A 72,089-nucleotide genomic window follows, 5' to 3' on the forward strand; every position below is an offset into this window, starting at 1 on the left:
TTTTCTTACAAACCCAGCCCCAGCTAACGGAGCATCGCTACCAGAAGCAAGGGGGCCATGAGCAGAGCCATCACCAAAACAGGCACTTATCATTAAGAGTAGCAGCTGTTCCACTCCCAGTTGGACAGCTTTTCCGTAGCATCAATAGTTCTTGCGGTCCAATCACTTTTGCTCACTTTCCAACATATGAAGGGAGTAGACTCTGACGCCTGATTTCTTTTCCCTTGGTACTAAAGCCAGCACAAGGGGAAAAAAATAAGTTACCATCTAAGTGGGCAATGTCGCATTAGCTCTTCTTTTCACCTCTCCCTCACGGCGGCGCTCCGCCCTCAACACTCTTCCCATGACACCTTTAGCATTTCAGCCAAAAAGCAGCCTTTGCCACAGCACCCGACAGTCACTCTGAACAGCAGACTCTGGTCACTCTCCAGCCTTAATACCACAGAGTCCTGTACCCAACGAGGAAGCACACGGCCTGTGAACAATACTAGAGCAAGTAAAGATGAGGAATTAAAAGTATCAGTTTTAAACAAACAATTTAATGATGATTGTGAAGCTTGGTTGAGGTGATGCAGTCAGAGGGTGGGATATTTCCCAGGGAATGCCTTACTGCTAAATGATGAACTAGCACTCAGCTGAGCCCTCAAGGGTTAACTCATTGTTGTTAATGTAACCTCACACTCTACAAGGCAGCACGAATGGAGGGAGGGAGGGGAGACAGCATGGCAGAGAGAGACAGAGACACCCTGTGTGGGGGCGGGCGGGGGGAGAGAGTGAGAGATGCACATTGCCACTTTAAGGACATTGCCTTTTTAAGTAGGTCAGGAAGTTGAGACAGCAGCTGCAGGCAGCAGACTCTCTCCACCCTGAGCCCTGTCCTGTCCCCACCCTGCTCTAGATGGAGAAGGGGTAAGTGGGGGGTAGGAGTAGGGGGAGCCGGACACCCTGACATTAGCCCCCCTTTCCCCTCTCCCCTGCACAGCAAGCAGGAGGCTCCGGGGGAGCAGCTCCAAGGCAGAGGGCAGGAGCAGCACATGGCAGTAGGGGGGGGGGGGGAGGGACAGCTGAACTGCCAGCAATTGATAGCCTGCTGGGTGGCTGCCGCACAGGGAACTTAGGGGGGCGGGGAGCTGATGGGGGGCTGCTGGTCCACCCTGGTTCCAAGCCCCCACCAGCTAGCTGAAACAGGCTGCTCTTCCTGCAAGGACTGGATAAACCAGGCAGCTGCCAAGCAACATTATAAGGGAGTATTGCACAATGTTAAACGAGCATGTTCCCTAATTGATCAGCAACGTAACAACATTAACCGGGGCGACTTTAAGTGAGGAGTTCAGTGCTTTGAATACAGTATCGCTTACTCACAGCCAGTTATGTGCAAGGCAGAAAGCTGAGGACTGTTAATCTCTTCTTAGAACAATGTCCAAGCTGCTCAGGTCCATGTCTGCCACCTTCTCCTTCGGCTGCTGCTCCTCCATGATTCCTCTAGAAGCGCAGCTGCAAAAGCCAAGCATGAGACATCACTACATACAGCTGTATTGGTGCATGAAATCCACTCAATGAATACAGACCGAGTAAACACTGAGTCACCGCTCCACTCTCGCACCCACTGTCCAGCATGATTTTCCTCCCCTCCTACTTGTTCATAGCTCCCGAGACCTAGCCTGTGGGGATGCACACCTGAGTGTTGGCCAACATACTAGAGAAGAGACAGACAGAGAGAGAAACATGGGAGGAAGGGAAGCAACTCGTCACCTGGAGTCATCCCCCTGGATCTCACTTTCTGATGCAGAGGACACACTGCTACTGGCCAGAGAACTGAGCAGCCCCTGAAAATGGGGACCTTGTCTCCCTCATAAACACAGCTAGTCAAAAACACTTTCTTACAAACACAGCCCTAGCAAATGGAGCGTCCCTACCAGGAGCAAGGTGGGCCGTGAGCAGAGCAATCACCAAAACAGACAGTTATCTCATTGAGAGTGGCGACTGTTCCACTCCCAGTAGGACGGCTTTTCCTTGGCATCATTAGTTCTTGAGGTCCCATCGCTCTCGCTCGCTTTCCATGACATGAAGGCAGTAGACACTGACACATGACTTCTTTTCCCTTGGTACTAAACCCAGCACGAGGGGAAAAAACAAGTAAGTTACCATCTCAGTGGGCAATGTTGGGGAGGCTCTACTTTTCGCCTCTCCCACACAGTGAGGGTCTGCCCTGAACCCTCATCCCATCACACCTTTAGGACTACAAGTAGAAAATAACCCTTGGAATGACACCTTAAAACAGTCACTCTGCACAGCACACTCTGATCACACACACCACACTTGTGGGGAAAAGCATGTTTTGGGCTTGTAACTTATTGCTTCTTGTAGCTTGTTGCTTCCAGCAAGCAGAGGCAAAGGGGGGCGAGAGTCAGGGATGCACAGTGGGCCCACCGCAGTCCCAGACTGCAGACGCCAGGAGAGATGTAGAGACTCTGGTCCCTTCAAGCCTTAATCACACAGAGCCCCATAGACAATGAGGAAGCAAACAGAGTGTGAAGAAAATTGCAGTGAGTACAGATGAGGAATTCCAAGCCCTGACCTCTTACTCACAGGCAGTTATGTGGGAGGCAGAAAGCTGAGGACTGTTGATCTCCACTTAAGAGGATTTCCAGGCGGCTCAGGTCCACTTCTGCCAATTTCTCCTCCGGCTGCTGCTCCTGGATGATTCCTCTGCAAACGCAGTAAGTAACCCAAGAAAAAGCCATCACTACACAAAATTCAACTGGTGCATGAAATCTTGCCCTCATCCCTACCTCCCTGTCCCACGCCATCCACATCAGCCCCACTAGAGCAGAGACTCAGTCAACACCCACAGTCACCGCTGCACTCTAGCGCCCACCACCCTGTGTGATTTTGGTCCCCTCCTACTTGTTCATCGCTCCCAAGACCTAGCCTGTGGGGACGCACAGCTACCACACCTGCCCATGTCTTACGAAAGGAGACAGGACAAGGAGAGGCAAGGACAGAGAGAGACAGACAGACAGAGTGTGTTGGCCAACACATTAGAGGAGAGAGAGAGATAAAAACGTGGAAGGAAGTCAAGAAACTCACCAGCTGGAGTCATCCCCCTGGATCCAACCTTCTGCTGCAGAGAACACACTGCTTCTGGACAGAGAAATGACCAGCCCCTGAAAATGGGGACCTTGTCTCCCTCGTAACTACAGCTATTCAGGAACCTTTTCCTACAAACTCAGCCCCAGCTAACCACAAGTCCTGGCCTGGAGGCAGGTGGGCTGTTACCAGAGTCCTCACGAAACCAGACACTTATCTCACTGATGGTGATGTCTGCTCCACTCCCAGCTTCATGGCATCTGCATAGCCTGGAATCAACGCTCACTGTCTCACGGCTCTTGGGCGCCTTCCATCTCACAATTGGGGTGGGCTCTTACCCTTCACTTCTTTCTCCGTGGTACTAAGCACAACACAAGAGGGAAAAACAGACGTTATCATCAGAATCTGCAGTGTTGTGTAGGTTCTTCTTCTCCCATCTCCCATTACACCTTTATAGATACAATTAAAAAGCACGCAAGACAGTCACTGAGCAGAGGAGACTGTTGTCCCTTCCCTTGGTCGTAATCCCACAGAGCCCCATGGCCAACAAGGAGGCTCACGGCCTCTGAAGAAAACTTGAGTGGTACAGATGAGGGATAGAGGCCATAATTGTTCACTCACAGCCAGTCATGGAGAAGGCAGAAAGCTGAGGACTCTTCATCTCTGCTTACAAGGATATCCAGGCTGCTCAGGTTCACTTCTTCCAGTTTCTCCTCCGGCTCCAGCTCCTGGACAATTCCTCTGCAAACTAATAAAGACAAGCAAGAACTATCACTACACAGAGCTCTATTAACACCCTCATCCCTGCCTCCCTCTCCCATCCCATCTACAGCCGCCTCAGTCGAGGAACAGAGATTGAGCCCACACTATCAGTCACCGCTCCACTCTACAATCCACTGCTCCCCACGGGTTTCGTCCCCTAGCTCGCCTGCCCGTGTGCTATGAAGGGTGAGTGTTGGGCAGGAAGGAGAGAGAAGGGCTGAGGGGCCCCATGGGTGGAGGGAGGAATGGGGGTGCAGGTTGGGGAATGTTGGACAAAGGAGAAAAGGGCACTGGGGGGCCCACAGATCTAGGGACAGAGTGGGGTGCAGGTTGCGGTGGGAGGGAGGAAAAAAGGGGACTGAGGGGCCCAATGGATGGGGGAATGAACTGGGGGGGCTGTTGGGGAGGAAGGGGCGCTGAGCAGTCCCTACAGGTGGGGGCATGGATGGAGGCGCAGGTTGTGGTAAGCTGGGAGGATGTTGGAGAAAGATGGGGTCTGAGGAGTCCCTTGAATGGAGGAATGAACTGGGGGATACAGGCATGTAGGTTGGGGAAAGTTGTTGCAGGCAGGGGGGTGTTGGGGAGGGAGAGAGGGAGGGGGCGGAAGGGGGCTATGGGAGAAGGCATGTATGGGGGAAAGTAGGGATGGGGTGCAGGTTGGGGTGGCCTAGGAGGTGTTGGAGGGAGAAAAAAGGACTAAGGGGCCCAACAGATGGGGGTATAGAAGGGGGCAGGTTGGTTTCAGCTAGAGGAACGGGTGTTCAGATTGGAGAAGGCTGCAGGCATAGGGGGCGGGGTGAGTGGGTTGGGGACCGGGGAAGCAGGTTGGGGTGGGCTGCGGGTTAAAGAGGGGGGACCAGGAAAGTCAGGGCGGGCTGGGGGTTGCGGGAGGGAAGAGGAAGGTTGTGGGGGGGCTGAGGGAGGTTAGAGAATGTCACGGGGAGCTGGGAGGTTGGAGAGGTGGGGAAGGTCACAGCGCACTAGGGATGCAGGGGAGCTGGGGCACCAAGGGGGCTTGGGAAATTCAGTGTGCTGGGGGCACCGTGGGGGCCGGGAAGCTTGCGGCACACTGCAGGTGTGTGGGGAAGGGGGTGGCCCATGAGGAGCTGGGGAAGCTCACAACAGTGCGGGGGCACCGGGGGGGGGGGGCATGGGGGGTTGGGGAAGGTCACAGGGGCTGTGGCTGGGCAGGGGGCTGTGGGAGCCTGGGGGGGAAGGAAAGGCACGCTGGGAGGGTGGGGGGCTGTGGCTGGGTGAGGGAAGCAGTGGGGATGGGGGGGGGCTGTGGCTGGGGGGGGGAGGAAAGGCACGCTGGGGGTGCCGGGGGGGGAGGTGGGGAGGGGGCTGTGGGAGCCCGTGGGGGGGAGGAAATACGTGCCGGGGGGGGGCTGTGGCTGGGTGAGGGATGCGGGGGTGCCGGTGGGAGGCAGGGGGGCTGTGGCTGGGTGAGGGAAGCGGTGGAGATGGGGGGGCTGTGGCTGGACAGGGGGGAGGAAAGGCACGCTGGAGGTGCCGGGGGGGGGCTGTGGCTGGGTGAGGGAAGCGGTGGAGATGTGGCTGAGCGGGGGGCGGGGGAGGAAAGGCGCGGGGGGCAGGCGGGAGGGCTGTGGCTGGGCGGGGGGGAGGAAAGGCACTGGGGGGGTGCCGGGGAGAGGTGGGGGGGCTGTGGCTGGGCGGGGGGGCTGGGGGAGCCCGTGGGGGGGAGGAAAGGCACGCGGGGAGGGTGGGGGACTGTGGCTGGACGGGGGTGGAGGAAAGGGGCGCTGGAGGTGATGGGGGGGCTGTGGCTGGGTGAGGGAAGCGGTAGAGATGTGGCTGGGCGGGGGGGAGGAAAGGCGCGGGGGGGAGGGTGGGGGGCTGTGGCTGGACAGTGGGGGAGGAAAGGGGCGCTGGAGGTGATGGGGGTGCCGGGGAGAGGCGGGGGGGGCTGTGGGAGCACTTAGGGGGAGGGGGCGAGTCCCAAACACCCCGCGAGGAGGGGGCGGGGTCGCGGGGGGGGCACATCCCGGGGCCGCAGCGCCTCGAGCCCAACGCACCCGAGTCCCCCCGTTATCACGGGCGGCCTCCAGACCGCTGACGTCACTTCCGCTCCAGGCCTCGCCCTGCGGGCGGAGCTTGTCGCGCCCAAAGCGCCGCCCTCTGAGTCCGCGGGGGCTGATGGGAGTTGTAGGCCGGGGCGCACTGCCACTCCCACAAGCCCCTGCGTCATCCCGCCCTGCGCCCCTCCCCCGAGCGGGGGCTGGGACCCCCACTATTAACCCCCCGGTGAAGGATTGAACAGCTGGAGACTGGGGCCATCTGCAGAACAGATGCAGAACTGTGTAAAAACCACCGATGGCGGAGAGAGAGATTGACATGGATCGATAATATCGGCTTTAAAAACAGAACTAGAGACTGGAGCCAATGAGGGAAACTAGAAAGGGAATGTGAGGGGAGGGTTTTGCTAGGGGAACAGCTGCTATTACTTAGAACATACAGCCAGGCAACTCGCTGCCCCCCACCCCACGGGATCCCATCCCTCTCCCCCCTCCCAGCCTCGTCACCCCCCAATTCCTCCCCCCATGAGCCACGTCATCCCCCGATTCCTTCCCCAGCCTGTCTTACCTTGGGCTCCGCAGGCTGCCAGCTGCAGTGTGATTCCCCTGCAGCAGGGGCGGTGGCAGCTGCTGCTGGGAGACAGCTGCAAAGCCCAGCGTCCTTTGCCCCAGCGCTACCTTCCCCCGGTTTGCCCTGCAGCCCCCCATACCTCATCACCCCCAATTCCTCTCCCCCCCCCGAGCCTCGTCACCAGGGCTGGCTCTAGACCCCAGCGTGGCAAGCACGCGCGTGGGGCGGCCCTTTCCCGGGGGGGGCAGCAGGCTGGGCCGGCGGACCTGCCACAGTCATGCCTGCGGGAGGTCTACCGGAGCCCCGGGACGACCGGACCTGCCGCAGGCATGACTGCGGAGGGGGCGCTCGTCCCACGGCTCCAGTGGACCTCCCGCAGGCATGACTGTGGACGGTTCGCTGGTCCCGCGGCTCGGCTGGACCTCCCGCAGGCATGCCTGCGGCAGCTCAACCAGAGTCGCCGGACCAGCGAACTGCCCGCAGTCATGCCCGCGGGAGGTCTGCTGCTCCCGCGGCTCCGGGGCGCCTCCCGGGCATGACTGCTTGGGGTGGCCAAAAACGTAGAGCCGCCCCTGCTCGTCACCCCCAGAGTCTCTCCTCCCAGTCTCGTCTTACCTTGGGCTTCCCCAGGCTGATGGAATCAGCTCTGGTAGGCTGAGAGCTGCAGCCTGATTCAATCAGCCAGCCAGAGCCCAAGGTAAGAGGAGACTCGGAGGGCAGGAATCCGGGGGTGACGAGGCTCGGGGGGGGGGCTGCCGGGCAAACCGGGGGAAGGTAGCACTCGGGAAAAGGAGGCTCTAGCTGCACAGAGCTAGGGGTCCTGTCTCCCAGCAGCACCCCCAGCTGCTCGCTGTATGGTAACCTTAACAACAGGTTCTAAACCGGCTTCAAATTTAGCAACCAGTTCCAGCGAACAGGCTCCAGCTCACCACTGTACGTACGTATCTGTGCCCCCCACGAACCCCCTAAGCCCCCCAGGGACCCCTCCAGCCTGGACATAAGTATCTGTGCCCCCCATGAACCCCCTAAGCCCCCACGGGACCCCTCCAGCCTGGACATAGGTATTCGTGCCCCCCACAAAACCCCTAAGCCCCCATGGGACCCCTCCAGCCTGGATAGGTATCTGTGCCCCCCCAGGACCCCCTAATCCCCCTCAGGACCCCTATACCCTGGATGTAGGTATCTGTCCCCCCATGAACCCCCTAATCCCCCCAGCGAACACTCCAGCCTGGACCTAGGTATCTGTGCCCCCCACGACCTCCTAAGCTCCCCAGCGAACCCTCCACCCTGGACCTAGGTATCTGTGCCCCCACAATGCTCCTAAGCCCCCCAGGTACACCTACGGCCAGGACATAAGTATCTGTGCCCCCCACGAACCCCCTAAGCCCCTGGGGACCCCTACAGCCTGGACGAAGGTATCTGTGCCCTCCACAACCCCCTAACAGCCCCGGGACTCCTCCAGCCTAGATGTAGGTTTCTGTGCCCCCCCGAACTCCCTATGCCCCCCCTGGGACTTTTACAGCCTGGAAGTAGGTATATGTGCCCCCAACAACCCTCCCTAACCCCCCCCGGGACCCTTCCACCCTGGCCATAGGTATCTGTGCCCCCCACTAACCCCCTACCCCCCCCGGGATGCCTACAGCCTGGACATAGGAATCTGTGCCCCCCACGAACCCCCTAATACTCCTGGGGACCCATAAAGCCTGGATGTAGGTATCTGTGCACCCTACGAACACCCTAATCCCCCCAGGGACCCCTACAGCCTGGACGTAGGTATCTGTATCCCCCATGAACGCCCTAAGCCCCCCCGGGACCCCAGAGACCAGATGTAGGTAACTATGCCCCCCGAACCCACTAAGCCCCCCGGGGACCACTACAGCCTGGACATTGGACGGTTTTGTGGGTCACAGATATCTAAGTGCCCAGGACCCTACAGCCCGGACATTGGTATCTGTGCACCCCATTAACCCTCTAAGCCTTCCAGGGACCTCTACAGCCTGGACGTAGTTATCTCTGCACCCCACGAACCACCTAAGCCCCCCAGGTACCCCTACAGCCTGGAAGTCGGTATCTCTGCACCCCAAAAACCCCATAAGCCACCCAGGGACCTCTACAGCCTGGACATTGGTATCTGTGCCCCCCATAAACTCCCTAAGCCCCCTGGGACCCCCACAGACTGCAGAGAGGCCTGGGGGGTCTCCCCGAACCCCCTAAGTCCCCTTGGGACCCTTACAGCCTGAAGAGAGGCCTACGGGGTCCCCCCGAACCCCGTAAGCCCCCCAGGGACTCCTACAGATTGCAGAGAGGCCTGGGGGGTCCCACCGAACCCCGTAAGCCCCCCTGGGACCCCAACAGCCTGCAGAGACGCCTGGGGGAATCCCATGGAGCAACAGTGACACCATGTGGCCACACAGGGTAATGCACAGAGCATTTCTCTCAGAGAAACAGTGACACCGTGTGGGCACGCAGGGTAATGCTCAGAGCAATTCCTGCATGAAGCTACAGTGACACCGTGTGGCCACACGGGGTAATGCACAGAGCATTTCTCACGGAGCAACAGTGACACCATGTGGCCACGCAGAATAATTCACAGAGCATTTCTCACAGTGCAACAGTGACACTGTGTGGCCACAAAAGGTAATGCAAAAAGCAGTTCCTGCATGGAGCTACAGTGACACCGTGTGGCCACGCAGGGTAATGCACAGAGCATTTCTCACAGAGTAACAGTGACACCGTGTGGCCACACAGGGCAATGCACAGAGCTTTTCTCTCAGAGGAACAGTGACACTGTGTGGCCACAGAGAGTAATGCACAGAGGATTTATCACGGAGCAACAGTGACACCGTGTGGCCACGCAGGGTAATTCACAGAGCATTTCTCACAGAGCAACAGATACACCGTGTGGCCACGAAGGGTAATGCACAGAGCATTTCTCACGGAGCAACAGTGACACCGTGTGGTCACACAGGGTAATGCACAGGGAACCCTACAGCAGAGAGGCCTGGGGGGTCCCCCCAAATCCCGTAAGCGCCCCTGGGACCCCTACAGACTGCAGAGAGGCCTGGGGGGTCTCCCCGAACCCCCTAACCCCACCTGGGACCCCAAACCGTTAATCCCCCATGGGACCCCTACAGCCTGCAGAGAGGCCTCGGGGGTCCCCCCAAAATTGTTAAGCCCCCATGATACCCCTACAGACTGCAGAGAGGCCTGGGGGGTCTCCCCGAACCCCCTAAGTCCCCTTGGGACTCTTACAGCCTGAAGAGAGGCCTACGGGGTCCCCCCGAACCCTGTAAGCCCCCCAGGGACCCCTACAGATTGCAGAGAGGCCTGGGGGGTCCCACCGAACCCCGTAAGCCCCCCTGGGACCCCAACAGCCTGCAGAGACACCTGGGGGGGATCCCATGGAGCAACAGTGACACCATGTGGCCACGCAGGGTAATGCACAGAGCATTTCTCTCAGAGAAACAGTGACACCGTGTGGCCACGCAGGGTAATGCTCAGAGCAATTCCTGCATGAAGCTACAGTGACACCGTGTGGCCACACTGGGTAATGCACAGAGCATTTCTCATGGAGCAACAGTGACACCGTGTGGCCACGCAGAATAATTCACAGAGCATTTCTCACAGTGCAACAGTGACACTGTGTGGCCACAAAAGGTAATGCAAAAAGCAGTTCCTGCATGGAGCTACAGTGACACCGTGTGGCCACGCAGGGTAATGCACAGAGCATTTCTCACAGAGTAACAGTGACACCGTGTGGCCACACAGGGCAATGCACAGAGCTTTTCTCTCAGAGGAACAGTGACACTGTGTGGCCACAGAGAGTAATGCACAGAGGATTTATCACGGAGCAACAGTGACACCGTGTGGTCACTCAGGGTAATGCACAGGGAACCCTACAGCCTGCAGAGAGGCCTGGGGGGTCCCCCCAAATCCCGTAAGCGCCCCTGGGACCCCTACAGACTGCAGAGAGGCCTGGGGGGTCTCCCCGAACCTCCTAAGTCCCCTTGGGACCCCTACAGCCTGAAGAGAGGCCTACGGGGTCCCCCCAAACCCCGTAAGCCCCCAGGGACCCCGACAGACTGCAGAGAGGCCTGGGGGGGTCCCCCCAAACCCCGTATGCTCCCCTCTGACCCCAACAGCCTGCAGAGAGGCCTAAGGGGTCCCCCCAAACCCCGAAAGCCCCCCAGGGAACCCTACAGATTGCAGAGAGACCTGGGGGGTTCCCCCCAAACCGTTAAGCCCCCATGGGACCCCTACAGCCTGCAGAGAGGCCTGGGGGGTCCCCCCAAAGCGTTAAGCCCCCATGGAAACGCTACAGACTGCAGAGAGGCCTGGGGGGGGTCTCCCAGAACCCCCTAACCCCACCTGGGACCCTACAGCCTGCAGAGAGGCCTGGGAGGTGCCCCCAAACCGTTAAGCCCCCAAGGTACCCCTACAGCTTGCAGAGAGGCCTGGGGGGTTCCCCCGAACCCCCTAAGCCCCCCAGGGACCCCTACAGATTGCAGAGAGGCCTGGGGGGTCTCCCTGAACCCCCTAAGTCCCCTTGGGACCCTTACAGCCTGCAGAGAGGATTCGGGGGTCCCCCCAAAATCGTTAAGCCCCCATGAGACCCCAACAGCCTGCAGAGAGGCCTGGGGGGTCCCCCCAAACCCCGTATGCCCCCCTCTGACCCCAACAGCCTGCAGAGAGGCCTGAGGGGTCCCCCCAAACCCCGAAAGCCCCCCAGGGAACCCTACAGATTGCAGAGAGGCCTGGGGGGTTCCCCCCAAACCGTTAAGCCCCCATGGGATCCCTACAGCCTGCAGAGAGGCCTGGGGGGTCCCCCCCAAAGCGTTAAGCCCCCATGGAAACCCTACAGCCTGCAGAGAGGCCTGGGGGGTCTCCCAGAACCCCCTAACCCCACCTGGGACCCTACAGCCTGCAGAGAGGCCTGGGAGGTGCCCCCAAACCGTTAAGCCCCCATGGTACCCCTACAGCTTGCAGAGAGGCCTGGGGGGTTCCCCCGAACCCCCTAAGCCCCCCAGGGACCCCTACAGATTGCAGAGAGGCCTGGGGGGTCTCCCTGAACCCCCTAAGTCCCCTTGGGACCCTTACAGCCTGCAGAGAGGATTCGGGGGTCCCCCCAAAATCGTTAAGCCCCCATGAGACCCCAACAGCCTGCAGAGAGGCCTGGGGGGTCCCCCCAAACCCCGTATGCCCCCCTCTGACCCCAACAGCCTGCAGAGAGGCCTAAGGGGTCCCCCCAAACCCCGAAAGCCCCCCAGGGAACCCTACAGATTGCAGAGAGGCCTGGGGGGTTCCCCCCAAACCGTTAAGCCCCCATGGGACCCCTACAGATTGCAGAGAGGCCTGGGGGGTCCCCCGGAACCGCTTAAGCCTCCCTGGGACCCCTATAGCCTGCAGAGAGGCCTGGGGGGTCCTCCTGAACCCCGTAAGCCCCCCTGGGACTCCAACAGCCTGCAGAGAGGCCTGGGGGTTCCCCCCGAAGCCACTAATCCTCCCTGGGACCCCTACAGCCTGCAGAGAGGCCTGGTGTGGTTTCCCTGACCATCCTAAGCACCCCTGGGACCCCAACAGCCTGAAGAGAGGCCTGGGGGGTCCCCCCGAACCCCGTAAGCCCCCCTGGGACCCCAACAGCCTGTAGAGAGGCCTGGGGAGGGGTCCCCCCAGACCCCGTAAGCCCCCCAGGGACCCTACAGCCTGCAGAGAGGCCTGGGGGGTCCCCCTGAACCCCGTAAGCCCCCCCAGGGACCCCTACAGCCTGTAGAGAGGCCTGGGGGGTCCCCCCCAAACCGTTAATCCCCCATGGGACCCCTACAGCCTGCAGAGAAGCCTCGGGGGTCCCCCCAAAATCGTTAAGCCCCCATGAGACCCCTACAGACTGCAGAGAGGCCTGGGTGGTCTCCCCGAACCCCCTAAGTCCCCTTGGGACCCTTACAGCCTGAAGAGAGGCCTATGGGGTCCCCCCAAACCCTGTAAGCCCCCCAGGGACCCCTACAGATTGCAGAGAGGCCTGGGGGGTCCCCCCCAAACCCCGTAAGCCCCCCTGGAACCCCAACAGCCTGCAGAGACGCCTGGGGGGGTCCCATGGAGCAACAGTTACACCATGTGGCCACACAGGGTAATGCATAGAGCATTTCTCTCAGAGAAATAGTGACACCGTGTGGCCACGCAGGGTAATTCACAGAGCATTTCTCACAGTGCAACAGTGACACCGTGTGGCCACAAAAGGTAATGCAAAAAGCAGTTCCTGCATGGAGCTACAGTGACACCGTGTGGCCATGCAGGGTAATTCACAGAGCATTTCTCACAGCGCATCAGTGACACTGTGTGGCTACGAAGAGTAATGCACAGGGAATTTCTCAAAGAGGAACAGTGTCACCATGTGGCCAAGCAGGGTAATGCACAGAGGATTTCTCATGGAGCAACAGTGATCCCGTGTGGCCACGAAGGGTAATGCACAGAGCATTTCTCACGGAGCAAAATGACACCATGTGGCCACGCAGGGTAATGCACAGAGCATTTCTCTCAGAGGAACAGTGACACTGTGTGGCCACGCAGGGTCATGCTCAGAGCAATTCCTGCATGAAGCTACAGTGACACCATGTGGCCACGTGGGGTAATGCACAGAGCATTTATCACGGAGCAACAGTGGCACCATGTGGCCACGTAGAGTAATGCACAGAGCAGTTCCTGCATGGAGCTACAGTGACACCGTGTGGCCACGCAGGGTAATGCACCGAGGATTTATCACAGCGCAACTGTGACACCGTGTGGCCACGCAGGGTAATTCACAGAGCATTTCTCACAGTGCAACATTGACACCGTGTGGCCACAAAAGGTAATGCACAGAGCAGTTCCTGCATGGAGCTACAGTGACACCGTGTGGCCACGCAGGGTAATGCACCGAGGATTTGTCACGGCGCAACAGTGACACCGTGTGGCCACGCAGGATAATGCACAGAGCATTTCTCACAGAGCAACAGTGACACCCTGTGGCCACGCAGGGAAATTCATAGAGGAGTTGTCACGGCACAACAGTGACACCGTGTGGACACAAAGGGTAATGCACAGAGCATTCCTGCATGGAGCTACAGTGTCACCGTGTGGCCACGCAGGGTAATGAACAGGGAATTTGCTGCATGGAGCTACAGTGACACCATGTGGCCACGCAGGGTTATGCACAGAGCATTTCTCATGGTGCAACAGTGAAACCGTGAGGCCACGCAGGGTAATGCACAGAACATTTCTCACGGAGCAACAGTGACACGGTGTGGCCACGTAGGGTAATGCGCCGAGCAGTTCCTGCATGGAGCTACAGTGACACCAGGTGGCCACGTAGAGTAATGCACAGAGGATTTATCACGGCGCAACAGTGATACCGTGTGGCCACACAGGGTAATTCACAGAGCATTTCTCACGGTGCAACAGTGACACCGTGTGGCCACAAAAGGTAATGCACAGAGCAGTTCTTGCATGGAGCTACAGTGACACCATGTGCTTATGAAGGGTAATGCACAGGGCATTTCTCACAGAGGAACAGTGACACCGTGAGGCCATGCAGGGTAATGCACAGAGCATTTCTCATGGAGCAACAGTGACACTGTGTGGCCACGCAGGGTAATGCACAGAGCAGTTCCTGCATGGAGCAACAGTGGCACCGTGTGGCCACAGAGGGTAATGCACAGAGCATTTCTCACGGAGCAACAGGGACACCATGTGGCCACGCAGGGTAATGCACAGAGCAGTTCCTGCGTGGAGCTACAGTGACATTGTGTGGCCACAAAGCATAATGCACAGAGCATTTCTCACATAGCAACAGATACACCGTGTGGCCACAGAGGGTAAAACACAGAGCAGTTCCTGCATGAAGCTACAGTGACACCGTGTGGCCACAAAGGGTAATGCACAGAGCAGTTCCTGCATGGAGCTACAGTGACACCGTGTGGCCACAAAGGGTAATGCACAGAGCAGTTCCTGCGTGGAGCTACAGTGACATCATGTGGCCACAAAGCGTAATGCACAGAGCCTTTCTCTCAGAGGAACAGTGACACCGTGTGGCCACATAGAGTAATGAACAGAGGATTTCTCACGGCGCAACAGTGACACCGTGTGGCCACGCAGGTAATTCACAGAGCATTTCTCTCAGAGGAACAGTGACACCGTGTGGCCACGAAATGTAATGAACAGAGGATTTCTTACGGTGCAACAGTGACACCGTGTGGCCACGAAAGGTAATGCACAGAGCATTTCTCACAGAGGAATAGTGACACCGTGTGGCCACGAAAAGTAATGCACACAGCATTTCTCTCACAGGAACAGTGACACCGTGTGGTCACGCCGGATAATGCACAAAGCATTTTCTGCATGGAGCTGCAGTGTCACCGTGTGGCCATGCAGGGTAATGCACAGAGCAGTTCCTGCGTGGAGCTGCAGTGACACCGTGTGGCCACGCAGGATAATGCACAGAGTATTTCTCACAGAGCAATAGTGACACCGTGTGGCCACACAGGGAAATGCACAGAGCAGTTCCTGCATGGAGCAACAGTGACACCGTATGGCCACAGAGGGTAATGCACAGAGCATTTCTCATGAAGCAACAGGGACACCATGTTGCCATGCAGGGTAATGCACAGGGAACCCTACAGCCTGCAGAGAAGCCTGGGTGGTCCCCCCAAATCCTGTAAGCGCCCCTGGGACCCCTACAGACTGCAGAGAGGCCTGGGGGGGTCCCCCCAAAGCCCCTAAGCATCCCTGGAACCCCTACAGCCTGCAGAGAGGCCTGGGGGGTTCCCCCAAATCCCATAAACCCCCGAGGGACCCCTACATCCTGCAGATAGGCCTGGCGGGTCCCCCCAAATCATTAAGCCCCCATGGGACCCCTACAGACTGCAGAGAGGCCTGGGGGGTCTCCCCAAACCCCCTAAGTCCCCTTGGGAACCCTACAGCCTGCAGAGAGGCCTACGGGTCACTCCAAACCCAATATGCCCCCCAGGGACCCCTAAAGCCTGCAGAGAGGCCTGGGGGATCCCCCCTGTAGCGGGGTGGACCCCGCTCCGGCCCGGAGGGGTTTAAAAAGTGGCCTGGCAGGGCTTGAGAAGACAGCCTTTAGCCTGGGCTGATTGGGGAAGTGGCTGCAGGTGAGGCCACGCCCCAAACTGAGCCACAGGCCTTATAAAAAGGCCAGGGAAGCCAGAACCCCGGACAGTCTTTCTCTGCCTTCAGAGAGAGATGGGCCTGGCTGCTTAGGAGCTTGAGACTGGATACCTGAGTGAAGCAGGGCTGGGGAAGGCCCAGAGTGAAAAGGGGTTACTGCTAGGGGGCAGCGCCCCATGTAAAAGGGCACCGGATCCAGGGAGGGACACGGGGGCCTGAAGACAGGTGGATCACCAGCCTGCAGAGGGCGCTCTGGACTGGAACTGAGCTAATTCCCCAGAGCAACCAGCAGGAGGCGCCGCAGGGGTGAGTCCAGCCCGTTACACGTGGTGGAGAATGCGGGTAGTTGCGGTCCGCCCCTGATACAAGGGGCCAGGGCAAGGACTGTGGGACAGTTGCCCAGAAGAAGTGCTGAGTTCACAATGGTGGAGAAGAGGAGCAGTTACTGGAGGGCCTGGGCAGCCCATCTAGCCGAGCGGCAGAGGACATTGCTCTGGCTGCTACGGGTGTGGGCACCCGGCCCTTGTATGAGACCAGGTGCTGGGGGCGAGAGACCAGGGCCTGGACTTAAAGACTGTTTTGCCTGTGTGCAACAAGGGCACTTGAAAAGAGAGTGCCCCCATCAGGAGAGTGCAAGGAGGCCCTGCCCAGAAGAGGCACCCCCTGTGAGGGTAACAGGGGGGGCCCAGACTTGTTGGGCCTGTGGGCGGCCGGGGCACCAGAAGAGGGAGTGCCGGTATAGGATTCACAGGGAACAGGCGAGTCCTGGAGGAAGGGCTGCACTGGAGACAGACCGTGGACAGACTCGAGTGCCCCCTGTGAAGTCAACAGGGGGGCTCAAAATGTGTTGGGCCTGTGGGGAACCAGGGCACAGGAAGAGGGAATGTCCTCAGAGGACTCACAGGGCCCAGACTAGCCCTGAGGTGGTTAGGGGTAGGCACTGGAGGTGCTGCTTCTGCCACAAGGGGCACAAGAAGCCTAGTCCCCAGAGAAGTTGGGGGCAGCCAGAGGACAAGGCCAGGTCCAAGATTGCCCCAAAGGAGGGGGCTGTGACGGCCAAGACCCAAAAGAGGGGCCTGGCAGGGGCAGAGAGGCCCCAGACAAACCGGGGATCCCATGGAGGAGCTGAAAAGGCTACCATGGGAACCCAAACCCTGGAGGAAGGAAGCAGGCTGCTCCAAACGCTGGAGAGCCTGCGAGAAGAAAGAGATTCTCTGCGGGCCCAGCTGAGGAGAAAGCTGGGCCGGTAGAGCACCCCACCTGCCCCCGGTGGAGGGGTTCTTGAGGTGGGGGGTGTGTAGCGGGGTGGACCCCGCTCCGGCCCGGAGGGGTTTAAAAAGTGGCCTGGCAGGGCTTGAGAAGACAGCCTTTAGCCTGGGCTGATTGGGGAAGTGGCTGCAGGTGAGGCCACGCCCCAAACTGAGCCACAGGCCTTATAAAAAGGCCAGGGAAGCCAGAAGCCCGGACAGTCTTTCTCTGCCTTCAGAGAGAGATGGGCCTGGCTGCTTAGGAGCTTGAGACTGGATACCTGAGTGAAGCAGGGCTGGGGAAGGCTGAGGAGCTGGAGAGTTCTAGCCTACAAAGCCCCAGGCTGCGGCCTAGCAGTGGGCCAACAGGCACTGGGGGTTGCAGAGGGCAGCCCAGGTGTAGGCCAGGGCAGCAGGTCCAAACCCTCCTTGCCTGTGATGAGTAGGCTGATACTGCAGTCTGCCCCAGGGTGTGGGGCTAGACAATGACTGTCAGTAGCCAATACTGAGGCAAGGTGGGGATAGAGGGTGGGGGTTCCCTAAGACAGAAGGGGGAGACCCAGAGAGAACGGGGTTACTGCTAGGGGGCAGCACCCCATGTAAGAGGGCACCAGGTCCAGGGAGGAACACGGGGGCCTGAAGACAGGTGGATCACCAGCCTGCAGAGGGCGCTCCGAACGCTGGAACAGAGCTAATTCCCGGAGTCACCAGCAGGAGGCGCCGCAGGGGTGAGTCCAACCCGTTACACCCCCCAAACCCCATAAGCCCCCATGGGACCCCAACACCATGCAGAGAGGCCTGGGGGGTCCCCCCCAAACCGTTAAGCCCCCATGGGACCTTTACAGACTGCAGAGAGGCCTGGGGGGTCTCCCCGAACCCCCTAAGTCCCCTTGGGAACCCTACAGCCTGCAGAGAGGCCTACGGGGTCACCCCGAACCCAATAAGCCCCCCAGGGACCCCTAAAGCCTGCAGAGAGGCCTGGGGGATCCCCCCAAACCCCATAAGCCCCCATGGGACCCCAACACCCTGCAGAGAGGCCTGGGGGGTCCCCCCAAACCATTAAGCCCCCATGGGACCCCTACAGCCTGCAGAGAGGCCTGGGGGGTCCCCCCCAAACCGTAAAGGCCCCATTGGACCCCTACAGACTGCAGAGAGGCCTGGGGGGGTCTCCCCGAACCCTGTAAACCCCTTGAGAACCCTACAGCCTGCAGAGAGGTCTGGGGGGGCCCCCGAACCCCATCATCCCCCCTGGGACCCCAACAGCCTGCAGAGAGGCCTGGGGGCCCCCTGAACCCTGCAAGGCCCCAGGCAACCCTACAGCCTGCAGAGAGGCCTGGGGGGTCTTCCCGAAACCGTTAATCCCCCATGGGACCCCTACAGACTGCAGAGAGGCCTGTGGCATCCCTCCAAATCCCATAAGCCCCCCAGGGACCTCTACAGCCTGCAGAGAGGCCTGGGGGGTCCCCCCGAACCCCATAAGTTCCACAGGGACCCCTATAGCCTGCAGAGGACCCCTACAGACTGCAGAGAGGCCTGGGTGGTCTCCCCGAACCCCCTAAGCCCCTCTGGGACCCCTACAGCCTGAAGAGAGGCCTCGGGTCCCTCCGAACACCCAAAACCCCCCTGGGACCCCTACAGCGTGCAGAGAGGCCTGGGGGGTCCCCCGAACCCTCTAATCCCCACTGGGAACCCTACAGCTTGGAGAGAGTGCTGGGGAGCCTCCCGGAACCCCTTAAGCCCCCCCGGGACCCCTACAGCCTGCAGAGAGGCCTGGGGGGTTCCCCCAAACACCCTAAGCCCCCCTGGCATCCCTACAGCCTGCAGAGAGGCCTGGGGGGTCCCCCGAATCCCCTAAGCCCCCCTGGGACCCCTACAGCATGGACAGAGTGCTGGGGAGCCTCCCAGAACCCCTCATGCCACCCTGGGACCCTTACAGCCTGCAGAGGGGCCTGGGGGTCCCCCCAAACCCCCTAAGCCCCCCTGGGACCCCTACAGCCTGCAGAGAGTCCTGGGAGGTCCCCCCGAACCACCTCAGCCCCCCTGGGACCCCTACAGTGTGCAGAGAGGCCTGGGGGGCCCCCTGAACACCCTAAGACCCCCTGGGACCCCTACAACATGGACAGAGTGCTGGGGAGCCTCCCGGATACCCTTAACCCCCCCCAGGACCCCTACAGCCTGCAGAGAGGCCTGGGGGATCCCCCAAACCTCTTAAGCCCCCATTGGACCCCTACAGTCTGCAGAGAGGCCTGGGGGGGTCCCCCCAAACTCGCTAAGCCCCCCTGAAACCCCTACAGCCTGCAGAGAGGCCTGGGGAGTCCCCCAAACTCCCTAAGCCCCCCTGGGATCCCCACAGCCTGCAGAGAGGCCTGGGGGGTCCCCCCGAACTCCCTAAGCCCCCCAGGGAACCCTACAGCCTGCAGATAGGCCTGGGGGTCCCCCCAAACCTCCTAAGCCCTCCAGGGACCCCTACAGCCTGCAGAGAGGCCTGTGTGGTCCCCCAAACCCCGTAAGTCCCCCCCGGGACCCCTACAGCCTGCAGAGAGTCCTGGGCGTCCCCCCAAACCCACTAAGCCCCTCTGGGACCCTTACAGCCTGCAAAGAGGCCAGGGGGGGTCCCCGAACAGCCTAAGCCCCCCAGGGACCCCTACAGCCTGAAGAGAGGCCAGCGGGGGTCCCTCCGATCCCCCTAAGCACCCCTGGGAACCCTACAGCCTGCAGAGACGCCTGGGGGGTCCCCCCAAACCCCATAAGCCCCCCTGGGACCACTACAGCCTGCAGAGAGGCCTGGGGGGTCCCCCCGAACCCTCTAAGCACCCCTGGGAACCCTACAGCCTGCAGAGAGGCCTGGGGGGTCCCCCAAACCCCATAAGCCCCCCCGGGAACCCTACAGCCGGCAGAGAGGCTTGGGGGGTCCCCCCAAACTCCGTAAGCTCCCCAAGGACCCCTACAGACTGCACAGAGGCCTGGGGGGTTCCCCAGAACTCCATAAGCCCTCCAGGGACCCCTACAGAGTGCAGCGAGGCCTGGGGGTCCCCTGAACCCCCTAAGCCCCCCTGTGACCCCTACAGCCTGCAGAGAGGCCTGCCCCCCCCCGAACCCACTAGGCCCCCTTGGGACCCTTACAGCCTGCAAAGAGCCTGGAGGGTCCCCCTGAACCCTTTAAGCACCCCTGGGACCCCTACAGCCTGCAGAGAGGTCTGGGGGGTCCCCCCGAACCTCCTAGGCCCCCCTGGTAACCCTACAACTTGGAGAGAGTGCTGGGGAGCTTCCCGGAACCCCTTAAGCCCCCCAGGGACCCCTACAGCATGCAGAGAGGCCTGGGGGGCCCCCCAAACCCCCTAAGCCCCCATGGGATCCCTACAGCCTGCAAAGAGGCCTGGGGGTCCCCCCGAACCCTCTAAGCACCCCTGAAACCACTACAGCCTGCAGAGAGGCCTGGGGGGTCCCCCTGAACCCCTAAAGACCCCCCCAGGCACCCTACAGCCTGCAGAGAGGCCTGGGGGGTCCCCGCAAACCCCCTGAGACCTACAGGGATCCCTACAGCCTGCAGAGAGGCCTGGGGGGTCCCCCGAACCCCATAATTACCCCTGGGAACCCTACAGCCCGCAGAGAGGCCTTGGGGGTCCCCCCGAACCCACTAAGCCCCCCTGGGACCCCTACAGCCTGCAGAGAGTGCCCTATCCAGACGTACCCTAACCCTAGTTCCAAGTGCCCTACCCACAGGAACCCTAACCCTAGCTCCAAGTGCCCTTCCCGTAGGAACCCTAACCCTACCTCCATGTTCCCTACCCATAGTAACTCTAACCCTAGGGTGGGAAGCCCTACACTCAGAGGAACCCTATCCCTAGCTCCAAGTGCCCAACCCATAGTAACCCTAGCACTAGGACGGGAAGCACTACCCATTGGAACCCTAATCCTAGCTCCAAATGCCCTACCCATTGGAACCCTAACCCTAGGACGGGAAGCACTATCCATTGGAACCCTAACCCTATCTCCAATTTACCTACCCATAGGAACCCTAATCCTAGGGCGGGAAGCCCTACCCATAGGAACCCTAACCCTAGCTCCAAGTGCCCTACCCATAGGAACCCTTACCCTAGCTCCAAGTGCCCTACCCATAGGAACCCTAACCCTAGGGAGGGAAGCCCTACCCATAGGAATCCTAACTTTAAGGCGGGAATCCCTACCCATAGGAACCCTAACCCTAGCTCCAAGTGCCCTACCCATAGGAACCCTAACCCTACCTCCAAGTGTCCTACCCATAGGAACCCTAACCCTAGCTCCAAGTGCCCTACCCATAGGAACCCTAACCCTAGGGCAGGAAGCCCTACCCATAGGAACCCTAACCCTAGCTCCAAATGCCCAACCCATAGGAATCCTAACCCTAGGGTGGGAAGCCCTACCCATAAGAACCCTAAACCTAGGGCGGGAAGCCCTACCTATAGTAACCCTAACCCTAGCTCCAAGTGCCCTACCCATAGGAACCCTAACCGTAGGTCGGGAAGCCCTACCCATAGCAACCCTAACCCTAGCTCCATGTGCCCTACCCATAGGAACCCTAACCCTAGGCCGGGAAGCCCTACCCATAGGAACCCTAACCCTAGCTCCAAATGCCCAACCCATAGGATCCCTAACCCTTGGGCGGGAAGCCCTACCCATAGGATCCCTAACCCTAGGGCAGGAAGCCCTACCCATAGGATCCCTAACCCTAGGGCGCGAAGCCTTACCCATAGGAACCCTAATGCTAGCTCCAAGTGCCCTACCCATAGGAACCCTAAGCCTAGGGCGGGAAGCCATACCCATAGGAACCCTAACCCTAGCTCCAAGTGCCCTACCCATAGGAACCCTAACCCTAGGGCGGGAAGCCCTACCCATAGGAACCCTAACCCTAGCTCCAAGTGCCCTACCCATAGGAACCCTAACCCTAGAGCGGGAAGCCCTACCCATAGGAACACTAACCCTAGCTCCAAGTGCCCTACCCATAGAAACCCTATCTCTAGGGCGGGAAGCCCTACCTATAGGACCCCTGGCCCTACCTGTAACCCTAACCCCTGACTCTAATCCCCACCCTCACCCTAGACCCCTGACTCTCACCCTAACCCACACCCAGACCCTAACCTTCACCCCCACCCCCACCCTAAACCCACCGCTACCTTGACCCTAACTCTAATGCAATCTCTTTATTATGAAAGTTTAACTTACACATATAGAATTATTTACAAAAATACTGCATTCAAAAATAAAACAATGTTAAATTTTAGAGCTTGCAAGTCTGCTCAGCCTACTTCTTGTTCAGCCACTCCCTCAAACAAGGTTGTTTACATTTTCAGGAGATAATGCTGCCTGCTTCTTTTTTACAATGTCACCTGAAAGTGAGAACAGGCGTTCTCCTGGCACTGTTGTAGCCAGTGTTGCAAAATATTTACATGCCAGATGTGCATGCTAAAACTACCATTCCAGGGGACGTGCGTCCATGCTGATGACGTGTTCTGCTCGAAAACCATCCAAAGCGGTGCAGACTGATATGTTCATTTTCATCATCATGAGTCAGATGCCACCAGCAGGTTGATTTTCTTTTTCGGTGGTTCGGGTTCTGTAGTTTCTGCATTGGAGTGTTGCTCTTCTAAGACATCTGAAAGCATGCTTCCTACCTTGTCCCTTTCAGATTTTGAAAGGCACTTCAGATTCTTAAATCTTGGGTTGAGTGCTGCAGCTATCTTTACAAATCTCACATTAGTACCTTCTTTACGTTTTGTCAAATCTGCAGTGAAAGTGTTCTTAAAATGAACAACATATGCTGGGTCATCATCCGAAACTGCCGTAACATGAAATATATGGCAGAATGCGGGTAAAACAGAGCAGACGATGTACAATTTTCCCCCAAGGAGTTCAGTCACAAATTTCATTAATGCATTATTTTTTTAACGAGTGTCATCAAAATGAAAGCATGTCCTCTGGAATGGTGGCCAAAGCATGAAGGAGCATATGAATATTTAGCATATCTGGCACGTAAATACCTTGCAATGCTGGCTATAAAAGTGACATACAAATGCCTGTTCTCACTTTCTGGTGACACTGTAAAGAAGAGGAGGGCAGCATTATCTTCTGTAAATGTAAACAAAACTTGTTTGTCTGAGTGATTGGCTCTACAAGAAGTAGGATGAGTGGACTTTGCTTTGTTTTTGAGTGCAATTATGTAACAAAAAACATCTACATTTATAAATTGCACTTTCAGGACAAAGATTGCACTACAGTACTTGTATGAGGTGAATTGAAAAATACTATTCTGTTTATCATTTTTATAGTGAAAATATTTGTAATCAAAATATACACTGATTTCAATTGCAACACGGAATACAAGATATATATGAAAATGTAGAAAACATCCAAAATATTTAATAAATTTCAGTTGGTAGTTGGCAATTAAAACTGCAATTAATCACAATTAATGTTTTTAATTGTGATTAATTTTTTTGAGTTAACCGCATGAGTTAACTGTGATTAATCAACTGCCCTAAGAAATATATAATCTATGAACAATTTCAGACTGGGTCCAAGTATTTCACTAGCTTCAAAAATACTTCAGACTCAAAACAATTTTGCATAATTTAAGATTATCATAACTTTGCTCATATTTTTCATGTTTATCTTGTCCATAGCATTAAGAGATGAAAACATAAAAAATAATTTAAACATTGAGAGATTCTACAGAGCAATAAACACATTTCTGCAATCCATATTGTTCTTGTTGTACTCTCCAGTTCAATGTAAGTTAGTTAAGAGTTTCCATGTGGTAGCTTCCAGCTCCTATGGTTATATTTTAGGTTCACTGCTTTGGGATCCAGTTTTATCTGACATAATTCCCTTGATGTTAGTACTGCATTGGGCCAGTTTTTACTGTACAAGGCTTTGGATCAGGATATTGCCTTTTCCTGTGGGATAGATCCAATTTCCAATCTGAGAAAAGTGTTGGCTCTGCTTCCCATGCTGCTTCTCTATGTCTGTTTCATGTCATCCAATTAGTCACCATCTCTTAAAATTATTAGAGCTGTATAATAGCAGGACAGCATATGGTACCGGGGCAGAATGTAATCAAATGTGCACAGAATGGAGAATTTCCTTTTAATTTTAACAAAAAATAATTTAGTCACTGCAGAGATGTCAAAAATGTACAACAATCATTATTTGCAACAAGTTATACAACCAGTTGTACTGGTGCTATGCAATACAGCTGATTTCAGGATCCAGTGAAAAGCTGAGAGTGAGAGGACAGGAGGAAGATGGGGGAGGCACAAGGGAAGGGAAGACAAAGAAGGACCTCAGATGTATCAGGTTGGGGTCTTCCCTGGTGCAGCAATAATGATCAAGCTCCCCACTGCAGAACCATGGTCTGGTATCATGATAACAATCCTTCCGCTACAGCTACATTGATGGTAAAAGCTCTCCACGGTGTTTTCACCAAGTCTCTTTTTAAGGACCGCAAAAGGGAGCAATAAACTAAGCAGCCCACCCTCCCATTATTTTGTCCGCCAATTAGGCCTAACTCCCAACACATCCATTTTTGGTTACCTGATTTCTGACTTTCTGCTCCTCTTGTTCACCATTCACAATACATAGTCTTTGACTGATATCAGTAAACCCTTTTTATTTAGGGTGACCAGACAGCAACTGTGAAAAAATGGGGCAGGGCATGAGGGGTAATAGGTGCCTATATAAGAAAAACTCCCCAAAAATAGGACACCTGGTCACTCTATTTTTATTTATATCTTTGTCTTTGTCTCCTTTGCTCCACATCTTTTCTTAAACAGTTTTATATAACAGATCATTTTAACAATTTGTGAACTTTTATCCACTTTTCAGCAGTTAAGCTTACAATTCAGATTAATGTATTTTATTTGCTATTATGTAAATGTATGTTATTACGTCTCACTCACTGCGTTCATCCTAGTATGTGCTTTACTCAGGTAAATCTGTCACACAGTCCTTACCCACAGCTTACCATACCCTGGAGCACTGGTGGATCACTGTTTAACATATTACTATTATTTTTAATGTTATGTATATACCGTGTGTGATTTTCTAAGCTCATGACTCAGTCAAACTAGAATCCATTTTTCTCCAGAGCACTGAAGTGTCTATTCAGTGAGGATTATTTCTCTACCAAATTACAATTTAATTCTGTTTAACAAAACTAGAATTCCTTTAGTGAAACGTCTAAATTAACAGAAAATAAAATCTACTTTTTTTTTAAGTACATGAGCTTACTGTAGTGGGGACAAACTTGTGTGACTCAAATGCTTTAACAAGGATTCCCAAACTGTCTCACAAAGGGTTTACTTGTGATCTGCAGCATATTGGCTGGTCACATAATACTGGCTCCTTGTTTCTGGCTGCCATGTAACATTAAAGACCCATTAAATACTTTAATAATATTTTTTCTTGAATAGCAGGGGCCATATTCAATATTTTCATCAATTACTTGGATAATTAAGTGGAGAGTATGCTGATAAAATCTGCAGATAACCCCAGGCTGGAAGGGGTTGCAAGCACTTTCGTGGACAGGCTTCAAATTCAAAACAACCTTGACAAATTGGAGAATTGTGCTGAATTCAACAAGATGAAATTTAATAAAAACAAGTACAAAATACTTCACTTAAACTGGGTATTTTTAGTTTTGAGAAGAGACTGAGGTGGGACCTGATAACAGCCCTTAACATATTTCAAGAGTTATCAAGTTGATAGTGATCTGCTGTTCTCCATGTCCACTGAAAGTGGGACAAGTAGTAATGGGCTTAATCTGCAGGAAGAGAGATTTAGGTTAGATATTAGGGAAAACTTTCTAACTATGAGGGTAGTTAAGCTCTGGAACAAGCTTCCAAAGGAGGTTGTGGAATCCCCTTCACTGGAGGTTTTTATGAACAGGATGGACAAACACCTGCCAGGAATGTTCTGGTTTACTTGGGCCAACCTCAGTGTAGACAGGGAGTTCGACTTGATGGCTTCTCAATGTCCGTTCCAGCCTTTCATTTCTGTGATAGTCCAGATGGTCATGAAAATAAAGAGCATGAGATAATTTATTTAGACGTAGTCCCTGCCCGTGGGAGAGTTTAAGAACCCCTCCTGTATGACAAAAATGGACCCAAACATGCTTTTGTCTCCTGAATGTTAGATGTTGCCATTGGGCAAAAAGCATCTCTGGAAAACACACTTTATTAATATACATAAAATGTAAAAACTAAAACTTTCCCTCAATCATATTAAAAGATAATAGTTTATGAATGGAATCAGATTAATTGACAAAATACTTGACACTTCAACTTTACAGCATTATCTCCCAAATGAATTAGCAAATATATATTATTTCCCCCAAACATTTAGGGGGAGAATTTTCAAAGACCAAAATGGCCGGTAGGTGCAAAACGAAAGCCTTTGAACATCCCCATCTTGGGTACCAAATCTGCCTTCTGTTACATATATGAAACGTCTATTGAAAGATTATTTATAGGAATTGTACCAGGCTAACTGAAAGCAAAATTTGGGACTCTAAGGGTTTATGATTTTTATACCTATAATTTTGTTATGCATTTCACAACATATCAAACATAGGATGTCTGTTTCCCATAAGATACATGTTTTTACTAGTTTCTCTTTTATGTGCAGTCATTGTCTCAAGTTTTCTGCGCATGAACATTTTTCAGTTTCTAAATCCATAAGGATCCTTCCACTTCCTCCAGATGTTATTCTGCTTGCTTGTTATGAATGGGAAGCCAGACCATTTTCCATAACCCTGTGGACTGTTTAAGTGCTCTACAAACCAGAGCTGCTAATGAGCTTTGTTTCAAGCATATGTGTTCATATGTCAACACTTTTGCATATGTCAGAAGGTTAAAAATGGAAACATTTTTTTCCTTTAAGAAAACAGACACCCAAATAAGGAGACGTCTGAGCACTTAAGATTCCCCTAGTGAATCGCTTCCAGCTTGTTCCTTAGAAAGGCTTCACGTGAAAGGTCGGGTGGGAGGGGGAGGCGCACCAGGGATTTGGGCTACATCCAAAATATTGAGTAAGGGTCTTTGAGACTTTAAAGCTAACTACAACCATTCAAGGGTTCACTGTGCTGCACACCTATAGCAGTGCTCTACTACTTTCTCTACCTATTTTTAAGACTGTTTGCTACAAGTTTGTTCTTGCAAAGCTTTTCTTCTCTTGTGTGTGAGAGACACAACCCCATCCTCCAGCAAAAATGGAAGCCATCAAGAAAAAGATGCAGATGCTGAAGCTAGATAAGGAGAATGCAATTGACAGAGCTGAACAGGCCGAAGCAGACAAAAAAGCAGCTGAGGACAAGTGCAAACAGGTGAGTAGGAATAAAAACAGTTGTATATCTACACTGTAGAGAAAATTGTAACAACATATTAAAAATGTAAGTAGCATATTTTTGTGATGGTGAGAAAACAGAATAATATTGTTAGGTCTCCTCTATTTTTCTGCATACACTCTGTTGAAGTATTTTGCATTTTGGTAATATATTTCATGCATGCAGATGGAACAATCTGTTAACTTGTACTATTTGCTCATCCATTTTGATTTGGGACTCAGTAAGGTCAGCACCATTCCTAGACTACTCAGTGTACTTCAGAGAGTTCTTTTTTTGAATCCTACATGATTCCTCATTTAATTTCCTTGAGCTTGCACCTTCCTTGAAGAGACTAGAGCTTTATATCTTAAACAAGGATGACACACAGTGGTAGAGCTGTTAAATTTTTCCTAGGCAATGCCCGATCATGAATTAAATCGAACCTTGAGGCAAAATTAATGCAGATCACCTCAGTGTGAGAAATGTCCTGCATTTGAGAACCAATTGACAGTGACCACCTACTCCGGATAGTATGGTAGGATCTCTGTTATTGGGAATAATCAGAAATATTGAATCCTGAAATTGAGGTAATGGACTAAGATATTTGTGTGAATTGATCTTATGTAGAAGTCCAGGAATGCATTGCTAATGCTGTATTTGGGATTTTTAAATTGGCAGAGTACACAGATCAAACCACAACTGTCTAATGCAGTAGGATTTAGATCTAACTCAAACATTTTGAGTTACTTGGGTGTCCTTTGTTACAAATCACTCCTCTCTAGTGATTAAATATCTCAAAACAAAAAGATCATCATAGCACAAAACATTATAGCAAAGACTAATAGGTTTAGACACAAAAAAATATTTTCCACAAACATGCAGTCATTGCTAAATGTGATTGGAAGAGGATTACAATATGTTTATTTGTAACCCGATGCACCAATGAGTAGTGTTGGAGTGCAGGCACCGTACCAATACTAACAGGGATTTTATATTGACCTTCAGATTAAGGTCAGCACTTCCTGCAGAGCTTCTGAGCATAAGAATGGCCATACTGGGTCAGACCAAAGATCCATCCAGCCCAGTATCCTGTCTACCGACAGTGGCCAATGCCAGGTGCACCAGAGGGAGTGAACCTAACAGGTGATGATCAAGTGATCTCTCTCCTGCCATCCACCTCCACTCTCTGACAAACAGAGGCTAGGGACACCATTCCTTACCATTAATGAACTTAACCTCCATGAATTTATCCAGTTCTCTTTTAAACACTGTTATAGTCCTAGCCTTCACAACCTCCTCAGGCAAGGAGTTCCACAGGTTGACTATGCGCTGTGTGAAGAAGAACTTCCTTTTATTTGTTTTAAACCTGCTGCCTATTAATTTCATTTGGTGGCCCCTAGTTCTCATATTATGGGAACAAGTAAATAACTTTTCCGTATTCACTTTCTCCACACCACTCATGATTTTATATACCTCTATCATATCCCCCCTTAGTCTCCTCTTTTCAAAGCTGAAAAGTCCTAGACTCTTTAATCTCTCCTCATATGGGACCCATTCCAAACCCCTAATCATTTTAGTTGCCCTTCTCAGAACCTTTTCTAATGCCCATAGATCTTTTTCGAGATGAGATAGTCTCCGTCTTATTTAATCTTTTTTAAATGATTCCTAACATCCTGTTTGCTTTTGACTGCCGCTGCACACTGCGTGGACATTTTCAGAGAACTATCCACGATGACTCCAAGATCTTTCTTGATTAGTTGTAGGTAAATTAGCCCCCACATATTGTATGTATAGTTGGGGTTATTATTTCCAATGTGCATTACTTTACATTTCTCCACATTAAACTTCATTTGCCATTTTGTTGCCCAATCACTTAGTTTTGTGAGATCTTTTTGAAGTTCTTCACAGTCTGCTTTGGTCTTAACTATCTTAAGTAGTTTAGTATCATCTGCAAACTTTGCCACCTCACTTTTGACCCCTTCAAAGAACTAGATTAGTAAGACATGATTTCCCTTTACAGAAACCATGTTGACTTTTGATCAACAATTTATATTCTTCTATGTGTCTGACAATTTTATTCTTTACTATTGTTTCAACTAATTTGCCCGGTACTGACGTTAGACGTGTCGGTCTGTAATTGCCGGGATCACCTTTAGAGCCCCTTTTAAATATTGGCGTTACATTAGCTATCTTCCAGTCATTGGGTACAGAAGCTGATTTAAAGGACAGGTTACAAACCATAGTTAATAGTTCCGCAATTTCACATCTGAGTTCTTTTAGAACTCTTGGGTGAATGCCATCTGGTCCCAGTGACTTGTTACTGTTAAATTAATTAATTCCAAAACCACCTCTAGTGACACTTCAATCTGTGACAATTCCTCAGATTTGTCACCTATAAAGGATGGCTCAGGTTTGGGAATCTCCCTAACATCCTCAGCCGTGAAGACGGAAGCAAATAATTCATTTAGTTTCTCCGTAATGACTATCGTCTTTAAGCGCTCCTTTTGTATCTCTATCATCCAGGGGCCTCACTGGTTGTTTAGCAGGCTTCCTGCTTCTGATGTACTTAAACATTTTTTTGAATTTTTGACTAGCTGTTCTTCAAACTCCTTTTTGGCTTTTCTTATTACATTTTTACACTTAATTTGGCACTGTTTATGCTACTTTCTATTTACCTCACTAGGATCTGACTTCCACTTTTTAAAAGATGCTTTTTTATGTTATTCCTTTTTATATTCCAGACTATAATTTCTACATAAGACTAGTTCAGAGGGTCAGTACTACTTAAGGCCCACCAGTTTCACCCCGAAGACCAGGCACAAAAGAATGCAATTCTGAATAAACACAGAATGTTGAATAATAATTGTAGCTGAAATGCTTCACAAAATCAGTGTTTTTGCACAAGTTTTGATGGAGGAGAGGAAAGGCACCCTTTATCTGAAAATGACAAGGAAGGCTGCGCAATCCCAGTTGTCTATACAAAGTTGCTTAAAGGAGGGATTTAGTTTAAAAAAACAGATAGTGGATACTGAAGCTTTCACATTTCTGAAGATTTTCTTGGCTCGATAGTTTTACAAAATAGCAGAGCTAAATGAAAAAGTAAAAGGATTGATTTGAAAAGGAAAAAGCTGCATCCAAGTGAAAAAAATTAACTGATTTTTAATTGAAGTTATATTTAAGTTTACATTATTTGCTTTAAAAATAATTTTTACCATCTCAGTCCATGTTCCATCAACCTAAAACCAATAGTGCATGTAGAGACCTGGTGGGAACAGAATTTAAAAATATAAAGAATCCACCATGATCTCTGCTTTTAAAGAGGTGAAAAAAAATTCCAATTATTCCTCATTTATAGTATTAGTGATATAACAGGAATACTCAAAACGTTCTAAACACTGTATAACAACCCTTATGCATGCACATTATGATCAAGTAATTAGACTGCATCATGTACTATTTTTTTTCCACACAACCCTACTTCATTCAGTGCACAAGATGTATGGTGCTTAGTGAATGGGTAGTTATTCACTATTTTCTTTTATCTTCATCATTAAGTGTACCCAATTCCTGCAGTGAATACAAAATTATTAACATCCTCAGGAGCTTTTCTATGGTGCTCTCCCATAGTAGCCAGACTACACATGCTCCATCCCAACACAATGCACAGGTCTGCTCACACATAAGAATGCTGAGGGGATGAAATACCCTCACTTTCTCTGTGGGGATGATGCATATGCAGTCTGATCAGCAGTAGGAGCTGTGAGAGGCTTGAGCACGCTCAATGATGATGGAATCTTTGGAGCTTTCTAGCTGCTAAAATCAGACTCTGAGCATGTGCGTACTGTGATTTTTTTTCAAAGACTTATAACGTTGTCAAATTTGGGTAGATTTTCAATGTGCCCGCAAAAGGTACATCCCGGACATAAAGGCCACCTACCCTACCAAATTTCAAGTTCTTGTTCCAAAGCATAGGGCACTAGAGCTGCTCAAATAAAAGGTTTGTCAGCATTTTTAACAGGGGCAAAATGATGTATTCTTCCATATTCTCATTTTTTGGAGCAGCTGAACTGTTTTGGCTGAATGTTCCCAAAAAATTCAACCTGCAGTAGACACATGGCATGCAAAATTTCATCCCAAATAATTAAAATTTGGCAAAGTGATAAGCAACAAAAACAGTTTTATAATGGAAAGTTTTGTAGCTGAAAATGAAAAAGAAGCTAAGAAATATAAAAGAAAAAGCCTGCCCAATAGTGGCACAATGTGGAAAATCTGAGAACAGGACTCAGATCTAAGCCCCCACTCTGATGTCAGCAGAGTCTGACAGCATGGCTTGAGATAGCAAAAATTCTCTTCTCAATTACACCAGTATTAATCCAGAATGACTACCTCTACTTCTGTAGTTACTCTTGAATTACACTGGTCTAGTCTAAGGCCTGGTCTACACTAAGGGGGGGGGGGTGTCGAACTAAGGTACGCAAGTTCAGCTACGCGAATAGCGTAGCTGAACTCGAACTACCTTAGTTCGAACTACTCACCCATCGAGACGCCGCGGGATCGAAGTCCGCGGCTCCCCCGTCGACTCCGCCACCGCCATTTGCGGTGGTGGAGTTCCGGAGTTGACGGGAGCGCGTTCGGAGTTTGAACTATCGCGTCTAGATTAGACGCGATAGTTCGAACTCCGAGAAGTCGAACGCTACCCGTCGACCCGGCCGGTAAGTATAGACGTACCCTTAGAGAGCAAAATGTATTCCCAGCATGCACAGCACAAAGACGAAATTACCATTGGGTCACTTTAGAGTGACTTATCAAGTGTACACAGGGAATAATAATGACAAGCTTCTGACGGAACACTGTCCAGTGTTCTTTCTGCTAGAAAAAAGATATATTATGGGCCTTTGTGCACAGAAGATCTGAAGGGGAGGAAACAAACAGCTGAATGAAAGAAACCTCCAAAGGAAAAAAATCTTTATACTAGGGCTGTCAATTAATCGCAGTTAACTCACGTGTTTAACTCAAAAAAATTAATCATAATTTAAAAAATTAATCATGATCACTTGCCGTTTTAATTGCACTGTTAAATAATAGAATATCAATTGAAATTTATTAATTTTTTTTTATTTTCTACATTTTCAAATATATTATTTCAATTACAATACAGAATATAAACTGTACAGTACTCATTTTATATTATTTTTATTACAAATTTCTGCACTGTAAAATGATAAATAAAATAGTATTTTTCAATTAACGTCATACAAGTACCATAGTGCAATCTCTTTATCATGAAAGCGGAACTTACAAATGTAGATTTTTTTTTTAACATAACTGCACTCAAAAAAACAAAACAGTATAAAAGTTTAGAAACTACAAGTCCACTCAGTCCAACTTCTTGTTCAGCCAATCGCTAAGATAAACAAGTTTGTTTACATTTACAGGAGCTAATGCTGTCTGCTTCTTATTTATGTCACCTGAAAGTGAGAACAGAGGCTCACATGGCAATTTTGCAGTTGGCATTGCAAGGTATTTACATGCTAGATCTGCTAAACATTCATATGCCCCTTCATGCTTCGGCCACCATTCCAGAGGACATGCTTCCATGCTGATGACGCTCGTTACAAAAATGTGTTAATTAAATTTGTGACTGAACTCCTTGGGGGAGATTTGTATGTCTCCTGCTCTCTGTTTTACCCGCATTCTGCCATATATTTCATGTTCTAGCAGTCTCAGATGATGATCCAGCATGTTGTTTGTTTTAAGAACGCTTTCACTCCAGATTTGACAAAACACAAAGAAGGTACCAATGTGTGATTTGTAAAGATAGCTACAGCACTCGACCCAAGATTTAAGAATCTGAATGGCTTCCAAAATCTGATCGGGATAGGGTTAGGGTTGCTTTCAGAAGTCTTAAAAGAGCACACGCCGATGCAGAAACTACAGAACCTGAACCACCAAAAAAAAAAATCAATCTTTTACTGGTGGCATCTGACTCAGATGATGAAAATGAATATGCGTTGGTCTGCACTGCTTTGGACTGTTACCAAGCCGAACTCATCATTAGCACAGACGCATGTCCTCTGGAATGATGGTTGAATAGACATGAATTTTTTGCACATCTGGCATCTAAATGTCTTGCAATGCTGGCTACAACAGTGCCATGAGAACGCCTGTTCTCACTTTTAGGTGACATTGTAAACAAGAAGTGGGCAGCATTATCTCCTCCAAATGAAACAAACTTGTTTGTCTGAGCGATTGGCTGAACAAGAAGTAGGACTGAGTGGATTTGTATGTGCTAAAGTTTTACATTGTTTTATTTTTGAGTGCAGTTATTTTTGTACATAATTCTGCATTTGTAAGTTCAACTTTCATGATAAAGAGATTGCACTCCAGTACTTGTATTAAGTGAACTGAAAAATATTTTTTTTTATTTTTACAGCGCAAATATTTATAATAAAAAATAAATATAAAGTGAGCATTGTTCACTTTGTATTCTGTGTTGTAACTGAAATCAATATATTTGAAAATATGGAAAATATCCAAAAATATTTATATAAATAGTATTATATTATTAACAGCACGATTAATTGCAATTAATTTGTTTAATCATGCGATTAATCGTGATAAATTTTTTATTCGCTTGACCACCCTATTTTATACACAGTAATACACATATCTTTTGGTTATGATTTTTGGGGATACTTACATGCCCCCCAATCACTATAGTATCTGAGTGCCTAGTTAAGTTGTCTTCAATGTATTGGGAACTGAGGATCAGAGAAATTCAATGACTTAGAAGGGTGGTAACTATGGCGTTCATGGAAGGAATTTTTATTTGCTTTGCTTTGTCAAGGGTGTTATTCCAAATCCAACAATTTGACCTTTTTAAAATTGTAGTTTTTATTATTTTCCAAGGGCATTTAGATTATAACATAGAGTATAATGGCACTAAGGGAGTATTATGATCACCTAGTCTGACCTCATAAAAACCTCAGATTATAGTATTTCATGCTGTCATCCTGCATCTAACCCACTAAATTGAAGTCAATTAGTGTATCATTTTTAAAAGTATCCAGTTTTGATTTAAATATTACCTGTGATGGAGAGTTCACCACACCCCTCATCTGTTTCAATGGTTAATTACTTTTACTGCTAAAATTTTTATCTCATTTCTAGCTTGAACTTTGCTGACTTCAATTTACAGCCGCTGGATCTTGCTATACTTTTTTCTGCTATATTAAAAGAGCCCTCTAGCAGCAAATATTGACTCCTTACGTAGGTACTTATAGACCATGATTAAATCATTGGTTAACATTTTCTTTGATAAACTAAATATCTTGCACTTCTTTAGGGCTCAACTTAGTATAAACCACAAACATTTGTGAACTGTCCAGACTAGTCTTTATAAAGGCATTAACTATGATAAGTCAATTGGCAATAAAAAAGGTAAAAAATGCTAGCAAAGACAGCCCTTAGTCTCTCATTGTAAGGTTCATTTTCCAGACCACAAATCATTGTTGCTCTTCTCTGAATACTCTCAAATTTTGCAACTTTCTGTTTAAAAAGTGTGGAGACAGTATTCCAGTTGTAGTCTCACCAATGCCATATACAGAGATAATATAACCTTACTCCTGCTCAATATTCCCATTAATATAGCCTAGTATTATATTATCCCTTTTTTCCACAGCATCAAGCTACTCTGAGCACAAGTACAGAAATGTATAACAATGTGCATACACAACATGCTAATCAAAATCATAAAGATATCCTCCAGGGTACAATTAACAAAGTAAAAGAACTGCACTAAAAATTAACATACACATAAAGGTGGTATAAATTAACTGTTTTAATAAATTGAACTTATTCAAGGGATGAGTTAAACCATCATTCTCCCCAATGAATTAACTATTCCCAGGATAGAACAGAACAAAGGTGGTATTATGAGTTCAATGACAGATCAGACAGTCTGCAGGCACACCAGTTATGTTATCAGCAAGAAGTCTCATGATAATAGAAATTCTCCAGGGAGCAGGGGGCAATTTGTCATCTGGCAGTCTCCCAGCAGGATATAAATAGCACCATTTTAGAATACAGTATGGATTTATATGGTATGGTCAAGTGATAATGAGATAAAATGGAACATACCTTGGATGACCCATATGTCCCTCCTTCCATTGGAGAACCATATATGGTTTAAAGCTCTGAATCTTTAGGGAAATAATGTTATGACCATCAAATCTAACAAAATAACTATCTCAGTGAGTGGATGGTACCTCTGTATTTCAGATAACACATTTGCACTGATCATATTCAACATATTTCAAGCAATGCCTCAATTTACCAGGTGAAGTGTAGCAGTGCTTGCTAAGGGAGATATGGACTCTAAACTCTACTCAATACCTGTACTTCTGTGAGTCATTCTCTATCCTCATGCATATGTTAAGGAGACAATACATCCAGTGTTGTATTTACGTATGGACCAAGTGGGCTATAGCCTATAAACAAAGGGCAACACAGTCCAAAGAGTAAAAGACATACACCACATTTATTTTTCATATTGTTTCAAATTTATGTTTCATTAAGAGTCTCCCTGAACTCAGGGATACTGGGTATAATGCATTTTTCCTATATACATGACATTTTCTTTATTATCAGGATTCAATGACAGTACTGTAGGTAGAATGCCAGTGATGGGGACAAGCTTGTCCCTGCCTTCCCTGAGGAGGAGCACACTATGCTAGCATAATTTTTTATTTCAGACCAGGGCAACATAGACGGTTACTCTATCTATGGATGTATGGGGTCAGATTCTCAACTTGTGTACTTTGTCATAGCTAAATTGAAGTGAGTGGAGTTATGCCTACTTACAACAGCCGAGTTATAGAATCATAGAAATGTAGCACTGGCAAGGACCTCAAGAAGTCATGTAGTTCAGCCCTCTATGCTGAAGCAGGACCAAGTATACCTAGACCATCCCTGACAGGTGTTTGTCTACCTTTTCTTAAAAGCCTCTTATGACAGGGATTCCACAACCTTCCTTGAAAGCCTATTCCAGTGCTTAACTATCCTTATAGTTAGAAAGTTTTTCCTAATATCTAAGCTAAATCTCCATTCCTGCAGATTAAGCCCATTACTTCTTTTAGCGGACATAGAGAACAACAGATTACCATCCTCTTTATAACAGCCCTTAACATATTTGAAGACTGTTATCAGGTCCCCACTCAGTCTTTTCTAATATTTTAAAAAAATTTCCTCATAGGTGAGGTTTGCTAAATCAGTTTAGAAACATGGATATAGCATGGTTTCAGAATAGGCAGCAGGTTTAAAACAAATAAAAGGAAGTGTTTCTTCATACAACACACAGGAAACCTGTGGAACTCCTTGCCAGAGGATGTTGTGAAAGTCAAGACCATAATAGGGTTCAAAAAAGAAATAGATGAATTCATGGAGGATAGGTCCATCAATGGCTATTAGCCAGGATGGGCAGGAATGGTGTTCTTAGCCTTTGTTTGCCAGAAGCTGGGAATGAGTGACAGGGGATGGATCACTTGATGATTACCTGTTCTGTTCATTCCCTCTGGGGCACCTGGCACTGGCCACTGTCAGAAGACAGGATACTGGGCTAGATGGACCTTTGGTTTGACTCAGTAGGGCCATTCTTATGTTCATTATGTGAATGCCAAACAGCCTGCTCAGCTGCCATGTTAGGTTTATTAGCATGGTGTAAAACTGTGTAGGCTACTTGACATCTAAACAACTGAAGTTACACAGTGACTTTGAAAAATCCACAATTAGGTATCTCTCCATAGCATCACTTTAAAAACATCTTAACATAATTTAAAACAAATAGTAGGGAGAAGTCTTTGGCTATCCTTATCTATAAGCAGAGCAACCAATGTGTCAGAATGTTCACAACTTATTTTTCTTTCTCAAAAGGTAGAGGATGAGCTGGTGGCACTGCAGAAGAAGTTAAAAGGAACTGAAGATGAACTGGATAAATACTCAGAAGCTCTCAAAGATGCTCAGGAAAAACTGGAACAGACTGATAAGAAGGCAACAGATGTATGTATCTGCACAGAATGCAGATGTGTAAACTAACTAGAAATGGTATATTTTACAACACACAGTATATCGGTTGTATATTTGATTTAGTGTTAATTTATTACAGTAGTTTGCCCAAAGGAAAAAGGCAGAGACAATTATGTCATTGTTGAGGTACATAACTCCCCACCGCCACAAAAAAATGATATTGGTTATCTAGGGTTACATCTGTTGCTGCATTAGGAAGCTTCCTGCTGATTCACCAGCACAAGAGTATCCTAAAACCCGCTTACTTATACCCAAGAGATGCTCCCATGTAGGACTATCAGATATTTTAGAGCCATTTCCTGTATGGTTACCCCTCCCTGTTATTGGCAGAAGGAACATGGTGGGGTTATTTTTTCCTGTGTGCACTACTTTATATTTATCCACATTAAATTTCATTTGTCATTTTGTTGCCATTTAGTTTTGTGAGATCTTTTTGAAGTTCTTCACAGTCTGCTTTGGTCTTAACTATCTTGAGCAGTTTAGTATCATCTGCAAACTTTGGCACCTCACTGTTTACCCCTTTCTCTAGATCATTTAAGAATAAGTTGAATAGGATTGGTCCTAGGACTGACCCTTGGGGAACACCACTAGTTATCCGTCTCCATTCTGAGAATTTACAATTAATTCTTACCCTTTTTTCCCTGTCTTTTAACTAGTTCTCAATACATGAAAGGACCTTCCCTCTTATCCCAGCAGTCTGGTTCCACTTTGGTTTAGGTGGAGCCCATCCTTCCTGAACAGGCTCCCCCTATCACAAAAGTTTCCCCAATTCCTAATGAATCTAAACCTCTCCTCTCTACATCATTGTCTCATCCATGCATTGAGACTCTGAAGCTCTGCCTGCCTACCTGGTCCTGGCGTGGAACTGGGAGCATTTCTGAGAATGCCACCATAAAGGTCCTGGATTTCAGTCTTTTCCCTAGCAGCCTAAATTTGGCCTCCAGGACGTCTCTCCTATCCAGCCCTATGTCATTAATACCTACACTTACCACGACCACCGGCTCCTCCCCAGCACTACATATAAGTCTATCCAGATGCCTCGAGAGATCCGCAACCTTCGCACCAGGCAGGCAGGTGACCACACAGTTCTCCTGGTCATCACAAATCCAGCTATTTATGTTTCTAATGATCAAATTTCCCATTACTAACACCTGCCTTTTCCTAGTGACTGGAGTTCCCTCCCCCGGAGAGGTAACCTCAGTGCGAGAGGATACCCTAACACCATATGGAAGGAGGGTCCCAACTATGGGAAGGTTTCCCTCTGCTCCCGTTGACTGCTCTGCTTCCCTGGGCCTTTCATCCTTCTCAACAGCGCAGGGGCTGTCTGACCAGAGGTGGGACAATTCTACAGTGCCCCAGAAAGCCTCATCAACATACCTCTCTGCCTCCCTTAGCTCCTCCAGTTCCGCCACCCTGGCCTCCAAAGCCCGTATGCAGTCTCTGGGGGCCAGGAGCTCCTTGCACCAAATGCACACTTACACCACCCGCCCACAGGGCAAGTAATCATACATGCTGCAATTCAGCGCAATAAACTGGATAGCCCCCACTCTACTGCTGGGCTTCTGCCTGCATGGTCTCCTAGTTAATGAAAGGGTTTTGTTTAAATCAAGAAGTTTTGAATGTAGTTTAGTTTATAGTTTTAAAAAATAGCAAGGGGCCCTTGCCCCCTTCCCACTCCCCTTCCAAACTCCCTTGCGAAACTCCCTGTTAGCAGCCCCTGTTCGTAGCCACATATCCGTTTTTAGGTATGGTTGCCCAACCCTCCCGGTTTTGCCGGGAGTCTCCCAGAATCGGGCTCTATCTCACGGAGGTTACTGAAGCCAAACTGGGAGATTTTAGGTGCTAAAAGTCTGGCGGCGCAGTGGGGCAAAGGCAGGTAAGCACCTCCTGGCAGGAGCCTGCATCTCACACCCCCACCCCCACCCCAACCCCGTGCCCAGAGCGCCCCCCCGCACCCAAACTTCCTCCCAGAGCCCGCACCCCTCATCCCCTCTCACACCCCAATCCCCTGCCCCAGCCCTGAGCCCCCTCCAGCACCCAAACTCTCTCCCACAGCTTGCACCCCACACCCCCCTCCTTCACTCCAACTCTCTGCCCCAGGCTCAGCCTGGAGCCCCCTCCCACACTCCAAACCTTCAGCCCCAGACAAGAGCCTGCACCCCAATCCCCTGGCCCAGCCTGGTGAGAGTGAGTGAGGGTGGGGGACAGCAAGCGACAGAGGGAGGGGGGATGGAGTGAACGGGGCAGGGCCTTGGGGAAAGAGTGAGGCCTTGGAGCAGGGGGCAGGGCAATGGTGTTTGGGTTTGTGTGATTAGACAGTTGGCAACCCTATCTTTGGGGGATGCTTTTTACAGTTTGGAATCCTGTTTCATTAACACTGCGTCTTAAAATGAAAGCATCTGGTGAAGGAGGTTACCAGTGCTGGATTGCTAGAGATGTCTTTTCTAAGATATCAGTGGCTTTTGTACGCAATCTGCACATTCAATAAATAGTACTTAAGAAGAGAACAAATGAAATGCTGACTGACTTGTGATTAGAAAAATCGAATGACCAAACTGCACTAGGAAAATAGGAGTCACCCTAGTGCCTGTCATACAAAAGTCCACCAGTCAATAGTTATTTGCTTTTCTCCAAACAATCTGTGTTTTAATATAATATGGTTCCTGTTACTCAGTATATATAGAAGGGATTAATCTGATCATCTGTTCTTGATGTATGCATTGCGAGATTGCTGCCTACAACGTTTCTTCACTGCCTTGTTTAGTCTAGTTGTGAATTATTCCAGTGATGGGGCTCTAACTACTTCTCAGACTATTCAACAGTCTTTAAACAGACCTAATTGTTAAGAAGTATTTCCTGATATTTTATTGGTCAATTTCAAACCATGTCTGCTAGGCAAACCCTCCCTTGTCTCCTGTTTTCACCTTCAGAGTCCCTGAATTACTGTTGGGCCCAGGCTATCCATATTTGGCGTGAGGAAAGATTTTAGGTACTAAAACACTCAACCCTGTAATATTTAATTTATCTTTCTCTGAAACCACTCTACATTAATGAGATGTCTCCAGTATGGGACAAGTTGCCAACCTAAGAAGTTGGAGATTTAAATTCTAGAACTGCTTCTCTCTGATGGCAATATTGATATACCGCCTAGACTAGGGGTCCCCAACGCGGTGCCCGCGGGCGCCATGACGCCCGTGGGGGCATCTAAATGCGCCCACATCCTGGCCGGCGGTGGAGCGCATTTCGGCGCAGACAAGTGACGTCATTAAGAGGCGTCACCGCCAAAATGCCGCTGAAATTCGGCGGCATTTCGGCGGATGCTCCACCGCCGCCACGGTCCTTCGTCTGGCGCCCGCCAGACTAAAAGGTTGGGGACCACTGGCCTAGACCATAGGGAGCTGGGGAGGGAGCGCCACCCAGCTCCGCTTCTGGCCCTAGCTGCCAGCCCCGTCCCCAGGGCCCTGGCTGCCAGCCCCAGCCTTGGCCACCTTACCCCATCCGTGTCCCTCTCCCCTCCCAGAGCCATGGCCTCACTCCCAGCCCATGGAGAGGCACAGACAGAGGTAAAGGGGGATGCAAGGTAAGAAGTTTGGGGACTACTGTCCTAGACCAACAAGACATATACATATTTAATTAAATATAGTATTTTCCTTCCAGATTATTAAAGAAGTGATTTAGAAAAACCTATCCATATAGCAGGATGTGTACGTGCTTTTTGATAAAACACTTCTAGATTATGGTAAAAATGTTATTATCTGACTTTATAGCAAAAGTTTGTGTTAACTTTTTTTCCCAAGACCACTATATTGTCCAGTATTTTTCACCAAACCTAAACAGAGGATGGATTAAAGAGCAGTAATTCAAACTGTTTCACATTTAAAAAATACATTTGCACTGTTCTTCATAGACAAAGTGGAATTTCAGAATGTCAGTTTTGGATTCAATGGCCAAACAAACTGTAAATTTGACTTTCCACATCCCAATTTAATCAAAGCTAAACCACATTAATCTGCCACATTAATCTGCCTTTATGCCATTGGAGAATCCTTCTGAAAGATTCTGGCGAGTCACAAGAGGCATCTGGGAGATGTGAGGACTCCGAATTAGTGATCTGTCCCTTTGAAAATTCTTGCAGGATTGGGCTATCTTAAATATTAATATAACTCAGTACTGCAAGATGCCTACTACATTTTTTCACTGTGATGGGAATTCCATATTTAAAAAATAATAAAATAATAATAATAAAATCAAGAATTGCATACATGATAGGAGTCCTAACAACAAGAAGAGTTCATCAGACCAGCCCCTACAGTTTCCACCATGGACCCCAGATTGTCTCCCTATTTCCTGTTTTCCCCCCTCTCCGCCCAGTCTCAGAGAGCTATATAGAAGTAGTAGAAAACAAAGTGGAATTATTTTTTGAAAGTTTCTTGCTGTGCCGCATGCACGCAGATGAGTAACTTTCCCCTGGTGGCTCCCAGACCATCCCCTGGCCAACCCCATTATGAACTATGGGAGATTTATAGACAGTGGAGCCCCCAATGTACACAGAAGTTGCTTTAACTAAATTCCATTAGTAAGCCATCCAAAGCTAGGGTTAGGATCTTTGACAAGACTGACAAAATAAGCCGAATGTAGAATTTCTGGACTGAGCCATCTGGGAGTTAGAAGATTAAGAAAAAAGTTTCAACCAGATTTCTACATATAGAACCTCCCATCTCCACAGTACAATTAACTGAAAATGTTTTTCTTGTTAAACAGATTATTAATGGTTAATTCTGTGTGATGAGGAAGAGAAGGTATGAGTGTATTTTGAATAAAAACACTCTATATTTTGAAATTCCTATAGTTATACAGCTAAAAAACTAGAAAGCATCTCTTCCTAGAGATCCATGCATATAAATAGTGAAAATGAAGTAATCAGAGGTGATCATTTTTGAATTATTGGTGTCTAGCTAGTTGGGTTTTATTTAACCAGTGCTGTTTGATTGTTTTGCATAGGCAGAAGGTGAAGTGGCAGCTTTGAATCGGCGTATCCAGCTGGTGGAAGAGGAGCTGGATCGTGCCCAAGAACGTCTGGCAACAGCCCTGCAGAAATTGGAGGAGGCAGAGAAGGCAGCAGATGAAAGTGAGAGGTAGGCATCCAAAAGGAACGTTGCAGAGAAGTGTCTTACATCAGAAGATCCCAGTAGTAGGCTACTTTAACAGTCTTTGAAGGTTTTAAAGACTTGGTGCACTTAAGTTCCATTTCCCACTCATTCTTTTAGATGCTACTTTTAGTATTGTGAGGAATAAAGGGCCACAATCATAAAAGTGATACTGCTCTGACTCTGTAACTGGTTAATGAGCTTTTCCCACTGTCTAGACATTTCCCTTTTCATCCAAAAAATGATGACAAACTTGCAGTATATCATACACATCCCAGCTGCCCTTTTGGGGAAGCTCAACTTCCCAAGGGCTGTATTCTCCCTTGTCCTGTTCCTCTCCAGCTGTCTAACCTATTTCTTTCCCACCACAATCTATTGTAATTTGTGTCCCATTTTGCTTTATCAAAGCCTTTTATCTCCACTGGGGAAAAACTGTATCTTTATTTGCCTCTTGAGCAATATACACACACTCCTATGATACTATAATAAAAATTAAACATCAAACTGCATGAAGTTACAACTAAGGTTGCTGAGTGCAATTCAAGAGAATACATACCATTGAATGCATCACTAACCCTCATGGAAATCTCAAGCTAAGGCTGCAAAGAATTCTGATGCAGCTCTTAACACACAGTTCATACAGTCAGATAATTAAAATAGAAGAATTCTCAATTGTTAGCCCCAAACACTATTTAACTTTGCCTCTTGATTTATTTTATAGTTGGACTGAACTTCCATTGAAGTCAATGACTGACTTCAGTGGGAGTTGAACTGAGCCCTTAGCCATTTTAATACTGCTTGTTACTGCTCCACCTATAATATATACTTATTCAATGTCTAAATTGCATAAATCTTTCTATTAGAACTTTGTTTTCAATTGCCTATAACTTGGACAATTGCTTAGGATTTGGACTGAAAGCTTCCAGGTTGGTCCTTGGCTCAGATTGAAAGTCTGAGCAAAAATGACTCAAGTGTTTCCAAGAATGAGGACAGTCAGAACTAATCAGATTAAATAACAGTTCTGATGGTTTTAACACTCATGTCTCTCTAAAGTAAAAACTTTAAAGTTGGCAGCAGAGTAGTCCTGAGATTGGAGAGGTGTTTTGTCGTCTCTATGAAATATGGCAGTTACAAATATAGAAAAATCATAATTTGCATATACACAATATAACTATGTTAAGTTCTCCTCACACCTTCTGTGGGCCATCTTACTTATCACTTCAAAAAGTTTTTTTCCCTCCTGCTGCTGATAGCTCATCTCAATTGATTAGACTTTTCCTGTTGTTATGCATACTTCCACCTTTTCATGTTCTCTGTATGTATAAATGTCTCCTGTCTGTGTGTTCCATTCTATGCATCCGAAGAAGTGAGCTATAGCTCACGAAAGCTCATGCTAAAATAAATTTGTTAGTCTTTAAGGTGCCACAAGTACTCCTGTTCTTTTTGCGGATACAGACTAACACGGCTGCTACTCTGAAACCTGACAATATAACTTGTTATATACTTGCTCTTAATTTTCTGAACATTCCAGCTGCACAGGCTCCCAGATCTTGCTGAACTTTCTGTATCATATGCATACAATTTGCACAGCATTTGAGCCGGCTCCTGTTTGGAGCTCTGCTTTCCCCCCTTAAAATACTTGATCTAAGGAGAAGGGCATTGAACAGGGAGCCAAGAGACCACACATTCTAGTCTCACCTCTTCCACTGATCAATGATTCCATGTATTTTCAGTCTTATTATTGAGCAACTCCTCAAAAACATACCTTTTGAAGTAGATACATATCAATCACCTTATTTTGCAGAAGAGGTAAGTGAAGATCTGTGATGTTGCACCAAGTCACTGCTGGCAGCTTTGGTAATAGAACTCAATTTTCATGCACTTAGACACAATGCATTTTATAATTAATATGCCAAATCTGTGTTTGACTATGTAGTTTGTAAAAATACTTAACATATTTTTGCCTATCCACCCAAGTGAAATAGCATCTAATCAGAGTCCTGACTCTGTCCCTTGCTCTAACCACCAACCCATATTTCCCTCCTAGAGAAATAAAATCCTAGATTATACTGCTATCTAGTAAATAGCTGTGCATCCCATTGTCAAAGAATGTTATGTACCCCCTTCTAGTAGCTGTATGTAGTGTGGACATTCCACCATCTGAGCCTATAATCTGTTGTGACCCCACATCTATCCTAAGATGCTAAAGGCCTCCCCCATGAATAGACCACAGAAGAGACTTCCAATGCCTATGGGCCTTGTTGGTTAAATTTATGGCAGAGGGTGCGTTGATCAGATATATATCCTTTACCCAAGCATCTCAGGCAGTGGGTATGGGAGTTTGAGACCAGAACACTTACTTCAGAAGAATGGCTTTTCTTCAACCTGGTGTTTTTGGCTGGATCTGCTATCTGTAAAGGTATGCCAGTTTCTAGAACGAAAGCTGTGCTCTGAATTCTATATGCTTATGAGCCTTGATGGCAGTGGCGTTGGAACAGTTTTTATGATGGGGGTGCTGAAAGCCACTGAGCAAAACTGTAAGCCTTGTATATGATGGAAACCACTTCAAGCTAGGGGGTGCTGCCACGCACCCCAGTCCCTGTAGTTCCAGCACCCTGGCTCTGCAGGCTAGAGTCCAGAAACTTTATTAGTTGCCGTGAGTTGGGAGGGGAAATGTTGGACCCAACCAATTTTACATTGGCCTTTGATATTATTTTACTCTAATAGTCTACAAACTGCTCCAGATTTGAGCTCTAAGAAAAAAATTCTCAGCATTTAAACAAAAACCTGGCCTCAATAGTTTGTCTTGAATGAACTATTTGTCCTGAGTAAAGCCACAGAGAAAAGTATTTAGCTATTTTGTTTTTAGCTATTTCCTCTTTACCTAATTATTCTAAGGACTACAAACTTGAGTAAGATTTTAAAAAGAAAAGTTCCCACTGGTATCTCTCAAATATGTTTTAATGATACAAGCAAATAAATGTAATCTACTTAAAGTATATTGGGATCTTGCTAAATGAAAGAAGCACAATAAACTAAGGAAGAATCCTGCATCATTCAATAGCTGCAAGCACTGTTAAGTTCAGACAATCTGATAAGCAGAGATTCATTCCAACTAGTATTATCAGCAACTTTGTTAGCCAGTAAGAACATGATAGATTAGTTTGGGTTCAAGTCACAGTAGTTCGATATTAAGTTCACAACAGGGCCTGTTAGGCTAAATGTGCTGACTGGCTTGTAGTAACCCCATCTCTCTGAACAATCCGCTTTGTTTCCTTCTATAGAGGTATGAAGGTTATTGAAAACAGAGCAATGAAGGATGAAGAAAAAATGGAAATTCAGGAGATGCAGCTGAAAGAGGCTAAGCATATTGCTGAGGAGGCTGACCGTAAATATGAAGAGGTAAAAATGGCGCCGCAAGGAAGTAGCAGGTGCTCTTTGCTTTGGTGAGAAAGTGATAAAGAAAGTAGCTGAAAGAACTTCAGTCTTATAGTCTGTTTAATACTGCACCTCTACCCCGATATAACGTGGTCCTCGGGAGTCAAAAAATCTCACCGCCTTATAGGTGAGAGCGCGTTATATCGGGTTCGGTCCAGTCCGGCGTACCAGCAAGAGCCAGTATGCCATGCTGGACTGGACTGGTTTCCCCGGCGGTGATTTAAAGGGGCCGGTGCTCCAGCCGCTGCAGGGAGCCCCGGGCCCTTTAAATCACCACTGGAGCGCCAGCAGTGAGACACGGGTGGGGATTTAAAGGGCCAGGGGCTCCCCACAGCGGCTGGCCCTTTAAATCACTGCCCGAGCCCGGCTGCTGAAGCCCTGGGGCTCTGGCAGCCAGGCTCGGATGGCGCTTTAAAGGGCCCGGGGCTCCCCACTGCTTTACCGCGTTATATCCAAATTTGTGTTATATTGGGTCGCGTTCTATCAGGGTAGAGGTGTATTTATATACTTTCCATAAAGTAGCAGTTCAAGTTTGGAATCTATTTTTGTGCAAGGCCACACAGATGCAGTTACTAACAGCCTTAGAATTAACATGAAATGAGCTTGTTACATCTTACGCTGCCTAATGCTAGGAACACTGAAAGTCTCTCTGCTTCTGGGAAAGGGATCCTGCATTGAGCTCACTCTCCCTAGCAGCTGATTATAGGGTGTCAAGAGAGCATGGGCCAAATCTCTGTAATGTGTTGTCTATATGTTGCATATCTCCAGACTGGGTATTGCTTCTAGCCTTTATCTGAGAAGAAAAAAACCTGCCGAGATGTGGACCTTTGTGGAAAACAAATAGGGAAAAAATAATTCTCCTCTCTCTGCAGGTTGCTCGTAAACTGGTCATTTTGGAGGGTGAACTAGAGAGAGCTGAGGAACGTGCTGAGGTGTCAGAACTGTGAGTGGCTGTTCAATGGCTCTGCACGTACATAAATCATTTTGAAATATTAGACTAGAGATATTTTTTTTTAAATGGAGATATACCTATCTCCTAGAACTGGAAGGGACCACAGTTCCCGCATTGAAAGGTCATTGAGTCCAGCCCCCTGCTTTCACTAGCAGGACCAAGTACTGATTTTTGCCCCAGATCCCAAAGTCGCCCCCTGAAGGATTGAACTCACAACCCTGGGTTTAGCAGGCCAATGCTCAAACCACTGAGCTATCCCTCCCCCTACCCTGAGCCCCTGTTGCACCCCGCACGTCTCCTGCATGACAACCCCTTGCCCTGAGCCCCTTCCTGCACACTGCACCCCCTCCCACAGCCCACACTCCCTCCCACACCCCAACCCCCTGCCCCAGCCCTACATTCATGGCCCTGTATACAATTTCCCCACCCAGATGTGGCACCTGAGTCAAAAGTTTACCCACGCTTGGGCTAGATGGACCATTGAGCTGACCCAGTACAGCCATTCTTATGTTCTAATTAAATTCCTGGTACAATTAACAGAAGATACCTGTTCACAGAGGACAGCATGGAGCTCTAAGATTCACAAAAAGCTTATTTGTTCTGCTTGAATTCCTAACAAGCTATATTTTGCTACAAAAATCTATTAAATACAGTCTGCATAGTATATTTTGGGAAACTGTAAATGCTATGTGTATCTAACAAGTTGGCTCACATTTTACTCGTTTAGCCCATTTGAAAACCAAACAGCACAATATATGAAGAACTTATCTGATCACATTTGTCCTTGTGTAGAAAATGCAGTGACCTTGAAGAAGAACTAAAAAATGTCACTAACAACCTAAAGTCCCTGGAGGCTCAGTCTGAGAAGGTTGGTTCTTCCTGATTAAGAACACAGAATGTTTAAGGTTGGGCAAGGAGAATGAAGAGTTGGTGATACAAGTTTACAGCAATCACAAAAAAAGAGGAATCTGAAAACTTGTCATGCTTTTGTATTGATTAACTGAGGAATTATTGGAGGAATTGGTGTGTAAAGTGAATTTGATGCCCAAAAGTCTTCTGTAGAAAACCAATACATTTGCTTCTGGTAGGGGTCCTAGGACAATCTGACTGGAGATCCAATTGTGTGGAATTAGTCCCTTGTGCTATCAACATATTAGACCTGGGGTATGTTACAAGACATACCAATTTATGTAATACTGTGAGGCTATGTTAACTGATACTGAATGATTTCACAAAGTTGTATGGCTGGGGGAGCAGGGGTCAAGCAACTGAAGAGGGAATGAAGCACAGTATTGTATGGGAAGTGTCATCTTACCTGTGAATTGCCCATTTTTCTCCTGTTTGTAGTTGGGAGAGGGGATTTTTGGGGAGGGAGGCTGATGTCTTTTGGTGTGTGGGTGTATTTATTAACAGTTAACACCCTAGTAAGGGGGTTTTGGAGTGAACTTTGCATTTCTGGGTTATCCAATACTTGAGTTTTGGGGAATGAAACACGTTCAGGGAAGGCACATGTAGTACAGGGAATTGTTGTGCTACTACTGTCTTAACTCCAAATTACCCACACTTTTTACTTTTGAATCTGTTTGCTGGCATCACTTACAAAGTTTTTCTAGCACAGAAGACTAACGGGCTAGGAATATATCTCACTCATTACTGAACCTTTTAGAAGTTGTATTATATATAGCTGGATAGGTATACATGGAACTGTACAGAAATTCACATGATCCCTGCCCTGAGGAGCTCACAAGAGTAGTTCAGACATAACTTGTCAAATGATGAGCCATGGTGGATGAAGTGTAGAGGAAAAGCAAAGGCAATACAGCTGGTAGGCTGTTTAACAAGAACAACAAAACTGGGGGATAGTAACCAACTTTACACACAGTTCTTGTGTCTTCTGACAATTTAATTCAAGTATCTGGGTACCAGAATGGGCACAGATACTGAGTAAAGACTAAAGATAGAATTTTAGTCCAAATCATAGAATCATAGATTATTAGGGGTGGAAGGGACCTCAGATCATCTAGTCCAACCCCCTACTCAAAGCAGGATCAATCCTCTTAGACACTTCGGCTGTGGAGTGCATCTGCTCAGCACTGCTCTCCAGCCCCATCCACGGTCTGTATGGCCCACCAGGGGGTGATGAGGAGTTGGGAGTAAGGAATTTTGGTTGCATGAAAAATAAAGTTTTGGTCCCTATTCCAAGGGTATGAATGTAGTGTAATGACACTGAATAAATAACTGACTTCTGATGAGGAGTTTCAAAATAAGTCACTCGGTGAAGAATAGCCTGTTCCAGGAAGATGGGATGGTTTGAATTACATCAAGGACATGAGTTTCTTGAGGAGTGTGTGTGTGTGTGTATGTGTGTACACGCACACACATACGGCTCCACTTTTTATTATATGTAAGTGGAGCCATAGTCCAAGGCAAAGAATATAGCCCCTAAGCAAAAGACAAGGCATTCAGAATTTTATTCAGACAGTGGGCAAACAAGAAACCTCAGGAAATACAGTGACATGGTTGCATCCGGGAAATGGGATGATCGTTAAGGAAAAGCATTTTAGAATGACAGGCGGCTACCACCTGTTGTTAGTCAATGGCTCCTTAATAGTAGCCTAACAAAAAAGTTAAACTGTCTGATGTTTAGTTTTCCTACCAGTTTCTTAATAGATTGTTCACCCTGTTTTCACAGTACTCTGAAAAAGAGGATAAATATGAAGAAGAAATCAAGCTTCTCTCTGACAAACTCAAGGAGGTGAGACAAGCCATCCCAATGAATTTGCATTTCAGCAGAGATTGTTTCTCATCCAGTATCTAAGATTTTTTTCTGCATAATCTTTTTCCAGGCTGAAACACGTGCAGAGTTTGCAGAAAGAACGGTTGCTAAACTGGAAAAGACTATTGATGATCTAGAAGGTATGAAATTACTTTTGAAATTTTTACTGTTTTTACAAGTCCCATCAATTTCAAACTGAGAAACAAATTCTAGCACTATGTATTCTTTGTAGATTATGGGGAAAATCTTTATACTACTATAATTACCTGTAGCTAGACCATTACACACAGTTATGCTATAATATTTACTTCTTTCCCCTCAGTATTTTCCCCTAAAAATTCATCCATTTGGTAGTACTATAGAATCATCTGAATCTGTGGATGGCCTATTCTCTTGATTAAGAAATGAACACTTAAAATATATCTGAATTCTTAATAGGACAGAATGCTCTACTGAACGTAAGTATAGAATATATAATAGAGTGTTATTAAACACCATTTAATCCCTTGGCATGGGGTGAATGTGTCCCCTGCCTCTATGTAGCTGAATTTATGTTCATTTTGCCCTGATTAAGCCAGTCAGTTGGACTATCATTAGACTAAATCAGTTTTCTCGGAGAAGTTCCAAAAAAGTTGTCCCTTATAAACTGAAAGCTATGCATATGAGATTCATACATGTAGACATATTGTTCATTAACGTGCTTTGTTCCTGTAAATTGCTTGAAGAACATAAGAATGGCTATACTGTGTCAGACCAAAGGTCCATCTTTCCCATTATCCTGTTTTCCGACAGTGGCCAATGCTAGGTACCCCAGATGCCAGGGACACCATCCTAGCTAATAGTCATTGATGGACCTACATTCTTCAAAACTTAGCTCTCTGTAGATAAATAGTGATAGTTAATCTGGAGGTGTGAGGGCCACACACTAGGCTGCAGACAGATGGTTGGGTCCAAAAGAAAACTAGATCCCAAACTTCAGGATGATTGAGATTGTGTTCCAATAAAAAGGATAGGGTATCAATCCCAGAAGCTGTGCTAGCATCTCTTCTGAATGGAATAGCTACCACTCGTTCCCAGAGATCACATGCAACAAGTAATAGCAAAGCAATGTAAGCAGCAGAAACCATGACTATAGATGAAAATTAGTGCAGTCAAGTGATTAAAAAAACCATGATTAATCATGCTGTTAAACAATAATAGAATACTATTTATATAAATATTATTGATGTTTTCCACATTTTCAAATATATGGATTTCAATTACAACACAGATTATAAAGTGAACAGTGCTCATTTTATATTTTTTTTTATTATAAAAAATTCACACTGTAAAAATCAAAAATAGTATTTTTCAATTCACTTAATACAAGTACTGTAGTGCAATCTTCTTAAAATGAAAGTTGAACTTACAAATGTAGAATTATGTACAAAAATAACTGTTATCTTTGAATGCAATGTAAAACTTTAGCACGTACAAGTCCCCTCAGTCCTACTTCTTGTTCAGCCAATCGCTCAGACTAACAAGTTTGTTTACATTTGCTGGAGATAATGTTGCCCACTTCTTGTTTACAATGTCACCTGAAAGTGAGAACAGGCATTCTCATGGCACTGTTGTAGCCAGCATCGCAAGATATTTATGTGCCAGATGCGCTAAAGATTCACGTGTCCCTTCATCTTCAACCATCATTCCAGAGGACATGCGTCCTGCTTGATAACAATCCAAAGCATTGCAGACTAACGCACGTTCATTTTCATCATCATGAGTCAGATGCCAGCAGCAGAAGGCCGATTTTCTTTTTTGGTGGTTTGGGTTCTGTAGTTTCTGCATCGGAGTGTTGCTCTTTTAAGACTTCTGAAAGCATGCTCAACACCCCATCCCGATCAGATTTTGGAAGCCACTTCAGATTCTTAAATCTTGGGTTGAGTATTGTAGCTATCTTTAGAAATCTCACACTGGTACCTTCTTTGTGTTTTGTCAAATTTGCAGTGAAAGTGTTCTCAAAATGAACAACATGCTGGGTCATCATCTGAGACTGCTAGAACATGAAATATATGGCAGAATGCGGGTAAAACAGCAGGAGACATACTGAACTCCTTTGGGGAGAACTGTAACAAATTTAATTAATGCATTTTTTTTTAACAAGTTTCATCAGCATGGAAGCAAGTCCTCTGAATGTTGGCCAAAGCATGAAGGGGCATACGAATGTTTAGCAGATCTGGCATGTAAATACCTTGCAATCCTGGCTACAGAAGTGCCATGTGAATGTCTGTTCTCACTTTCAGGTGACATTATAAATAAGAAGCGGGCAGCATTATCTACCGTAAATGTAAACAACGTTGTTTGTCTTCGCGATTGGCTGAACAAGTAGGAATGAGTGGACTTGTAGGTTCTAAAGTTTTTTACATTGTTTTGAGTTACGTAACAAAAAAAATCTACATTTATAATTTACATTTCATGATAAAGAGATTGCACTATGGTACTTGTATGAGGTGAATTGAAAGGTACTATTTCTTTTGTTTATCATTTTTACAGTGCAAATATTTGTAATAAAAATTATATAAAGTGAGAACTGTACACTTTGTATTCTGTGTTGTAATTGAAATCAATATATTTGAAAATGTAGAAAAATACATCCAAAATATTTAATAAATTTCAGTTGGTATTCTATTGTTTAACAGTACGATTTAAACTGTGATTAACTGCGATTCATTTTTGAGTTAATCGCGTGACTTAATTGCGATTAATCGACAGCCTTAGTGAAAATATGTATATGTATGGAATCTCATTTCTGAACAGGGTCATTGAACTAATAATCATTTACTCATATTACTTGCCCATCTATAGCTAGTCAGTAGCTTTGGCGATTACCTGGTGCGTCTTCATCAATATATCTGATTGCCCATTTCTATCCGTTCATTTGAACAACACGTTTTCCTACCATTAGTCAGTCGATCTAATTATAAAACTCCCAATGAAGAAATAAAATCCTTGCTTGGTAATTGTGTGGATGATAAAGACAATTTCATAATTGAGAACAGAATGAGAACCAAAGTTCTCAGTTTAATTCTATATTTACATTTAAAAGTCCCCTGAAGGCAGGAGAGAACGTAACAGATAACCCTGTTTGAAAGGCAGATCGCTCAGATTTCCTAATCACTTCACCTTTGTTCATCGGCTCTGATACCCTTAATATATGTCACATCTGGAAATGGGCAAAAATTAAAGCTAAAGTTATGCAGGTTAGAAGCAGCACCAAAAAAAAAAAACAGTTGAGCTGTCCAAAAAATGGGGAATGATGACATGACATTTAGTTGCCAAAGTTCTACTCACCCCTTCTCCTTCAAAAAAGAAGTGATGAAAACTAAAAGCTACTTTTTACCAACTGTTTGCATCCCTGTATACCAACTCCACCTAATCAAGGGGCCATTTTATTTATAGGAATAGAATTTATTTTAAGGTTTGTTATCTGACTCAGTTGTGACCAGTAGGAAGATCTGGCTTCTAAATCTTTTCTAAAATTCTACTGAAATTTTTTTTGTAAGAAATTGAAACTCCTGACATTTTGGCAGTTAGTACATGTGTATAGCTTCTGCCTTATATTTTAATGTTTTCTTCTCATCTTTATTTTCCACCGTTTATCCTCACTTGCTGCATTCCAACTGTTCTCCATATTCTCTACCATGCATCTCTTGCTGTGGACTGTGTTACAACATTTCTTGTTGAACATCTTGCCTTGGGCCCTTGGACCTGTAGATGAGCTGTATGCTCAGAAGCTGAAGTACAAAGCTATCAGTGAGGAGCTTGACCACGCTCTCAATGATATGACCTCTTTGTAAATGCATTTCCTCTTTTGGCTTTGCCTTGGTGCACTAAGATTCTGCCTTTAATACCAGTCTCTGAGTAATTCCTAGTACTAGTCCTTCAGTCTTTTTCTGTAAAAACTGAATTAAATAAAAACAAGCTACCTTGATACCTGTACATTCTCTGCTTTTTTTCTTTTCCATGATTAATGACATAACTAATGTCCTTCTTTTAATTGGTTCTTTTATAACATGTCTGGTCAGATTTTAGCAGAGCCCTGTAATTCTCACTAGGATACTTTTAGGAGAATTAGTTTCATTGCACTGAGATTGCTTCTTTAAAAACCAAAACCTATCCAGTTGTTAGTTAAAATGTAAGTGATGGGTCACATAACAAAACTGGAAGAAAGTTCAAATAAAGTGGCATGCAGGACAAAATAAAAAATTAATAAATCCCACCAGTAGCACTCATATTACTTCAGTGGTTATTTATTTCCTGGACAGCAGTGACTATAATGAACACACAAACAGGAACTGTGCAAAGACCCAACTTGAGGCAGCAAAAACAGATCCCAAGGTACACTTGCTATGCTGTTGATGCCCCTTTGTGTGCTGCATCAAAATAAAACCACTCACAACATGTAAACTGATGAATGCTGTCATAACTAGTATCTTAAATCAATCAGCTACTCCTTGAACAGAAGGATTTTAGCTAGTTTGTTCCTGTCCAAGCAGATTTGAATCTGATTACAACTTTGAGAGACATTAAATCAAAAGCTTAATTACAATCTGAATATAACACCCATTGTCTGATATTCATTTAATAGTGTCCAGTCATTTATAGATATTTCTATTGATACTTGCATGTTGATTAAGGACAACGTTATGTGGATTGTAAATTGTCTGGAGGATCCCTAAATAACTATTATAAATGACAAAATGTCCTGTGAAAAACTACAGGGATCTGTTAGGTCTGATCTTATTCATTGCATTCAGAGGAGCTGCAGACACCAGTGAAAAGGGAGAAGTAATCCAAAGGAATTTAAAGAAATACCTGTTAACAGCAAGCTAATGCCTCTGATCAGAAAAATCCAAATACTCTTCAGTTTTCAGCTGTGTGCATATGACACCATGGGAGATCCTTCTGCATACAACACTTTAGTAACCACACCTGGAATATTTTGTTTAGTTCTGTGCACTTCATTAAATTGACAAATGGGAGGGACCTCAGCAAGGAAGCTCAGAAAAGATAACTAGAATGGCCAGGAGGTTGAAAAGTAACCTATAAAGAAGTTGAACTATGCATAGTTAGAGCTCTTAATCTAAATGACAACAATGGCCATAGTAGACGATGGAGATAAGTCTAGAGAGAGAGAAAAAAAAAAAACAAGGGGATGGATTGTGAAAATGGGATGAAGAACTATTTAGCATACTAAAAAGGGATTAAATTGAGAAACTGAAATTGAGAAGGGTTTTATCTTGAGTAAGGATTGCCAAATTAAATCTAGTAACTCTAAAAATTCAGCGTATTAGATCACCCTTGTTAAGACTTTAAATGTGCATATCTTGGATTTCTGTTTCAAGAAAAGAAACAAACATTCAGCATATATGTATGACCTTGAATCTGACTCTGCTGGTTTGGCCAAAAGCATAGTTCCTATTTTAGATTTGAAGCTAAAAATAAACAAACAGTGCTTTTCTGTAAGACAACTAGCATATTTGAACTATTAAGGTATTTTGTGCTATAATTTAAAAATAATTATAAATTCTACTCTGTTTTCCTGCATGAAGTCTTTATGCCTGGTGTCAACAAATAGGGGAAGAAAGAATTATTCAAATAATACATTAGGAAACTATCATGAATAAAAAAAAATTAATGCAATATTGTGGTTGAGTTTTGACAGGCACAATAGTCAGGAAAGCCTTAGAATTCCTGATGCAAATATAACTCAACTCTCTCACCCTTTGTAGATGCTTAAATTTCACACATTGAAATGAGCAACCTGGCCTTAACTTGAGGTGCAGACCTTCCCTGGTCATCCAGTCCCAGCTTCTGGCAGTCAGTCAACCTGATTGGTAGAAGCTGGGACTGGATGACCAGGGATGGATCATTCAATAATTGCCCTGGTCTGTTCGCTCCCTCTGAAGCATCTGGCAGTGGCCATCGTCAGAGAAAGGATACAGGGTTAAGTGAACTATTGGTCTAACCCAGTATGGCCATTCTTATTTCTAACCCACATTTCAAACTAAAAGCAACAGGAGTTGCAGATATATCAAATATATATCTTGGACTGACATTTAGATGGAACTAGGAGAGACTTGTGGAAAGTTTCTAGGCAATGATAAAAGGGGTAAAAAAACCAAGGGTGATGTCATGATAGGGGGTCTACTACAGACCATCTAATCAGGAACAAGAGATGGATGAGGTTTTTTTTTTTTAAAAACAACTAACAAAATCATCCAAAGCACAGGACTTGGTGGTTATGGAGGACTTCAACTATCCAGACATCTGTTGGGGAAAAAAACACAGCAGGGCACAGATTATCCAACAAGTTCCTCGAATGTACTGGAGACAATTTTTTATTTCAAAAGGTATAAAAAACTACTAGGGGAGAGGCTGCTCTAGATTTTATTTTGCAAAATAGGAAGGAACTGGTTAAGAATATAAAAGTGGAAGGCAGCTTGGGTGAAAGTGATCATGAAATGAGAGAGTTCATGATTCTAAGAAATGGTAGGAGGGAAATCAGTACAATAAAGACAATGGATTTCAAAAAGGCAGACTTTAGCAAACTCAGGGAGTTGGTAGGTAAGATTCTATGGGAAGCAAGGCTAAGAGAAAAAACATTTCAAGAGTTGGCAGTTTTTCCAAGAGCCATTCTTAAGGGCACAAGAGCAAACTATTCCAATGCATAGGAAAGACAGGAAATATAACGACCCACACACACACCCTTGCTTAACCAAGAGATCTTCAATAATCTGAAACTCAAAAAAGAGAGTCCTACAAAAAGTGGAAATTAGGTCAAATTACAAAGGATGAATATAAACAAATAACACAAGTATGTAGAGAAAAAATTAGAAAGGCCAGGGCACAAAATGAGATTAAATTAGCTAGAGACAAGAAAACATTCTACAAATATATTAAAAGCAAGAGGAAGACCAAGGATAGGGTAGTCTTGCTATGTGGTATATCTTCAATTTAGTAATGCCTTTGATACTGTCTTGCATGACTTTCTCATAAACAAACTAGGGAAGTACGACCTAAATGGAGCTACTATAGGGTGGGTGCATAACTGATTGGAAAACCATTCCCAGGGAGTAGTTATCAGTGGTTCACAGTCAAGCTGGAAGGGTATATTAAATGGGGGCCCTCAGGGATCAATTCTGGATCTGGTTCTGTTCAATATTTTCATTAATGATTCAGATAATAGCATAGAGTACGATGATTTAGATAATGGCATAAAGTTTTCAGACAATACCAAGCTGGGAGGGGTTGCAAGTGCTTTGGAGAACAGGATTAAAATTAAAAACGAACTGGACAAACTGTTGAAATGGTCTGAAGTAAATAGGATGAAATTCAATAAGGACAAATGCAAAGTATTCCATTTAGGAAGCAACTATCAGTTGCATTCATACCAAATGGGAGACGACTGCCTAGGAAAGAGTACTGTGAAAAGGGATCTGGGGCTCATAGTGGAACACAAGCTAAATACGAGTCAACAGTGTAACACTGTTGCGCGCGCACACACGTATTAGCAGGTGTGTTGGAGGGATAGCTCAGTGGTTTGAGCATTGGCCTGCTAAACCCAGGGTTGTGAGTTCAATCCTTCAGGGGGCCACTTTGGGATTTGGGGCAAAAATTGGTCCTGCTAGTGAAGGCAGGGGGCTGGACTTGATGACCTTTCAAGGTCCCTTCCAGTTCTAGGAAATTGGTATATCTCCAATTATTATTATTATTTATTATTAAGACACAAGAAGTAATTCTTCTGCTCTACTCTGCGCTGATTAGGCCTCAACTGAAATATTGTGTCCCATTCTGGGGACCACATTTCAGGAAACATGTTGACAATTTGGAGAAAGTCCAGAGAAGAGCAATAAAAATTATTAAAATTCTAGAAAACATGACCTATGAGGGAACTAAACAAAACCAATTTTTTCAGTCTGCAGAAGAGAAGACTGAGTGGGAACACAAGTACATAAAAGGTTGTTACAATGAAGAGGGAGGAAAATTGTTCTCATTAACCTCTGAAAATAGGACAAGAAGCAATAGGCTTAAATTGCAGCAAAGGTGGTTTAGGTTGGACATTAGAAAAGCTTCTTAACTGTCACAGTAGTTAAGCACTGGAATAAATTACCCAAGGAGGCTGTAGAATCTCTGTCATTGGAGATTTTTAAGAGTAGGTTAGACAAACACCTGTCAGGGATGGTCTAGATAATACTCAGTCCTGCCTTGAACGCAGGGGACTGGACTAGAGACCTCTCGAGGTCCCTTCCAGTCCTACGATTCTACGTCTAGTGCACTTCTGAAAATTAGGCCCTCTGCGTCTCAGTGTCTATTGGTAACTGCCTGGTTTGGAACCGTTAGAACCCAATCAGAACTCTGAAGGAACTGTTATAAAATAAATAATAAATTAGAAAGGGAATCTCTAGCATTATATATGTGTGAGCCATACTCCATTTTTCTTTTGCTGTCCTTTTGTAATTGGTGCAATCAAATCCATCAATGCTTGTGATGGCTCTTCCACTAGTACCAATCCCATGAGTGATACTGGGAAATATATGCCAATGGAAGCAGTTGTGATTTTTGTCAGTTCTACATCTAGTGCTAACAATACCTCTAAGGAGTGGTCTACATGGGGGACAATCAGGAAAGGTGAATCAACTAAAGTCATGCAGTCAATGTGTATAACTTAGTATGTTTACCTCCGTCTCCAGGTAGATGTTTTAATTCAAGTGCAATGTAACCTTAGGAGGACTAAGTTACAGGAAATGTAGACCGCTTTAGTCCTGAATGAAAGCATTCACAGGGGTTAAATGTACATTATATGTGCACTGACTTCACACCTTTAGTTGACTTGCCTTAATTTTGATAAATGGCCTGGTGGAGACATGTAAATTAGTGTTTAGGAGGAGGAGGGGTGTTTCACACTAACTTATGGTTTTTTAGTTAAAATGCCTATTGTCCACATGATACAATTCTTCTTTCAATTTAAATGTCCAGTTTTTTTACTAAGAGTGGATTAAAGTTAACTAAGGAATGAGTTAGTGCAAAATAAGATTTGTGTGGATGCATCTATTTCACATTGGCTTGGCAGTCATCCCACTGTTATCTCATACTGCACTGCATGATGCCAGGCCTGACCTGTCTGTTTACCTGTGCATTTTCTACTGTTATTGCATCTTGATCAGATTTTTGCTGTGAGGCCACCACCAAATCTCATTTGTCATGTGTCTGCACTGTCATCCCTTTTGGCACTGTCCAACGTTGACCAGGAGAAGGAAGGGAGAAGTAGGAGAAGGAAGGGAGCTCCTCTGAAAGCCAAGATCTCTTCCTCTCACAAAAGTCTGAGGCAGAGTCAAATGAACATGCAGCTCCTGAAAGCCAGGTGGACACCCAGTCTGACAGACCTGGGGAGGGGACTTCTGCGCGTAAATCTGGTGCTATATTAAATAACTGTATAGAAGGGTTGAATAATTTTTTGTTGTGGATGCCTGCTAGATGCTGCCATTGTGGGCAGATGTGATCTAGGAGCCTCTCTGGGCCTGCTAGCTTGGAAATACCCCCTGAGGTTTTAAACAGCATCTGCACTGGGGAAGTTTAGTTCCATGACTGTTTGCTGCCCATATATATTAATAGCCATTGGGCTGCCCCCCCTCCCTATACCACTATGGTCTCCTTTCCCATTCCAGATTCTTCAACCACTATGCCCCTAGCCCTCCCCCTAGTCAAGTAGGATTTCAATAAAGGAACACTATAATGTAACCATGTTCATTGGAACACTAGATGCAGTAAAAATAAGGCAATAAAAACAAAAAAGACATTGGTTTGCCATTTGTGCAATGCCCTGAGATTTCAGCTGTCTTAGCATTTTATCAGATACATTTCCCCAAAGTGGGACAGAACAGAGATAAAGCAAGTCAGCCTTCCAGCTATGTTGACCCTGTAAGTTCTGAACAACTACTGCAGAACTCTTCATTTTGCAGTGCATTTGGTGCATGTTGGAGATGCAATAAAGCAGAATTGAAGGCAAACAAAAAACATCTTACCATCTTCAGAGTCACTCCAGACTGGCAAAAGATTACGGAAATGGCATTCTAAAAGAGAGGAAAAAGCAACATTTTATCATTGGTGACATGAAAACTGGAATTAGTGCAATAACTACTTGTTCTGTTTTCAGTTCCCCCAGCTCTTGCACCTGAAGCCATGTGACCCTAACAGACAGGACTATTATCTACTGTGGATCACATGGCCAATCTCCAGGGCAAGAAAAGAAATATAAAGCAGGAAATGTGGGGTGAGCTGCAGCCAGAGTCCAGAACAAGACCAAGAAGACAGAGGACTGGAGAGGAGTTTTCATTGCAGAGAAGGAGGCCAGAGAAATCACTAGAAGACCATTGAAATGATGAGGCAAACTCTAGGAAACCTCTAGGATGTGCAAAACCAGCTCCTTGAACTGATGACAAAGCAGTTTTACTGGAGACCCTTAGAGTGCCATCTTCCCACCCAACACTACAGTGACATCCCAGACATATCCTGCAGTCTGTGGACAAAACTGCTTCCTGAGCGCAGCACCTGCACGTCCCAGAATTCCATCAGCACTTTCCTCCACATCCCACATCCCAGGAGAGTGAAAACACTGAATTCTGGGAGCCCACCTTCATCCCCACAACTAGAAACAATGGCTTCTGCTCTCACCATTCCATATATGAAGGGAAAGAGCATCCAGAAATCCTGTACAATCATGTTTACTCTGCATTTACAGGCAGGCTGTCCATGAATCTGCAGAGTTTAAAAATAAGCATTTTTTCAAAACTCAATATATTTTATTGAGCTGAAATTTGCACTGTATTATTGTTTGTTACCAGGGTTACAAATTGGGACAGACTTATTAAATTCTTTTTTTTCATTATTGTTAAAGTTTTGCTTGACAAAAGCTCCAAGTTTAATAAAATTTCAAATCTCAAACACAAAATCAACTTTCAGCAAACTGTCACACTACGCAACTACAAAAGACCAAATCCACACTCTCAAAACAATGAACCCTGGCCGCATAGTATGATTAAAATATTTCTGTTCCTACCTTCAATTTAGGAGCACAAAGCACCCTTAACCCTGTGGCCCTGGTGACTGGCAGCAGTTTGAAGATGGATCGCTTTGCTTTGACAGTCTTTGCACCTCTGACTCCCCCCACATCACTGAGACTATCTCCCTTCTTTCTGAAAAATACAGTATGCAGTTATTACATGAAGCAGATATTGCTCTGCAGTCTCCATCTTAATTATTAGACAGCACCAACTTTCTTTCAGCCTTCCAAACATATACTCCACTGTCATTCTGCAGGTACTCAGGTATAGTTTAACAGGTTCTTTCTCCTGCCCAGGTGCTTAATAAAAGCCTTTATAAACCAGGTAAGCTGGGTTTCTCAGAATGAGAGGGGGAAATCACAAAACCATCAATATCCATAGTGGTCTTGGAAGCAAAAGTTCAATTTTTCATAAAGGAAGAGGCATGAGTTTCTAAAGATTCTAGCACCAGGGACCTTTCCAGATCACACCACATTAATACTGGTGAACCAACCACTATGATCAACGAGACCTTGGAATACCCTGGAGAAATAGCCCTTTCTGTTTATAAACACAGAGGCCTTGTGGAGAGGTTAAGGAATAGACACATAGATCCCATCAACAGCCCCAACACAATTCAGGCACCTTAAGTGTGCAAACTGATAATCTCCTGCACATGGCCAACTATTATTACTCAGTGCTTCAACACCTTTTTCATAGAAGCACATGCCTGCATGACAACAGCCCAACAGTCGACCTGACCTACCAACACCAAATTGCTTAGCTACTGATGAGAAGCAATCAGAGTTGGTGAACTTCCAGATGGCAATAACCACGCTTCTCGTGGGGAGAGAAGCTTTCATGTTGCTGTGCAGATCTCTAGGCAGATGGCCTGAATTTCTTTTGCAGATGCTTGTCACCCCAGGCCTGCATCACTATCCTTTCCCACCAGTCACCATTAGTCTTTGCAGATCAGAAATGGCACTGCACTGAGCTGCTCCAAGAAAAGTTCATTCACAAGTAGCTACTCAGTTTCCTCCTCCTTCACCTAAACTGGCTCAGCAGTATGGTGGCTTGCCTACAAAGCAAAAGACATCCAGTAGTGTGATCTCAAACACATGCACAACAGCCTCTGTGACTATCAGGCCTACAGCATGCAGCACAGATCCCTAGCCCAGTCTGAAAATGGAACAGGCTCACAAAAGCCAGATGAATCATGAGATAAACCAGGAGATGAATCATGGGAATTTGCAAGTTTGAGCCAAATTCCCAGAATTCCAACGACTTCCTACAGATATCCCACATTCCCATGACCCATGAGAAAAGTCTCACACTGCACAGAACCTAACAAAGCACCATAAGATACTTGTCTAGAATACTGAGCACTTAATCTGAAAAAGTCAGTAACGCTGTACTCATTTGGAGGGAAATAGGGGACAGCTGGCTGTGTGGACACGATTCTTTTGGAACAGTTATTCTGCAATATTAGTGCACATAAACATCATTTACAAAAACCTCCCAGTATAAAGAAGACCTTAGAATCAGTAAGATGCCAAGACATTGCATTTTAAAGAACCATATCTCTATTACTTTCCCAGCACAAGGGAGACTGAAAAGGACTTGCTGCACACAGAAACAGAAAATTAAAGCTTTAGCAGTAATATCAGGCCATTCTTAGTCCGCGATCTCATCTAGTTGGGGTTGGTCCTGCTTTGAGCCGGGAGCTGGACTCGATACCTCCTGAGGGCCCTTCCAACCCTGGTATTCTGTGATCCCTCATCCCGAAGGTCTGGCAGCGGCTGCCAGTGCGAAAAGCCCATTTTCTAGACACAGCCCGTGGCCCTGCCTGTCCCCGACCCGCGCGGGCGGTAACCGCGCCAGGACTCAGGAACCGGTTAGCTGCAGTCCCGCCTTTCTTCCAACGTGACCAACGAGCCTCGCTGCGAAACTCCCACCGGGGCCGCGCGCGGGCAGCGGGGCCGCCGCTCTCCTCACGGGCCGGGAGCGCACCCGGCCCCAGGGGGGCACGTGCGGCCCTACCGAGCTAGTCTAGCCCTGGCCAGCGCCTCGCCCTACTTCCGCTACCGCCAGCGAAGGACCTCGGGAACAGCAACACGCAGCACGGCAGCCAACCAATCAGGAAGCAGGTTACACAGTCGGCAAGGCGCCCTACCAATGGGGCTTTGGCTTTGTGCTCTTCCTGCTCGGGAGCTGGCAGGGCGGGATGGGAGGTGACGCATACCTCAGCTAGCCAATAAGGGCATGAAGCGGGTGTGAGGGGCAGGCGTCTCATCCTGTGAGGCCGCGCGAGAGGCGGATGCTGCCTGAGGGGCGGGGCCCAGCCCGGTGGAACATGGCGAAGACCTACGATTATCTCTTCAAGCTGCTGCTGATCGGGGACTCGGGCGTGGGCAAGACCTGTGCGCTCTTCCGCTTCTCCGAGGATGCGTTCAACGCCACCTTCATCTCCACCATCGGTGAGCGCGGCCCGCAGCCGGGCCGGGTGAGCGCGGCCCGCAGGCGCGTGTTGCTAGGCGCCGGGCGGCCCGTGGGGCTGCGGGAGAAGGGGCCGGGGCGCTGGTGTTCGGGTCTGGCGAGCGCAGCCTGGCCATGGCGTGTGCGCGCTTACGGATACAGACCGCCGGGAGAGCCCGAGCTGCCGGGGCGGGGCCGCGGGACGAGGGGAGTGAAGGGTTTATCTGCCACTGTAAATTCAATCGAAATCGGGCAGCTCGGTCCGCAATAAGCGTCCCCACGCTGTTTTGCCCCGAAATAACTCCCAACTGCAAACCGGTCTACATGCGGTTTGTTTGCAACATTTACACTGCCAAAAATCCCTACTGTAGGCGAATATAGACCAGGATAAAAGTGCTTTTTCCAATATAGCTTATTTTGGTTGGAGAACTGGTATAAACTACACCAGTAAAAGTATTTTCCTGCCAATATAAGCTGTGTCTGCAGTAGGAGGGTTTGCTGGTATAGCTGTACCGGTAAATTTATTGTAACGTAGACTATGCCTTAGTTATTTCAGTGCCAGTTGTGTGCAGACAGGTACTTAGCTAGATAGTGTACTTCTGTACTTGTATTTTCTTTTTGCATAGCAGTTGAGGTTTCATACATTAGTAAATGGGGGGGGGGAGTAATGTTACATCTGTAGAATTACATATGGAATTAACAAACAGTGTTGCTCTGAAATCTGACTTATTTTTAGTCATACTAAAATAAGACTTTTCAAGTGTTAATTTTTATTATTACAGATGCCAGTTTTTGACATGTTGCCTTAGTAAGAAAAGACTATGCCACTGCTAAAATAAATTCTCTAATAGTCTATTAGAATTGAGAAAAGAGAAATCTAATAGATTGTAATTAGACAAAACTTCCAGCAACCCTGTGTGGCATAATGTTCTGTTGACCTTGATACAGCTTTTCTGAAGTTATATTGAACTGTACATTCTGGTTCAGCTGTAGCTACAGTAGGTTAGGCTTTGGATATGACTGTACTTAAAGGGTTTTTATTTATTTGGTGTAACAATGTTACAATTTCCCTGCTGGTTTACAACAGGTCTGCTTTCAACGGAGGCCTTGTGAATGTCTTTGTTCAGAATGAGCTAAATGTTGTTAAGAACTCTATGTATATATATCTCCTCACTATATGTTCCATTCTATGTGTCCGATGAAGTGGGCTTGCCCACGAAAGCTTATGCTCAAATAAATTTGTTAGTCTCTAAGGTGCCACAAGTACTCCTGTTCTTTTTATGGACATTCAGAATTCACTTTGCACCTAATCTATTAACTAAATGGAATGGGTGCCTTTGTTTTGGAAAGTTAAAGGGGAAAAAGTGTTAATTTGGTCTTTACTGGAAATCTTAATTAATGTAGGTTTTTTTCCCCAGGTATTGACTTTAAGATTAGAACCATAGAGCTAGATGGCAAGAGAATTAAACTGCAGATATGGTAAGCATTTGCTTTTAAAGCTATATGAATTAAGATAAAATGTTTAGCTCATGCCAAGTATCTGTCTTTGCTTCACAATTTGCATACTGAGTGGTGATATTATCAATAGGATTTTTGCCCTAATTCTGCTCTTGGGGAGGTTATAGTAGCCGAGTTTATTGAAGATGGGGTTTATGGAAAATAGATCCTGTCAAACTAACTTGATATCTTTTTCTATGAGATTACAAGTTTGGTAGATGAAGATAATAAAGTTGATTTAGTAGAGTTCTGTAAAGGTGTTTTGATTTAGTACCACATGAGATTTTGATTTAAAAAAAAAAACCAAAAACCTAGAACAATATGAAATTTAACATGGCATCCATTAAATGGATTAAAAACTGGCTAAGTGATAGGTCTTGAAAATGTAATTGTAAATGGATAAGTCATTGAGTGAGTATGTTTCCACTGGAAACAGTGGAGTCTTGCATGGATAACACTAGAACTAGGGGTCAGCAAATGAAATTAATAGGCAGCAGGTTTAAAACAAACAAAAGGAAGTATTTCTTCACACTACACAGTCAGTCTGTGGAACTGTTTGCCAGAGAATGTTGTGAAGACCAGGATTAACAGGGTTCAAAAAAGAACTAGATAAGTTCATAGATAGGTGCATCAGTGGCTGTTAGCCAGAATGGGCAGGGATGCAAAACCATGCGCTGAAGTGTCCCTAGCTTCTGTTTCCCAGAAGTTGGGAATGGGCAACAGAGGACGGATCACTTGATGATTACCTGTTCTGTTCGTTCTCTCGAAAGCACCTGGCATTGGCCACTGTCAAGACAGGATACTGGGTTAGATGTACCATTGATCTGATCCAGCATGGCTTTTTTTATGGATCAATTCTTGGCCCTATGCTATTTAACATTTTTTTTTAGTGACCCAAAGAAAAACATAAACACTGAAAGATTTTAGGTGACACAAAAAGTGGGGGAGTGGTAAATAATGGTTCAGAGATGCCTGGTAAACTGAATGCAAGCAAATAATATGCATTTTAATACGGCTACAAGTAAATATATACATCTAGGAACAAAAAAATATAGGCCAGACTCTATCCAGGGAAGCATTGACTCTGGAAAAAGTTTTGGGGGTTGTGGTGGATAATCATCTGAACACTAGGAGCTTGTGTGATCCTGTGGCCAAAAGAGCTAATGCGATCTTGGGATGCATATACAGAGTAATCATAGAGATCAGAAGGGACCGCAAGGGTCATCTAGTCCAACCCCCACCAAGATGCATGATTTGTTGGGTCTAAATCATCCAAGACAGATGGCTATCCAGCCTCCTTTGGAAAACCTCCAGTGAAGAAGCTTCCACAACCTCTTGAAGCAGTTTGTTCCATTGGCTTACTGTTCTTACAGTTAGGAAGTTTTTCCTGCAATTTAATCTAAATCTGCTATGCCAGTGGTCCCCAACCTTTCTGTTGCAATAGCATATTCATGTTCCCAGAAGAGTGTGGACGACCAGCCGCCAAGAACCAGCGTCATCGAGAAGCGTCGCCGCTAAAATGCTGCCGAGAAGCAGCGGCATTTTGGCAGCGACACTTCTCGGTGTTGCTGCTTCTCGGTGGCATTTCGGCAGCACTCCTTGGCGGCAGGTTGTCCGGCAGAAATGCTTCCTTGTCAGTAGGCGGGTGCCATGGCACCCGCGGGCACCGCATTGGGGACCACTGTGCTGTGCTGGGGTTTGAACCCATTGCCTCTTATTCTGGCCTCTGTGATAAAAGAGAACAATTTTTCCATCCTTTTATGACAGCCTTTCAGGTATCTGAAGACAGCTATCAGATCCCCCACCTTAGTCGCTTCCAAACTAAATATACCCAGGTCCTGCAGTCTTTGCTCATATATCTTGCATTTCATCCCTTTAATCAACTTTGTTGCTTGCCTCTGGATGCTTTCCAGTTTCTCTACATTTCTATACATTGGTGACCAAAATTGGACACCGTACTCAAGCTGAGGCCTAACCAACACCAAGTAGAGCGGTACTATCACCTCCTGTGACTTGCATGCTATGCCTCTCTTAATGCAACCTAAAATTGTATTTGCTTTTTCTGCAATAGCGTCACATTGCTGACTCACGTTGAGGTTGTGATCCATCACAACTCCCAGATCTTTCGCAGCCGTGCTGCAGTCAAGCCAGTTTCCCCCCCCATTCTGTATGTGTGTGTGGTTTTTTCTTCTTCTTTGAATTTTATTTTATTGTCTATAGCCCAGTTCCCCAATTTATTAAGATCCCTCTAAATTTTTGCTCTATCCTCCAAAGTATTGCCAACTCCCCCTAGCTTTGTGTCATCCGCAAACTTGATCAGTATGCTCTCTGTCCCTACATTCAGGTCATTAATAAAGATGATAAACAGCATTGGACCCCGAAGAGATCCTTGTGGAACCCCACTTGAGACCTTCCTCCAATCCAAGATCATTTAATTAATCCAGGAATCTCAAGTAGGAGTAGAGAAGTTATTTTATCTCTATCTTTGGCACTGGTGCAACTGCTGCTGGAATACTGTGTTCAGTTCTGGTGCCAAAAATTCAAGAAGGATGTTGATAAATTGAGAGTTCAGAGACCAGCCATGAGAATGATTAAAAGATGAGAAAACTTGCCTTTTTAGTGATAGACTCAAGGAGATCGGTCTATTTAGCTTAACAAAAAGAAGGTTAAGGGGTGACTTGATTACAGTCTAAAAGTATCTACGTGGGGAACAAATGTTTAATAATGGGCTCTTCAATATTGCAGAGAAAGGTATAACACAATCCAGTGCCTGGAAGCTGAAGCTAGACAAAATCAGACTGGAAATAAGCTATACATTAATTAATTAACCATTGGAACAATTTACCAAGGGTTGTAGTGGAGTCTCCATCACTGATCATTTTTAAATCAAGATTGGATATTTTTCCAAAAGATGTGCTCGAGGAATTATTTTGTGAAAGTTCCCTGGTCTGTATTAGTCAGGAGGTCAGACTAGGTCGTAATGGTTCCTTCTGGCCTTGGAATCTGTGAGGATAAATCTGTAGATTTGATGTGTTTAAAGAATGTCCCTGTAAAGTTTACACTCTCTCTAGTGACCTTAATTTCAGAATGTGTTCAAGTGGTTTGCATGTACTAATTGGATTTGCTTAATTATTTTAGGGACACAGCTGGGCAGGAACGGTTTAGAACAATCACAACTGCATATTACAGAGGAGCAATGGTAGGCATGATGTAGCTGAATTTTTTTTCTCTTAAATCTATTTATAATTTGTAGAAAGTGAAACCATTCAAGTTTTACTATGAAGCATAAGCATTTATAACTGTAATGAGCTTCAGAACTTGAACTCCGCTTGGTGAAGTATTTGATAAGACCAGTGCTCCCATCTCTATGTTCAAATTATGCTGCAGCAGCAACCGCTGGTGTGGGAGTCCCACAAAGTCAGACTTCCGGTGTAGGGTGACCAGACAGCAAGTGTGAAAAATCGGGACGGGGTGGGGGGTAATAGGAGCCTATATAAGAAAGACCCCAAAATCAGGACTGTCCCTATAAAATCGGGACATCTGGTCACCCTATTCCAGTGTGACCTGCATGTGCATGTTGGTGGCAGATAAATAATGTGTGGCTTGCTAGGACATAGGTTGCAGTACATCTCAAAGATTCTTGTACTCTAATGATATGTAATAAATTTAACCCAAGCTATGTAGTAGAAAGATATTTGTTTTTTTGTTTCCTTTCAGCAGTTGCTTCTCTATGCAAGTGGTTTGTTTGTTTTGTTTTGGGGGGGAGGCAGGGGCTTGTTGGTGTGTATATATATTTTTTTTAATTCTAGTCTTTCAGAATTTGTTTCTTTCTGTCTTGGACATGTCTGTAATCTTTACAGAAACAATTGTTAGTTGAAATTAAGTTGCCATGTCTTTTTTTGTTTTTCTTTTGTTTTGGGTTTTTTTAATCTTTAGGGCATCATGTTGGTATATGACATAACCAATGAGAAATCTTTTGAAAACATTCGGAATTGGGTCAGGAATATTGAAGAGGTAACTTCCCATTTTATTTACAGAAATCTTTCATATTACATATACTGTCCCTATGTAAACTTTAGAAAAGTAGTTAAAATCAAAATGGTTCAGAGCTGTGAAATTTGTCACTAAGTTGTGTATGTTAAAATATTTTTTTTTATTTTTTTTGTGGAGTGATTTGGAGAGGTGGTGTTCGTCTGAAGCTCCAAATCAATAATATCTTCTGGAATTTATTAGTCAGTAGTAATTCAATATACCCGCATATAAGAGCAGACTACATGAACTGGAGTATTTCCTGCAATTAAGAAATCCAACAGTTGACTGATTCTACCCTGACAGCATTCTAATTATTTCTAAACAGAGCACTTACTGGTGCCACTCAATGCCCAGAATATTGCAGGCATGAGATATTGTCCTAGTTGGAGCCGTAAATTCCTGGAAAATGTGCTGAAAGCATTGACAACTTCGATGCTGAACAACACCTAGTTCATCTTGTTGGTGGCATTTTGCATTTATTGAGTACTGCTAGAGTTAACTCAGTAGTTAGTCAGAATTCAGAAATTATTTGTTAAGCTTCATAACTGCACATTGTAAGATTTTTCTCTAGGATCACCCAAAACTATGTAAAATAACAAAATCCTAGGTCTCTGACAGGGCTTTGAAGCTGTGCTCCGGCTCCACTTCAGCTCCAGGCAAAAACCTGCAGCTCCACTGCTCCGGAGATGCTCCGCGCTCCAAAGCCCTGGTCTCTCAACTTTATGGACCTAGAAAAAACAAAGAAGGATAGAGAGAAGTGATTGTGATAGAGTCTTAAATGTGTGTATTTCATGATGTGAAGCAAAAATGTTGTACAACTTGTACAGCTCAGTTATCACATTACTTTGTCCTACAATTACCATTGTACCTGTCTTCACTTGACTCCCATTGTCATAAAAAAGAAAAGTTTCCTAGTCAGCTGAGCTGCTTCCTTTATATTTTTCCTTCACTGGGAGCATGCCTTGAAAGGGTGAGGTGGCATGGTCTCTTGGGCCAAAAGCGATTTGTTAACTCCTGCATTGCCAGTGTGGGGTTGATACACCCCGTCATATAGGTACACGAGACAAGATATAGAAAGCACCATAATTACTTCAGATGAGTGTGACGCAATAGTCTGGATAACTTTCTCTAAGACTTAACGGTGAACTGAAAGTTATGTATCTTACCTGCTTCTAATTAAAAAGTCAATTTCCTTTTTTTGGGTGGGGGGAGGGTAGGTATAAGTGGCACTCTGGGCATCTGACGTGCAGTGACTTTTTTGCTGTTCATCAAATGCATCGTACCAGTTCTTTACGTACGTGTGTGTGTGTGGAGAGGGAGTGCACATATTAATAAACATTGCAGTTCAGAAATGGCAGCAGTGGATTTTTATGGTATGAAAAACTAACTTTTCCTGTAATTATTGTGAATTCACTGCCTTAGTTACACTATAAGTCTGTAGCTTTTGGGAGCTGGGTGGAAGAGAAGAGTATGAGGTAAGTTGTATGTTCCTGGCATGCTGTCAGAACTCAGTGCAGAGTATAATGGTCTCTTATAAGAGAGAATATGTATTAAAAGGAAACGTCTTGAACACAAAGCCAACAAATGTTCTGCAAATAATTTCTTACCTTTGTGCCCATTTTCATCTTAGCACGCATCCCCAGATGTCGAGAAGATGATTCTTGGAAACAAATGTGATGTGAATGATAAAAGACAAGTTTCTAGAGAGCAAGGGGAGAAGGTGAGTGCCCCAATTCCGCTGTGTGGATAGACACTAGTCTGTTGTGATTGAATCCCATGTTTTTCTAAATCTCTTTGGTATGGACAATGACCAGTTCTGAGCTCTGGCTCTCTCAGGCACAGTCTCAGTTGGAGACCTAGTGTCTGACATCCTTCTTGGGCAATGAGAGCCACAGTCGGGCCACCTTAGATGCTGGAACTGGTGCTACAGACTTCCTCAGCCCCAATTGTTTATATATATATATTCCTCCCAGAGTTCACCTCCTTGTGGGAGCTCTGGTTTCTTGAGTCCTTCAGAGAGAACGTGGCAGTAAAGCAAGGAACATAGATTTAGCACAGGAGTTTCTTAATCACAAGCACTTACACATGAGTTACAGATCTATGGAAAACAACAAACTCCTGAATGCAATTCCCCTAGTCTGACCTCACTGCCCCTGTGAGTTTTGGGTTTGGTATTAGTCTTTAAACCAGGCAGCCTGTCCAGCCTTCTTGGCCTGGTCATCTTGTAACTGGCAGTGTAATGGAGTCACCTGTTTAGAAGGATCCCTTTTTAAAACAGGCTTGGGGTATGTCTACGTTACAATCACTGGGTGTGATTGCAGTTCAAAAAGACATACCTGAACTAACTTTAATCTCACTAGCTCAGATCTCAAAACAGAAACGCTGTGGCTATACAAACATCAGTGAAGACTATAGAAACCCACCTGAAATCCTAGCCCGCACTGAAGCTTGTGCTGCCACAGCTTGACTGTTCGAGGACCCAAGCTAGTTAGCTTGGGTCCATGTCTGCTCAAGCTGCAGTTACACCCAGCAATTACAGTCTACACATCCTCTAAGTCCCTCTTGTTGCCCATGTGTTTCCTCTGGGGAAATTCCAGGGTCCAAAGTCAGTTGCCCTCTTAGTAGAAAACCCATTCCAGTGGGGAAGAGTCGTTCATTGTTGAAGGCCTTTGATTGCTCTGTCACAGGTTTTTCAGACAGTTTGTCCACTCCCTGTCCAGCCTCTGCTATGAAATGGATACTCTAATCCACTGTTTACAATGCTAAATGATGTTCAGAAAACTGAATTCATTAATTTGATGTAGACACATCCCCCAGATTCTCACAGTGAGAACAACATTGTATTGTGTATCAGTGATCTTTATTGCAAGAGTTAAAATTGTAACAATTCTGGAATGCTTCAGGAAACTTATCAGCTGGTGTGTGTTTCATTTAGGAGTACAGGTAGTAAATGTGAGCATAGAATAATTCTGTCAATGTGTGCAGTATTGCATGTAGACTGAAAATTAAGCTTTTTTTTTTTTTTTTTCAAAAGCAAGAGTTGTCATCCTTTCTCTAAAATGTTCCCAATGTGGCACGTTAGGCTGTGTATCCTAGAAGTCTTATTGCTTAAATTCATTTATTTTTAATTAGACTTTTAAATACAAAAATGCACCTATCCATGTTTTCTAGACACCTTTTTGACACACTTTATGTGTTTTTAAATTATAATGTAAGAACATACCACAAATTCTCTTCCTTTTTGAAATTCCCCTCCACCCTTCCATATTTTCAAATATATGAGAGGGAGGAGATAATCCTATATAATGAAGTCTTATTCCCCAACCATTGGGACAAGAGTTTCTAGGTGTGTAATGACAAACTTTTTGAACAAAAGGAGGAAAATT

General features: G+C 46.1%; 2 protein-coding genes across 4 annotated transcripts in view; both read left to right on the forward strand.

Annotated features, from left to right (window-relative positions):
* Nucleotides 1-26,611: 26,611 nt before the first annotated feature.
* On the forward strand, nt 26,612-60,365 carry TPM4 (tropomyosin 4). 3 transcript variants are annotated; one of them, XM_044998565.1, is made up of 9 exons: nt 26,612-27,222; nt 37,153-37,278; nt 42,307-42,440; nt 45,737-45,854; nt 46,763-46,833; nt 47,635-47,710; nt 49,535-49,597; nt 49,689-49,758; nt 58,825-58,919. In XM_044998565.1, exons 1-9 carry the CDS (start codon nt 27,109-27,111, stop codon nt 58,902-58,904), a joined length of 852 nt encoding a protein of 283 aa, XP_044854500.1. In that variant the 5' UTR covers nt 26,612-27,108; the 3' UTR covers nt 58,905-58,919. The 3 variants fall into 3 exon arrangements, with proteins under 3 accessions (XP_044854500.1, XP_044854499.1, XP_044854501.1); XM_044998564.1 differs by lacking the exon at nt 58,825-58,919 and adding an exon at nt 53,372-53,530 and having other exon boundaries at nt 26,613-27,222; XM_044998566.1 differs by lacking the exon at nt 58,825-58,919 and adding an exon at nt 59,814-60,365 and having other exon boundaries at nt 26,614-27,222.
* A 2,605-nt stretch (nt 60,366-62,970) lies between these two features.
* The window catches only part of RAB8A (RAB8A, member RAS oncogene family), a 13,467-nt gene continuing 4,348 nt past the window's right edge, over nt 62,971-72,089 (forward strand). Inside the window, exons 1-5 of the mRNA XM_044998570.1 lie at nt 62,971-63,176; nt 64,593-64,653; nt 67,810-67,870; nt 68,608-68,685; nt 70,334-70,423. Of these exons, the coding sequence (XP_044854505.1) occupies nt 63,017-63,176; nt 64,593-64,653; nt 67,810-67,870; nt 68,608-68,685; nt 70,334-70,423 (450 nt within the window). The 5' untranslated portion in view covers nt 62,971-63,016. The remainder of the gene's footprint in view (nt 63,177-64,592; nt 64,654-67,809; nt 67,871-68,607; nt 68,686-70,333; nt 70,424-72,089) is intronic.

Source organism: Mauremys mutica, chromosome 24 (genome assembly GCF_020497125.1).
Source record: "Mauremys mutica isolate MM-2020 ecotype Southern chromosome 24, ASM2049712v1, whole genome shotgun sequence".
Taxonomy (NCBI): domain Eukaryota; kingdom Metazoa; phylum Chordata; order Testudines; family Geoemydidae; genus Mauremys; species Mauremys mutica.

What these genes read in the sequence shown, in the direction of transcription:
- TPM4 (XM_044998564.1), top strand. Translation starts at nt 27,109, where the DNA reads ATGGAAGCCATCAAGAAAAAGATGCAGATGCTGAAGCTAGATAAGGAG. An exon ending in CTGACCGTAAATATGAAGAG is followed by an intron (nt 45,855 to 46,762) that starts GTAAAAATGGCG and finishes CTCTCTCTGCAG; the next exon opens with GTTGCTCGTAAACTGGTCAT. An exon ending in CGTGCTGAGGTGTCAGAACT is followed by an intron (nt 46,834 to 47,634) that starts GTGAGTGGCTGT and finishes GTCCTTGTGTAG; the next exon opens with AAAATGCAGTGACCTTGAAG.